At 37.0% G+C, this 72,089-nt stretch overlaps 1 protein-coding gene across 1 annotated transcript; it reads left to right on the forward strand.

Annotated features, from left to right (window-relative positions):
• Positions 1-5,458: 5,458 nt before the first annotated feature.
• Positions 5,459-39,645, forward strand: DNAAF6 (dynein axonemal assembly factor 6; the record flags this gene model as incomplete). The annotated part of the gene is made up of 6 exons (XM_082681689.1): positions 5,459-5,578; positions 9,835-9,898; positions 17,026-17,131; positions 20,080-20,176; positions 34,699-34,784; positions 39,516-39,645. 6 exons carry the CDS (start codon positions 5,459-5,461, stop codon positions 39,643-39,645), a joined length of 603 nt encoding a protein of 200 aa, XP_082537815.1.
• Between the last annotated feature and the right edge of the window lie 32,444 nt (positions 39,646-72,089).

Consider the following 72,089-nt stretch of genomic DNA (forward strand, 5'->3'; position numbering starts at 1 on the left):
GAAGTAGCCACTGTTATCTTCTGTTTTACATGTACAGGCATGATTTATCTTGGACCAGGTTGCCTTGGTTGGGATATTTTTTTAGGGGGTATAACGCTGTTCAGACTGAAAAAAATGGCCTGTATTTCGTGGACAATGCCCTGTGTGTCGGAATGTGAGCACTGTGGCCTGAGAGTTCCAACCACAGTTGGTCAGATTCGTTGAGGAGTGAGAAGCAGTCAGACCGCACTTGGGGGCCTGGAGCGTGGTGTGCAAAAGCCTACTTGTCCCTACCAAACCTGCTACTCACCAAGGGCTGATTGGGAGAGTAAGTGTTATATGTCGTTGGACTGTACCCGTCAAAAGGTAAGGGACTGTGACAAAAAATAAAATCTGAGTGAGGGGAGAGTACAGAGTTTGAGCAGAGAGGTAGGGGCCTCTTTTCCTAAGAGCTTCTTGTGACAGGGATTCAGAACAGAGACTATTTCCTGAAGAAATGAAGAAAACAGGCCTGTTGACTTAGGGAGAAAATTTCAAAGCCCTGAAGGAAAATGAGCTGTCTCAACTCCTTTTTAGATAGAGGTGGAGTATGGGAATGAGACAGAAACAAAAAAATTGTTGGCAAGTGTATTAAGTTTGGCTAAAACAAAGAATAACGGGTAGAGGAAATATTAAATCAAGAGGCTCATTTCTTGACATTTAGATTTATGAAATATTCCAGGAACTTTCAAAAATCATCTTCCATTAAATATATTTTAAATTTGTAACAAAAACTCTTGTTAAGTCCCCATAGTTACTTATGACTTGGTACATTCAATAGCAGTGAAAGTTAGAGACCTAAAAAAGGAAATTATTCTTGGTATTGTAAAAACAAGTCAAAATGAATTAGTTTTAATAGTCAGGGAATCATTGATGTGTATAGTTGTCAAAAAATGTAAGAAAAAACCAACCAGTATATTATAATTTAACTCAGACCTAGGCATAGATGATGTTTACTTTTGTGTTTTCAGAAGAATTTTAATACAGGAATTGTTAAATAAGGTACTATATACATAAAGTTGCAGAAGAAATGCCAATTTTATTTAAGAGAGTAAATGAATTTTTAATACTTTGAAATCATTCAGCTATAAACAGTCAGTACTCTACATAGGGATATGTGTTTACCTATTAACCAAGTTCCCAAATGACACTATTTGGTGATTCTTTATTACCCTGATTTTATTTGCTATATAAATTTGAATTAATAAAATGTCATTTCTTTTTGAATAGTGTGTAATTCAGAATTTTCACTAATTTAACCTAGACTTCTCTCCAATTAGTTCAGGTCGAAGAGCCATTCCTGCTGAGACCCCAGCCCTCTTAACTAGAGTCTGACTTAATCTCGGGTTATTGATATTATTGTTATGGTGCCGTGAGTCTGGAGTCATCCTGGTTGAGCTTGTTTAGTCCCTAAATGGCTCCAATGTTTTGGTAAAGAGCTGGTTCTGAAGCATCTGTCTCTTTAGCTCATTGTGGCTAGTACCGAAAGAGATACCCCAATCACCTATGAAGGCCCTAAGGATTCAAGTTGATGTGGGAAAAATTAAAAGCACTGTCTAGAAAACTCTGCCACTGGAATTGGCCTAGCAAAAGAGAGTGAGAGAAAAAAGAAGGGTCTAGAAAATTTACTTTCTAAATAACCAAATCTCAAATAAAAGATTTAGCAATATATTTTTAAAATGAAGTTCCTGCTTAAATTTGCCTTAAATTTATTCTTGGCCTATTTAAGTGGCAATGACAGATTCAAACAGGCAGTGTGGCTCTAGAATTTTTTTTTTAATCACTACACTATACTATCTGGGTAGTCTAAGCAAAAGGAAGAATACATTCCAAAGTACAAAGGCAGGAGATTATAGGGTATGTTTAATTAGCAGTTCAGTTTTTAACAGAATGCAGATTACAGGTAGGAGAATAATAGGAGGGAAGGGCAGGAAATTAGGTTGGGGTTAAATCCTGAAGGACCTTGACTGTCAGGCTCAAGATGAACTTTATATCAAATTTACAAATAAAAGATAGTCCTACAAATAAATAACACTGCATAGTTCATAAAAAGGCATCTTGCTTTAATTTTTCCGATGTTATGTATTTGTCAAATGAACTTTAATATGTTTTTAATAGTTTAACAAATTATTCTTAATTTGTTAGACTTCTAAAAAAGCTAGTAGAACCTTCATTTCCATTGAAATTAGAATATAGTTTTCTAAAAATTCAGATCATTGTTTTTCTCTTTTGATACTTTGAGTTCTTTGATTAGTTACTTATAAAGTATTGCTGATTCTTTTGTTTGTCAAAATACAATATCAACAAACTTGTCGTGATTTATTATTTTGTGTTTATAGATGATTATTATGGTTGATATGGCAAAAATTATTTTTGCTGGAGTGCCAATTTTATTATGATATTTCTACTCCAATTTAGCTAAGTATGAACCTATGCCATTGTATGCCAGCATAATTTGGAATTTAAAAAGTCTGATTCCTAATATACTTCAGATATAAAGAGCATACTATAAATTATTGTGAATGATTTGTTTTACATCCCAAGGAGTGGTATTCCCTTCAAAGCAGTCACTTTGGGAGGCTATCCACTTATTCTAATGCTGTTGTTATTGCTCAAATTACTTTTGAAGCTACTCTTTTAGAATCGCCTTGAGGCTTGCAGCACATTCTTTTGAATATCCTCAAAGTATTAAATCTTCATATTTTGAAAGTAGATGTGATATCTAGATATATCTAGAAATCACTTGGAGACAAATCTGATGTGTAATCACACTGAGTGATACCATAGTGATACCTGTTTTCTTGGTGATACATATGAAGGCAGTTCCAAAATATTTTGAGCATTGATAGCATAATTTACATCAACGTATAACCTTTCAAGGTGACTATTTTGAAATCAACATTCGTATGAATTTAGTCATGCTTCATTCAGTATTCACCAACTGCTGACTACCTGCCAGCTCCGGTTACTGAAGACGCTCAGCCTCTAGGTGTAGCTTCCCACTGCCCACACTGCCCTGCCTCTTACCAAATGAGAACCAGGCAAGAGCTACTTCCCAACTGATGGGGATTTAGAATTAATCTGCTTTCCTAAATACAGTATCCAGTGTACTTACTGAACCACAGCCTTCCTTCATAACCTCCACTGGGACATTAGAAAGCCTCTGATGGAGTGCCTGTTTCCTTTTCTCTTTTATAGCTGTGATGTTGAGCCCAGCCTTATTCTGAACCTTCCTCTAGCTGCCGACTCCCCCATAATACTCAAGAACCCCTGCCTCCTATACCCCCACCTATGGACCAGGATCCTACTTTACCTAAATAGGCCTCCCTGTAACCATGGCTATTCAACCTTTCTGCCGAAACACTGCTCACGTCCTGAAACTCTCGCTGCCATGTCACTGCCAAGCCCATGAGCACGCGTGAATAGCAGCTCTGATTGCTAACTCAGATGCTATATTTGGCACTTCTGAATACCCTTCTTCTGGGTTAGTTCTACTGGTTCCAGTTTCTTCCCTTCTCACCAGCCCACCATTAAGCTCTAGCAAGCCTCATCATCGTGTACCTGTGGGTGCTGTCGCTATGTGCCAAATAATAATGATATTTTTATAAAGCTTTTCATATTTCAGCAAACTCTTTTACCTGTGGTGCATAATACGGCCATCACAACAATATTGTAAGGTAGGTAATGCTGGAATAGTAAAACAATTTTGGCTATATTTGTTTTTTAAAAGTCTCATTGTACAATTTCAATTCAAAATACCATTTAAATCATTGCATCTGATATCTGGATCCATTTTTCCCTTTCACTGTCAAAGGTAAAAAATGTTTCAGTAAACTTTTTGCTTTTAATGTTAAGTAAATATTTAATGAACACATAATCATCTAGGACTTTAACAATATAAACAGAAGCCTCTTTGTTTAATTTAATGTGTCAATTATTCATTTCCATAGCAGACTACCAGACCATACTGTGAGAGAAGATTGTTTTAATCGGCTCTTATTTCACCTTTTCCAATTTAATGAGTTTTCAATGTAATGAGTTTTATCATTAAGTTATTCGACATCATTATTAGTTTAAATGATGTAGCCCAGAGTCACAGAGCTAGGAAATAAACGATAGATACAAATCTAAGCAACATCACTCCAGAGCCCTTACTCTTAACCACTATGATATACTTGCCTCTGTGCTAGATCTATAGGGCAATTTAACATTTGTTTCATACCCTTGACATCTCCGATAAGCATTCAGATCAGTTTTCCTTTTAAAAAGGAAAGTCAAGATAATGGTAAAATATAATAGTAAAACAAAAGGTTTGTAAAACGCCATTTACATGCAGATTGATTTTGACAGGTGATTGTACCAGCACACTTTTGAGAATTCCTTTGTATTACTGTTCTAGGCACAACACAAAAATTTTAGTGGATCATTTAATAAAAGCACTAAAGAAAAGCTTCCTGTGAATTAATTTTCTAAAATAATATTCAAAAAATATCAGCAGAAGTGTAGAAAAGATTCCTATTATATTTATGCCCAAATCACTAACAATAGGCCTAATTCTACAGTCTTTATTCAGGTTATTCATTAAAGTGTGACACTCCCAAGATTTTTAAAGATCCTGAATTCCTACTCCAAATATAATGGTAGAGATTATTTAAAAGACTGATGTCTGGTTGGTAGGATTACAAGTAGTTGTGATTGTCTTATTTCTACTTTTAATGTATTATTTCCTAAAATTTCCACAATAGACATATATAGTATCACTATTATAATCAGAAAAAAACAATTTATTTTGTGTGAACTTTCACTAAAGTTAATGAACCAACCCACTAGAGGTCTCAAACAGCAATATAATGCAAGGCATCATCAAGGGTTGATTAAAATTTTAAATAAAGCAGAAGATACCGGCCTGCCTGAGGCAAAAGTGTGAAATGAGTAAAGTTCCTTGAGATATTCCCCCCAACAAACATCCTTTTCAGTTCACTAAATAGGAATATACAAGCTAGACAGCATATATTAGACAGATAAAAAGGTAGTCTACAAAAGTATGTTTCCAAATAATAATGTACATTCTACATGACACTGACAAACCCTTTCTCTTGGGGTAAAGTTTAAGGATGTGCATTTTTAACTAACTCCCCAAGTGACCTTTAAACACACTAAAATCTGAGAACCACTATGTAGGTGCTCAAGAAATGCTTGTTAGATTGAGCACGAAGTTTTAATAAAGCAAGCTGTATACTTGCGTTTACTTGCTGCCCCAGGTCTGTGAGTCAGCAAAATACATATATTTGAAGGAGTTTACAAGGATTTTCAAGGAGGAATAAGAGATAATGGAGTGACCCAGGGAAAGGAGGGAGATATGACAATTTAGAAAAATCTTCATGTCTTAAATAAAATAGAAGACTAAAATACCTCTTTCTATTATCTTCTTCCTCAGAATATGGAATCTGAAAATATGGAATCCGAACATATGGAAATGGAAACCATTTCCTCAGCTTCAGCTCTTCAAGCTCTCTCTAAGCTGCTTTATCCGGAAGAGGATGACTTTGAGTCCGGGCAGGTGGTTGTATACTTACAGATGAATTAGTTCTGATCACACTAAGTTGTGAAACTGTATTTGAACAACTTGTTCCAACCTTGCTGTGGGAGCAGGGCTCTGTCATCTAATACATTCACAGGAGGTTGCAGGACTGATTATGCATGAGAGTATAACCTCTAGTACATTTCTAGCAAACATAATTATATTTTTTCTAAACTACCTGAACACTGAATAGGAAAATAGTTCTGTAACTATGGTAGCAATAGCCACATTTCAAAATGTTTGTCATTTATATTTATGGCCAAAGAATGCTTGACAACCATTACAAAGAGTGATAGCTAGGATTTTTAAGCCTAGACAATATTTCTATAAAACAAATAATTTTAATTAGACAATATTAATTAGGCCCCCAAAACCCTTAATTTTTAAAAATTTGTCTACACATGAAAGCAGAACAGAAAATATTTTGAGCCAAATAAGGGGACAAACTAGCTTCAGCCTATTAAAATTGGCTTCCTGCTACATGCTCAGATAGAGCTGTGGAATCTAATTAGTTGAATAGCATTTGGGGTCAGGACAGGGAACCTCAGGGAGGCTTGCAGCAGCAAGATGGGCTTCATTTTGGGTAGGAGAGTTGCATGAATTGACCTTTGGCCATTCCACAGTCACTGCCAGTATGCTCAGAATACTCAAAATACTTCCATGTAACCCCCTGCTCTCCATTCTCCTCCTCCTTAGATATTAGCAAACCTTGGCTATCAGACTGCCTATGTGAAGGCAAACAAAATTTGCGGCAGAAGTTTCATACTATAGGTGCTTCCCTGGTGGCGCAGTGGTTAGGAATCCGCCTCTCAATGCAGGGGACCGGGGTTTGAGCCCTGGTCCGGGACGATCCCATATGCCGCAGAGCAAATAAGCCCGCGTGCCACAACTACTGAGCCTGCGCTCTAGAGCCTGTGCTCTGCAACAAGAGAAGCCACCGCAGTGAGAAGCCCGCTCACCGCAACGAAGAGTAGCCCCCACTCCCTGCAGCTAGAGAAAGCCCTCGCACAGCAATGAAAACCCAAGGCAGCCAAAAATAAATAAATAAAATAAATAAATTTATTTTAAAAAGTCTCGTACTATAGCAGAATATATCAATTTGCTTTAAACTATTTTAATGTTCTTTGTTATCATGACCAGTTTACCATGAATAAACCATCTCCCATGAACATACATATCAATTTTCTCCTCCCCAAATTCTTTTTTGCCATAGTGTGGGAAAACAAGTAGTATAATCTAAATAGGCAGCCAATCCAGTGTCAACCAGATTGACACTGGATTGAGCTTCCACCCCCCAGGAAGAAGTTATGTGGAACAGGGCAGAATCAAGTAAGACATGCAATGGAAATAAAATTTGTAGAGGAGGGGAACTGAGTCAGCTTGGAGCCAGGATTAGGAACCAAGAAGTTTTAGTCAGGGAAAATTCTTAGTAGAGGCCAAAGAAGGAAAGAAAAAGCAGGCCATTAGTAACAGCATTGAATATATACAACAAATAGGACACAGAAGAAAAAGTTAAGTGCAATATCAATAAGTTTGGGAAGGCAAACTCGTTTTTGCTACCTTAGCTGAAATAGAATGATAAATCCTGGGAAAGGTAAAGTTATGTCATATAGAAAAAGTATAGAAAAGGTAAAGTTATGTCATATAGATAAAAGTATGTCATATAGAGAAACAGCGATGTGGAATAAAGGGAAGTGGAACTTGTAACTAGAACAGATTCAGAGATAAGAATTTTCCCTGGTTACAAAGCCTGTTTCCTTTGGCATTTATGTATGGAGATGTTTATTTGCATCTAGAGATGTTTCCAGGGGAAAGATGAGTGCTTATGAGAATAGAGAGACTAGAATCATTTTACCAAATTGTACAATATATAGAGGAAAATTACTATAATAATGTATGATTCTGTATATCTGGGTTATAAGCAATTTCGAGATAATTTGTCATTCAGCCACCACAGTACAGATATCATTAGAGGATATAGAATTGGGGTATCAGAACAGTGTGAGAAAAATTAATGTTTCTAATGAACTATTAAATTTTCCAGGAGAGAAACGGCTTTTCATTTTTTAACATGTATTAATCTTGGGAACTGTAGAACGATTACAAGAGCGATGTGTTTTTGAAAATACACTCACTGAAAACAGCATTTAGAACTGTTGCATACACATTGGTTTATTTACACTATCCCCACCAAGAATTGTTAAGAATATAGGAGATTGGGAAGAGAGTATGTCTGTTGTCTCACGAGGGGATCTTAAGACCTTGGGAAATAAGGTTTACCGCTCTGCACAGACAACGTAACAAGGATGTTCTAACTCTCTTACATATTGCAAAGTGGCATGAATTGCAATGACAAATTGCTCGGATAATTGGATGTAGATTCATGGTAGAGGCTGAAATGATATTCTTATAGAAACAATTGCCAGATGGTTTTTAATGTTTTTATTATCCTGATCCATCTTTTCACTTGAAAATTTTATTTTTAATCATTTATTTTCATTAAGTTAATAAACTGAAACTCCTCCTCTGTTCTGATATACTGATCCAATCATCACTGTCCATGGAGAGCATACCAATTTTTGTCAGGAATGTTCAAGTTTTTATTTCTATGGATTTTAATTTGCTGAGGAAGGAAGCACTCAACAAAACAAGAGGCCCTCAGGTTCCAAAAAATGCTTTACCCTGGTTGACTATTAGTAGTATTAATATTCTCATGATTAATAACTTAAGAAAAGCACTGCAAGTTTACATGACTTTAGTGATTTAAAAGAAAAAAATGTACAGAATATTGTCTTGGGATTTTCACATAAAAATGCCTGTAACACCTTAACAGCAGACATAGCACTTTTGAAGCACCTTTTGGAAAGCAATAGTTACTGTCTCAGAAACCTTTGAAATGTTACAGATTAATTTATAATTTATAGCTGTTGGAATAATTTAGCATAAAAAAGACACAGTTGAGCTTTTCCACCAGCTTTCAAGGACAGACCCTATTCCTCTTGCCCAAACAGGACATTATAACTTGTGTACCTGTCTGAAGTCTTGGGAGATAAGGGCAGGAGCCTGGAAAAGGAGACTTGGAGGTACTAGTTTGCCAGGACCACGCAATAAGAAGTTTTGACTGCCAGCAATGGAGTGAATTGGAGCTGCAGAGTCTGACATCAGCAAGAACAATTAGTAAAAAAAAAAAAATTGGGATTTCTTGAAGTAGCGAAGAACTCCTGACAGGGACCAATAAGGTGGTAGCCGCTATACTGATGGTGTAATGTGCGTTATGCTTAGCTGAAAAAAGAAAACTGTTCTTCTACTGGTGAGACAGGGGCAGTATGTCTGCTGTTCCTGTCCCATACAGGGGGTATGTCTGCTCGTACAGAAGATGGCAAAATAAACCTGAACTTGCATGAAGACTGAAGTGGTTCAGCATGTATTTGACACTATTAATCTGGCGTTGCTGTTTAAATCCACTAGTTCAGTGTCATGAGGTGATGGGACAAAGAAGTATTTCATATCCACAGTGGAAACAAGTAAAAGCTATTATCAAGACTTTTTGCGGTACGTGGGCCTCTCACTGTTGTGGCCTCTCCCATTGCGGAGCACAGGCTCCGGACGTGCAGGCTCAGTGGCCATGGCTCATGGGCCTAGCCGCTACGCGGCATGTGAGATCTTACCGGACCGGGACACGAACCCGTGTCCCCTGCATCGGCAGGCGGACTGTCAACCACTGCGCCACCAGGGAAGCCCTATTATCAAGACTTTTGAATGAGTTGTTTGATGTCTAAATACTTAGACTCTATTTAGTGGTTTGTTTTAATTTCTATAAAACTTTCCCATACTTCTGTCCCCCACCTAACTATGACCAGACAACTGCCAAAACCCAAAGGGGTCGATGCTCTTATTCTAACACTTGGTTCTAACCTTCAAAGAGTTGAATGTGGCTCATTCCCCTAGCCCCAAGAATACATGATTCACTGGGCTGGAACTGGGGATTTAGTCTGATCAAAGATCAATTCTGCCTTGGGGTCTATTAAACCAAATACTTTTTGAAAGGACGAGGAAAACACATTCAAAATAATACTTGACATCTGTCTCTTGGTTATATAATAGCAATGGGTAATGAAACTGGGAAGCTTAATGAAACTGTAGACGGAAAGCTTATCAAATTTAAAGTATCACTGGTCGTGCAAGTTATACAAGTAGTAATTACAGAATGTTGGACTTTTTTTCCTCTCCTCCAGTCAAATAGTTCATCTGAAATGGGTCCTGGGGATATTGGACCACCAAAAACAGAAGCGCTTAAAGGTAAGTTATTTAATAAAGCATATAGATCAATATAATCAGTATAATCTTTTCTTTGGGAGCAAAATGATAGGGAGAGTAATACTAACACTAGCACTTATCAAAGCTGAACTCAAATAATTGTGAGAACGATGAACAACTATTTACATATAAAGATATTGTTTTTACTCTAGTGTTGCAGGTAAGTTGTTTTTCTGGTAATGGAAATTAATTTGCCTTGAGTTCTTCACATTTTTTGGCATATTTCCTGAGATGGAAAACCAGGACAGTCACATGTGGTTAGATAACTTTTTTAGTATTTAGGGTCTAGTTACCACGACATTTAACTTCTTCACGTTCTGTGCTGCTATATTCTGGCAATTTCACAGAATTCATTAATTCATTCAATAAATATTTGTTGAGAGGTAATTATGTACCAGGTAGTATGATCATCTCTGAGACTACAATGGAGATCAAAATAGAAAGGTTCCCTGCCCCCATTGAGCTAATAGTCCTTTGGAGAACACAATGAAACAAATAACTACACAATTTTATCTTAAGTTGAAAAGCTTATAAATTAAAGCCCATGGGGTGACTTATAAAGTCACGGGTCCGGTAAACTAGAATAAATATTTTTTGGGTGTTTTCCCAGCATTTTGGCCTATACATTTTCACAGAGTTGAACATTTTGCACATCTTTAAAAATGTAGAAATCTGTAATTCTGTTGGTCGTGATCACAGTTACCAAAGGGTGGACAGGGAGAGGAGATGAAGTACTCTCATCAATTTAGGTAATTGTAAAAGATTTTGTCTGGAAAAATGTTTAATAATGACTAAAATGAGGTCTGAGTGGACAATTTTAAAATTTCAGTTATTCTACATACTCAAGAGCCTATTTGCCTTATTCAAGAGATATTCATTTCACAGAAGACTAGTTCAAATTTGGATGTATTTCTGTGCTGCCTGTATTTCTGATAATGTAGGTCTAATAATCTCTAAATTCTAAGAACAATGAGTCATATGTAAAACATTATATATAAATCTGTAATTATGCTTTACAAAGCCCATGCTAGATGGAAGCAGATCATTTCAAATGAACTGGAAGAATTGAAAACCTGACAATCAGGTGCATTTCTGGGAATGCTTAACAGTAATCAAAATAATGTTCTGCACCTAATGTGGGTCTCCATTTGCTGCCGCAACAGTTGGAACAAATGCAAGCTGGGATTTAGCATGCCTATTTACTTTCTCTTTTTTTTTAACATCTTTATTAGAGTATAATTGCTTTACAATGTTGTGTCAGTTTCTGCTGTATAACAAAGTGAATCAGCTATACCTATACATATATCCCCATATCTCCTCCCTCTTGCATCTCCCTCCCTCCCACCCTCCCTATCCCACCCCTCTAGGTGGTCACAAAGCACCGAGCTGATCTCCCTGTGCTATGCGGCTGCTTCCCACTAGCTATCTATTTTACATTTGGTAGTGTATATATGTCCATGCCACTCTCTCACTTCGTCCCAGCTTACCCTTCCCTCTCCCTGTGTCCTCAAGTCCATTCTCTATGTTTGCGTCTTTATTCCTGTTCTGCCCCTAGGTTCTTCAGACCCCCCTTTTTTTTTTAGATTCCATATATATGTGTGAGTATACAGTATTTGTTTTTCTCTTTCTGACTTACTTCACTCTTTAGGACAGACTCTAGGTCCATCCACCTCACTACAAATAACTCTAATTTCATTTCTTTTTATGGCTGAGTAATATTCCATTGTATATATGGGCCACATCTTCTTTATCCATTCAACTGTCAATGGACATTTAGGTTGCTTCCATCTCCTGGCTATTGTAAATAGAGCTGCAATGAACATTGTGGCACATGACTCTTTTTGAATTATGGTTTTCTCAGGGTATATGCCCAGTATTGGGATTGCTGGGTCATATGGCAGTTCTATTTTTAGTTTTTTAAGGAACCTCCGTACCCTTCCCCATAGTGGCTGTATCAATTTACATTCCCACAAAGACTGCAAGAGGGTTCCCTTTTCTCCACATCCTCTCCAGCATTTATTGTTTGTAGATTTTTTGATGATGGCCATTCTGACTGGTGTGAGGTGATACCTCACTGTAGTTTAGATTCGCATTTCTCTAATGATTAGTGATGTTTAGCATCCTTTCATGTGTTCATTGGAAATCTGTATATCTTCTTTGGAGAAATGTCTATTTAGGTCTTCTGCCGATTTTTGGATTGGGCTGTTTGTTTTTTTTTTGATGTTGAGCTGCATGAGCTGCTTGTAAATTTTGGAGATTAGTCCTTTGTCAGTTGCTTCATTTGCAAATATTTTCTCCCATTCTGAGGGTTTGTCTTTTCGTCTTGTTTATGGTTTCCTTTGCTGTGCAAAAGCTTTGAAGTTTCATTAGGTCCCATTTGTTTTTTTTGTTTTTATTTCCATTTCTCTAGGAGGTGGGTTAAAAAGAATCTTGCTGTGATTTATGTCATAGAGTGTTCTGCCTATGTTTTCCTCTAAGTTTTATAGTGTCTGGCCTTACATTTAGGTCTTTAATCCATTTTGAGTTTATTTTTGTGTATGGTGTTAGAGAGTGTTCTAGTTTCATTATTTTACATGTGGCTGTCCAGTTTTCCCAGCACCACTTATTGAAAGACTGTCTTTTCTTCATTGTATATTCTTGCCTCCTTTATCAAGATAAAGTGCCCGTATGTGCATGGGTTTATCTCTGGGCTTTCTATGTTGTTCCATTGATCTATATTTCCTTGTGCCAGTACCATACTGGTTTTGTGCTTTGTTTTTGTGCCAGTACCATACTGTCTTGATTACTGTAGCTTAGTAGTATAGTCTAAAGTCAGGGAGCCTGATTCCTCCAACTCCATTTTTCTTTCTCAAGATTGCTTTGGCTATTCGCGGTCTTTTGTGTTTCCATACAAATTGTGAAATTTTTTGTTCTAGTTCTGTGAAAAAGGCCTTTGGTAGTTTGACAGGGATTGCACTGAATCTGTAGATTGCTTTGGGTAGTATAGTCATTTTCACAATGTTGATTCTTCCAATCCAAGAACATGGTATATCTCTCCATCTGTTTCTATCATCTCTAATTTCTTTCATCAGTGTCTTATAGTTTTCTGCATACAGGAGTTTTGTGTCCTTAGGTAGGTTTATTCCTAGGTATTTTATTCTTCTTGTTACAATGGTAAATGGGAGTGTTTCCTTAATTTCTCTTTCAGATTTTTCATCATTAGTGTATAGGAATGCAAGAGATTTCTGTGCATTAATTTTGTATCCTGCTACTCTACCAAATTCATTGATTAGCTCTACTAGTTTTCTGGTAGCAGCTTTAGGATTCTCTATGTGTAGTATCATGTCATCTGCAAGCAGTGACAGCTTTACTTCTTCTTTTCCGATTTGGATTCCTTTTATTTCTTTTTCTTCTCTGATTGCTGTGGCTAAAACTTCCAAAACTCTGTTGAATAAGAGTGGTGAGAGTGGACAATCTTGTCTTATTCCTGATCTTAGTGGAAATGGTTTCAGTTTTTCACCATTGAGAATGATGTTGGCTGTGGGTTTGTCATATATGGCCTTTATTATGTTGAGGTAAGTTCCTCCATGCCTACTTTCTGGAGAGGTTTTATCACGAATGAGTGTTGAATTTTGTCAAAAGCTTTTTCTGCATCTATTGAGATGATCATATGGTTTTTATCATTCAATTTGTTAATATGGTGTATCACATTGATTGATTTGCATATATTGAAGAATCCTTGCATTCCTGGAATAAACCCCACTTGATCATGGTTTATGATCCTTTTAATGTGCTGTTGGATTCTGTTTGCTAGTATTTTGTTGAGGATTTTGCATCTATGTTCATCAGTGATATTGGCCTGTAGTTTTCTTTCTTTGTGACATATTTGTCTGGTTTTGGTATCAGGGTGATGGTGACCTCGTAGAATGAGTTTGGGACTGTTCCTCCCTCTGCTATATTTTTGGAAGAGTTTGAGAAGGATAGGTGTTAGCTCTCTCTAATTGTTTCATAGAATTCACCCATGAAGCAATCTGGTCCTGGGCTTTTGTTGGAAGATTTTTAATCACAGTTTCAATTCCAGTGCTTGTGATTGGTCTGTTTATATTTTCTATTTCTTCCTGGTTCAGTCTCGGAAGGTTGTGCATTTCTAAGAATTTGTCCATTTCTTCCAGGTTGTCCATTTTATTGGCATAGAGCTGCTTGTATTAATCACTGATGATCCTTTGAATTTCTGCCAGGTCAGTTGTTACTTCCCCTTTTTCATTTCTAATTCTGTTGATTTGAGTCTTCTCCCTTTTTTTCTTGATGAGTCTGGCTAATGGTTTATCAATTTTGTTTATCTTCTCAAAGAACCAGCTTCTAGTTTTATTGATCTTTGCTATTGTTTCCTTCATTTCTTTTTCATTTATTTCTGATCTGATCTTTATGATTTCTTTCCTTCTGCTACCTTTGGGGTTTTTTGTTCTTCTTTCTCTAATTGCTTTAGGTGTAAGGTTAGGTTGTTTATTTGAGATGTTTCTTATTTCTTAAGTTAGGGTTGTATTGGTATAAACTTCCCTCTTAGAGCTGCTTTTGCTGCGTCCCATAGGTTTTGGGCTGTCGTGTTTTCATTATTGTTTGTTTCTAGGTATTTTTTGATTTCTTTTTTGATTTCTTCAGTAATCTCTTAGTTATTTAGTAGTGTATTGTTTAGCCTTCATGTGTTTGTATTTTTTACAGATTTTTCCTGTAATTTATATCTAGTCTCATAGCGTTGTGGTCGGAAAAGATACTTGATACGATTTCAGTTTTCTTAAATATACCAAGGCTTGATTTGTGACCCAAGATATGGTCTATCCTGGAGAATGTTCTATGAGCACTTGAGAAGAAAGTATATTCTGTTGTTTTTGGATGGAATGTCCTATAAATATCAATTAAGTCTATCTGGTCTAATGTGTCTTTTAATGTTTGTGTTTCCTTATTTATTTTCATTTTGGTTGATCTGTCCGTTGGTGACAGTGGGGTGTTAAAGTTCCCTACTATTATTGTGTTACTGTCGATTTCCCCTTTTATGGCTGTTAGTATTTGCCTTATGTATTGATGTGCTCCTATGTTGGGTGCATAAATATTCACAATTGTTATATCTTCTTCTTGGATTGATCCCTTGATCATTATGTAGTGTCCTTCTTTTTATTCTGCTCTGTGGTAGTTATTTCCACTATTTGATCTTCCAGGTCACTTATCCATTCTTCTGCCTCAGTTATTCTGCTATTGATTCCTTCTAGAGAATTTTTAATTTCATTTACTGTGTTGTTCGTCATTGTTTGCTCTTTAGTTCTTCTAGGTCCTTGTTAAATGTTTCTTGTATTTTCTCCATTCTATTTCCAAGATTTTGGATCATGTTTACTATCATTACTCTGAATTCTTTTTCAGGTAGACTGCCTATTTCCTCTTCATTTTTTGGTCTGGTGGGTTTTTATTTTGCTCTTTCCTCTGCTGCATATTTCTCGTCTTCTCATTTTGCTTAACTTACCGTGTTTGGGGTCTCCTTTTCACAGGCTGCAGGTTCGTAGTTCCCATTGTTTTCGGTGTCTGCCCCCAGTGTCTAAGGTTGATTCAATGGGTTGTTTAGGCTTCCTGGTGGAGGGGGCTGGGGCCTGTGTTCTGGTAGATGAGGGTGGATCTTGTCTTTCTGGTGGGCAGGACCACGTCTGGTGGTGTGTTTTGGGGTGTCTGTGAACTTATTATGATTTTAGGCAGCCTCTCTGCTAATGGGCAGGGTTGTGTTCCTGTCTTGCTAGTTGTTTGGCATGGGGTGTCCAGCACTGGAGCTTGCTGGTCGTTGAGTGGAGCTGTGTCTTAGCGTTGAGTTGGAGATCTCTGGGAGAGCTCTCGCCGTTTGATATTACGTGGAGCCAGGTGGTCTCTGGTGGTCCAGAACTCGGCTCTCCCACCTCAGAGGCTCAGGCCTGACACCCAGCTGGAGCATCAAGACCCTTTCAGCCACACAGCCAGGTACATGGGGATTTTTTTTGCCTTTGGGAAGTCTGATGTCTTCTGCCAGCATTCAGTAGGTGTTCTGTAGGAGTTGTTCCACATGTAGATGTATATCTGACGTATTTGTGGGGAGGAAGTTGATCTCCACGTCTTACTCCTCCGCCATCTTGAAGGTCCTCTGAATGGTTAAACTTTACTGCTACTATTGGAGGGACTCCTGAAGAGGCAGGGGGTGGCTGTGGCTCACTGTGGGGACGAAGACACTGGCAGCAACTGCTCTGGCAAGTACTCATTGGTGTGAGCCCCCATTTACTTTCAAACATTTAAATATGACATGTAGAAACCCCAGGCATGTGCTCAGTTGACATAAAGGACAAATGAGAGAGATTTTCTTTAGAGCCCATGTCTATATGAGGAAAATAATGGATTAAAAATGATCATTGTCTCTACTGTTTTCAGTTTCTTTCACTGATAATATTTTTAAAGAACTATGTCAGGCTTGCACGGAAAAGGTATCAAGGGACTTTTAAATAGTAAAACACAAGGCAAGATAAAGTATTTCTATCCAAATCAGATTGATTGCATGTTTGATTTGTTCTTTTATGTAAAAATATTTTACGTATGATCCTATTTGTTTCTGAAAAAATGTGTAATATTTCTTTGCATATATGTTGTATATAATATATATTTTATACACAATATGTTATTTTATGTACTAAATATTTGTATATTATATGTTTTATATGTGTATATACACATATATGTATATATATTTCTGTAGATATAGATATAGATATACGCACATATACAGAGAGAGAGAGAGAGAGACTGGAAAGATGTACACCAGAATGCTATCATTGATCATCTCTGGGTGGTTAGAATGTAGATTATTTTATTTTCTTCTTTTTGCTTATATGTGTTTTCCAAATTTTCTACAATTATTATTACAACTCTTCAATGTATTGGCTGTGTGTTGATTAAAAATTTAAGTCAATTGTTACGAATTTAGCTTCTCTGACCAAAAACCAAGCTAGCGATTACAAATAGAAAATATTTCACTTCAGTGATCCCAAACTTAGTGTGAAGAAGAACAGGAGAAATTTCAAGGGGTAAAACAGGCAAAAGCTTCAACTTTATCTTCCCTTTCTTCACAGTCATCCCTCAAACAAGTGATGAAAATAGTGAGCACATCTGGAATCCGGAGGAGGTTCCAGAAGGGGCAGAGTACCATGATGTGTGGGATATTAGAGAAACACCAGAGTAAGTCAAATGAAGCCAGGAACATGTTTTTTGGGGTTTAAGTTAGATGTGTCATCTGATACCAGTCTGTTTTTGACAAGATTCATAATGTAACTTCTACCACATAAAAGGTAAAACTATGGTGACACACAGAAGGCATGTGTAATTGATGAGTTTTTTCCTTCTAGAGCAGAAACAAATATTAAGACATAATACCTTTCTTTCAGTTATTATCTAACAAAAAGTGAAAAGTAGTCATTTCCATTATCAATTTATATTTAATATCATTTAGTTGTATAATGTGGAAGTAACAGTGGGTAAAACCAGCCCATTAAATTACAAGCATTCATACAAACTAAATTATTATGCCATGTTTTTGTGTCAAAGACTTGCTTTTAATTACTCAGTGTTCCACAATTTCAGTAAAAGGCTATGTTCTGCCACCAATTATCAGCTGTTACCTGGACTAATTTACTAGTTATTTTAGGATTATGTTTAGTATATTGTGCAAGCAGGATTAAAGGCTTGCTTTCTAGTCTTTTAGTAGAAATTATAAATATGAATTTTAGAATTATCATAAAAAGCCTTTCGTACGAATAAGTGAAATCACTCATACTGTTAAGGATTAAAGTGTGTTTACATACATAATTGAAATTAATGATTAAATACACTAAGCTTTAAATATGTATTTTAAAATAAAATCTTGTTTGAATATTTAGAATAGCTTGAAAAACAAAGGCAATATTTATTAAATTATAGTGTGCTTTATGATGTCTTGAAAACTTCTATGGCAAATGATCTGAGAACTTTTCTAATTCTGACTGTAAAACTGTGTCCAATGCTTAAAAAAAAAAAACGATGCTTCTATCTTCTATGTCAGTTCTGAAAATAGAAGCAGTGGGAGACTGTAGATAATTAACTAGAGAAAAAGTGTCCAGCTTTCAAATAAACAATGTAAAAAAAAGTAAACCTCGTAAAAAAAAGTAAACCTCATAAAAAAAGGGGATTTTAAAACATTTCTGTCTGCATCTTAAGTATGAAGGGAGTGAATCCCAGGTTATGTTTATACAGTGCCCACACATCCCTGTGAAAGGTAAGATTTAAGTCATTCATTTGTCACATAGTTTAATGAATGTCAAACATCCATATGTGGCAAGCTCCAAATCTGAGAAAATTTTAATTTTTCATCCTGATGTTTGATGTTCTGTAGAAAGAACATCCCTCAAAGCTTTAAATGAACAAGAACTCCAGTCAGGATATGAAGAAAATTGCTTTATAAGATTTTTTAATCTCTATTTTCTATGTTATGCAAATACATTTTGAACTGTCCCAATTGGTAAAGAAGAAAATGGGTAAAGAAGGTGAACAGGCAGATCACAAAAGAAGAATCACAAGTTACCAAATAAAAAATAATAAGGGCCTGAGCTAAGTCATTGGCCTTGGAGAGAAATATGAGGGTCTTTATTTGAGAGATATTTGAAGGAAGATTTGGTATTTGATTAGATATAACGAATGAGAGGAAAGCAGTAGCTAGAGCAAATCCATGTGGGAGTCCTGGGCATATAGATCAATATCTTTCTGTTTTGTTTTAACTTGGCTTCACCTTTGTGAATACCTGGTAGCTGTTACAGTCTATTAAGAAAAAAGTGTCCTATCTCAAATAGCTATTTACTGTTAGCCCTATTCCAACTCAGAGAAGTCCCTCTTTCATCCTTGGGCATTCCTATTTGCAAGTGGTCAGAAGTTCAATGTCTCCAGATACAATTTTCCAACCGCCTACTATATACATTTGCCTGGATGTCCCAAGGCACCTCACATTCCACACACCCTAAACCAAACTCACCATTTCCCCTCCACCTACATTCCCAATCACAGTTAGTGGCTTCACTGTTCACCCAGTCACCCAAGCGAGTAACCTCAGCATCATCTTTGATGCTTTCCTCTCATTCATTATATCTAGTCAAATACCAAATCTTCCTTCAAATATTTGTAAATGTTTACTTACTTCATTCCATCTAAAAAGATAGGGTAGGGACTTCCCTGGCGGTCCAGTGGTTAAGGTTCTGTGCTTCCAGTGCAGGCGGTGTGGGTTCAATCAGGGAACTAAGATCCCACATGCTGTGCAGTGCGACCAAAATAAATAAATAAATAAAATTAAAATTAAAAAATAAAAAGATATAGTTCATTATGGCTGGGGGTTTCTATAAACCACTCTATCCCTGGGGTCCCAAATTTGGGGGCAAGGAAAGATTTATGAATTGTCATGTGTGAGGTGAAATACCAGGAAAACCTTTCACTGAACTAAGAATTCTGTAGGACTAAATTCTAAACACTATAGTTGTACCGGTGCTGACTACACTACCAGTGTTTCTACTGTAGAATTTTTGAGGTAGAAAACACAATAGAGATCATTTAGTTCAAACCCACCCCCTCCCATAAATTGTACAAATCCGGAAGCTGAGCACATGAGTTTGTGACTTGACCAAGATCACACAGTTAATGACAGAAAGAGTACGAAACCTGGATTTTCTAACTCTACTCTGAGGCTTAAATTTAACAGAGGAATGCTTCCATCTATCCATCAAACCCTGGATTATGGGCTCACTATTCTTCTGAGCCATTGTTTTCCAGGAAAGGACCTTCCTTTTTTCTTCTGCTTTTACTCTTATTAGAATCTTGTTAGAAGTTCCCTCAATCTATTTTATTTGTATAGCTCTGAAATAGTCAAGCTTTATTTTTAGAAACCAGTATACACAACATAAATCCTGACAGTGTTAGGTATTTTTGACTGAATTTCTAGACTTTTCTTCCCTTATATTCTGCTACGTGCCTGAAAAACTGCAAGCACTTTATTTATTTTGTCCTTTTATTTTTTGTAATAACATGTCCTCATAAGTTTCTAGTTTTCTGCTCTGTGACAGGAAATTGCTCTTTCATTTGAGTCTCTATATCGCTGGCTTTTTTTTCAGATATGAAATTGTGTTCAAACAGAAGGTGGGAACTGAAGATATGTTCCTAGGATTGACCAGAAAGGACCCTTCAACTGCGTGTTGTAAGGATCTAGTGGTAAGCCTCTCCCCTCTTCCCCATTTTCCATTTGACCATTATAGTTAAATTGACTGTTGTATACATAATACCATAGACAAGGCTGTAAACCCTTTAAAAATAGTGGTTGCTATGTTTGAGGTACTAAGGGAATAATAGGATAGACAGTTTAAAATTGGCAAACATGTACAAAATAAACTAAGTTTACACATGTGGATAAGATTTACAAATAAACAGAATCATATGACATAACGCACTACTTCTAGTCCTAATAAAACTGCCCAATCTGGACTGAATTTTCTTTCATCCTAGTTCTGTCCCATACATGTCATCTGATTGGTTATTAATTTCTGATGAGTGACAGTCAATCAAAAAGTAATATTTCCTTCCCTGAATCGGTCTTATCTCTTATATCTGTATTTCTTTTAATGACTCAACTTACATTGGGGGACATAAAAGGGGATTTTTTTTCTTAAATTTTGGATCTGAACTACTGACTTAACCCTCTCAAAAGACATCCAGGGCTTCCCTGGTGGCGCAGTGGTTGGGATTCCGCCTGCCGACGCAGGGGACGCGGGTTCGTGCCCCGGTCTGGGAGGATCCCATATGCCGCGGAGCGGCTGGGCCCGTGAGCCATGGCCGCTGAGCCTGCGCGTCTGGATGACTGTGCTCTGCAACTGGAGAGGCCACAACAGTGAAAGGCCCGCATACCGCAAAAAAAAAAAAAAAAGACATCCAAAATGTTACTTGGCTCCCTTGTCTGAATGACACTACAGCATGTTGAAGAGCATCCTTTGCCAAGCCACTGTTTCTGTATAATAACAGTAGCGATACCAACAATATCAATAAGACTTCCTTACTGGGCCTAACCAAGAGTGTGGAATGCAACTCACTTTGGCAATATACACTAGTAATTCTGGTGTTTGGTGCTGGGAATTTATTTTTTGAGATCAGGGGCTGTGCATCTGTATTTTCCCCTCCCTCTCTTATAATACTCTACAACACAGAGTACTGAAGTACCCATAGGAGATGCTTAATATTTTCCTGAAGCAAAAGATAAATGCATTCTCTCTTTTGCATAAACTTCAGGCTTTCTCTTATTAGCAAAATCTAAGACATTCAGTTGGATCACATAACATAATAAGAATAGCGTCTTTAAGGACCTCAGGAGATTTTTCAAACTTAATGAGTTAAGGTTTCAAGTGATCTTGAAGTAATTAGCTCCCAGGGTTTTACCAGTAATATTCAAATTTCTCTCTCTTAAATGACTGTAGGATTATGTTTTTGATGTTTGGTATTGCGGATTACTCTAAACTCTAAAGAAATTCTAGGCCCTAAATAAATAAAACTGTTGTGAGCCTTTCCATTTCCCTCATGCAGCTTGCTCCCAGCATTAATAATAAAGGTATGCTGAATGAAGAATCTTGGAAACTAAATCACACCTCAGAGTAGGAGTACACAATTTATCTAAAACTCAACATGTATGTACAGAAAAAGACTTGATCCCTCCCTCTAATGAGCTTATAATTGACTGGGGAGACTAAACTAACATAAATGAACCCATTTTATTATTAACAATTAAATTCAGTGTTGACAATTTTAAGTTTGCCAGGAGTTCAGACGGTTTGGATAAGACATGGACACCTTTGAATGCCAGAAACAGATGAAACATTTGTTGGTGCCATGGCACTTCACCACATGTATAGCATTCTTTTCCTCTTTCTTTTTCTTCATACATTCAATCTTTAAATACTACTACATACCAGACACTGTCCTAAGTACTAGGGATACAAAGACAAATAAGAAACAGTCAATTACCCTCAAGGAATTTACAGGTAATGAGATGGACACCTAAAAAGTCATTGCAGTTCACTATGGCAAGTACATATTTAGAGGCATATACCAGGTACGTGGTGACATGAAGCAGAAAGGGCAGAAGGGGATCAACACCAGGAGGATAGGATTTCTCCAGTGGACAGCATTCCAAGAAGGGCATTCCAAACAGAGGTAAGAGCACATGGAAAGGTATCCAGGCATGAAATAGCATGACCTATTTGGGTAAGCATTGAGTGTAACAAGAGTAAAGAATAATTGTGGACAGTGGTGTACTGGTAAGCTGTCCCTCAAAAAAGAAAACAGATCTGCGCTTGAATTTTATCCTATAGGCATATTGATGATGACACCCACTGTCATTGCTTAACCCTGCTGGGAAGACTCCGACTGCAGAGGTTAATGACCTCATCTCAGATATTTCTGGCACAATTTTTAAGCTTATTATTCCTGTTAATAATATGGCATTTTTTCAACTCTAAGACATCATCAAATTGTAGATGTGCCATTTGTTTAGTAACATAGGAAAAATAGGTATACTACTATATTAAATATGCACATTGTGTGATTCATCCCAATAACAGAAACATAAAAATGTGAGGAAAATTGCACCTTAGAATTGGCTAAATATGTTATTTGGGTCCTGGACCTGGTCTCTATGTAACAATCTGACCCAGAGACTTTAAGAAGAAGCCCTCTGCTTAAGCTGAGGAAGGTAATAGGAACGCAAACAATCTGTTTAAATACAAGAACTGATTTGGGGTTTAAAAATTTACAAGAACCGCCTTTCCTTTACCCTCCCCAGACTCCAAATAAGAAAGCAAGATTTATGAGTCCTAAATCAAAGTGTTGATCCTAAACAAAATTCTGAGTTAAGAATATGTATGTCTTCAGCAAACCTTCCATCTTTTCCTTCTAACCCCAACCCAGAGAGTTCCATTATCCAAATTATGCCTGCTGCTCTACTCCTGAGTTTGTAGTTACCAAGCTTCCCGTGCCTTAATCTATATTTGGGCATTTTATTTTCTAAATAAAAACTGTATATATTTAAAGTATACAATATATTGATTTGATATACATATACATAGTGAAATGATTACTACAGTCAAGCTGATTAACATATCATCTCTTCACATACCATTTGTGTGTGTGGGTGTGTGTGGTGATAGCACCTGAAATCTACCCTTAGCAATTTCCCAATATTCAATACAGTATTATTAACTATTGTCATCATGCTGTACATTAATTTTAGAGCTAGAACTAAGCCAGTGGTTTGCAGGTTTGTTTTGTTTTGCTTTTAGCTGCCAAGTCTTTTCTTCAAACAAAATTCTGTGAGAAAGCCTAACATATAAAACACGTACTACTGCCTTGGTTAAAAGGGTGCTATCATCTATGAGACAGCTCCTAGGAGAAAAACTGAGGCTCTTTGTAACACAGTTTGAAAGTGTTGATTTAGACTTTCCTCCTTATATTACAGTTGGGAAAATAAGGTCATGCTTACAATGCCTCTTACACTGATATAAGAGAGTCTAGAGGGCGTTTCCTCCTAGGTGACATGCATGTTTTTCCTTAAACTTCATGAGTAGAATGCCTCTGTCTTATTTTATTTTATCTTAAATTATATTTTCTCTTTTATCTTCTATACTCTCCATCCCTCCCCACAAGACTTCTACTATAATGGATTTGATACATATCCTTGAATACATATTTATCATTGTTTTCTGTAATTTTTAAAATTCAACAAATACTTATTGAGCATTTACTACAGGCCAGACACTTGACATACAGTGTTGAACAAAATAGATATAAGGTTCTCCTTCTCTGCAGGTGCTTAACTGTTAAGAGGTCAAATAGTCCATAAGCAGCAGCACATATTTTCATAGATCCATCCGATAAGGAAACAAGTCCAAAAGGATATAGTTTATTACTTATACAGACGGCATAAGCAAGATCAGCATGGTATCAGCTCCCCATGTCCCTTTGCCCCACAGGACAACATTGAACTACAGGAGCCAGATGACAGGTGACACAAGTAGTGGGGCACTCTTGCTGAAGAGCCAACTATAGACTGCAGCTAAGCTGTTTAACAGCCTGCCTCTATACCCAGGGGAAGGGAGGTGGAAAATCCTATGCCTCATTGAAACATCATGGCATCCTCCTGCAAGATAGGGAGCCTCCAAGGTCGAAAGACAGATAAGAAATAGCCTTGAGGCAACTCCTCACAAGACTGCCTATCTTCTCATGCTGTAAGAGAATCACAGGATATTCTGCCAAGACCTAGGGCAGACTGAAGTTGAGCCTTGCTTACGTGGCCTATGTGAATAGTGCACAGTTGCCAGAATGCCATAGTGGAGCCATTTCCCTACATTTACAGCCCATAAATAAAAGTTTCTATCCTGATTGTCTTCACTTAACATGATATAGTAACAGAAAACAATTTATATAATGCTTACTATGTGCCAGGCATTTCTCTAGGAACTTTGCACATAGTAACTCATTATTCCCACGCCAAAACTCTATGAAATAAGTGCTGTTATCCCCATTTTACAAATGAGGTTACTGAAGCACAAGGAAGTTAAATAACTTGCTTAAGGTCACACATTTAAACTCTGGCAGAACTACGATTTGAATCCAGGCAGTTTGAATTTGATAGAAGTGATATGGGTACAAAAAAGAGGAAATCCAAGCAGACTTCACAAAACAGGTGGGATGTGATGACATTTGAGGAACATAATAGTTTGCCAGGATGGAACGGCTGTCTAAGCAGAGTAAACAGAATAAGCAAAGGCATAGTGCTGTGAAAGTATATGATGTGTTTTGAGAACTATATGTGATGTTCTTGGAGCCCCAGAATGCACTGGTGTGGAGTAATAAAAGATAAAACAGAATACCCAGCTTAGAGGTAGTTGTAAAAGTCTTTGAATATCATACCATATGCTGTGGACTGAATCATGTCCCCCGCCCCCCCCCCGGCAATTCATATGTTGAAGCCCTAACTCCCAGTGTGATGGTATTCAGAGATGGAGCCTTTGGGAGGTAATTAGGTTTAGATGAGGTCACATGTGTGGGGCCCTCATGATGATATTACTGCCCTTATACAAAGAGATACCAGAGCGCTTGCCCTGCTTGCTTTCTATCCCTGCCATGTGAGCACGGTGAAAAGGCAGCCAGAAAGAGAGCTCTCGCCAGAAGCCAACCATGCTGGCATGTCTGGCATTCTCAGACTTTCCAGTCTATAGTATTTTGTTATGGCAGCCCAAGCAGACTAAGATACCATGAAATTTGGACTTATTTTGTGGGCATTAGAGCTCCTCGACGTTTTAAAGTAAGTGAGTTAAACAAGTAGATGTGTATTTCAGAGCAACTCTAGTTGTTGGTGGAGATTATGGTAAGAGATGAGTGTGAGTTTGGGAGACTGGTGATAGGAAAACCAGTTGATAGACAGTTGCACTAATTCAGGTAAGAGAAGTAAGAGCCTGGACTATGGCAGTGGAGATAGAGAGGAAAGAATGGTTTCAGTAAACATTTTGGAGGTACAGTTGACCCTTAAACAATGCAGGGGTTAGGGGCACCTACCCTCCACACAGTCAGAAATCTGCTTCTAACTTTATGGTTGGCCCTCCACATCTGTGGTTCTGCATCCATGGATTCAACCAACTGTAGATGTGTAGTATGTATTTATTGAAAAACAAAACACATATAAGTGGACCCACACAGTTCAAACCCAGTGTTGTTCAAGGATCCACGGTAGTATCGACAGGATTTAGAAAGTGGTTGAATGTGATATGTAAGGGAGAAACAGGAGTCAGATTTCTAGCTTGAGTGACTAGGTGAATGGTGATGGCATTAATCGAGATATGGGGAGGTAAAGTGGTTTATATCTGGATGGTAATCTTAGAGATGTTTTTTATTCATATTTGCTCATCTGAATTTTCTATATTTTTTACAACTACTATTACTTTTGGAATGAGAGTAAACAAAGGTGGTTTTGTTTGTGTTGTAGGGATCAGGTATGGAATGCAAAAGAGAAAGAAGACAAAGTTCTATAAGAAAAATATTAAGTTCGGGTAATATTGAGTTTGAAGTGCCTGTAGAAAATCTTGTTGGATGTGTCCAGCAGGCTGTTAGAAATACAAGTCTCTATGGAATTCAAAGACAGAGACTAGAGATGTTGATTTTCAGAGTTGGTGTTTACTCTCTGCAGGGGTTAGAATATAATACCACAGAGTGCTGGCTTTCATCAGGCTTGGAATGAAGTAGAACTGTTTTTAAGTAACATGTGTATGTTTGGAGAGGGGGAGGAGTTGAGGGGGATACTAGGAAACTTGCAGAAATGGGTCTAACCAGGGACAGAATAAATGGCCCTTGGGACGGGGTCAACAATCAGAGACAAAGTTCTAACAGAGACATTGTAAATTCTAACTCAAGTTCCAGGCTAGGTATTGAAAACTAAGAGACATCGGCTCAATGAAATGAGGTTGGAATTGTGACATGGCTTTAGAAATGCAAACAATGGGCTTCCCTGGTGGCACAGTTGTTGAGAGTCCGCCTGCCAAAGCAGGGGACATGGGTTCGAGCCCTGGTCCGGGAAGATCCCACATGCCGCAGAGCAGCTAGGCCCGCGCCCCACAACTACTGAGCCTGTGCTCTAGAGCCCGGGGGCCACAGCTACTGAGCCTGTGTGCCGCAACTATTGAAGCCCACGCATCTGGAGCCCGTGCTCTGCAGCGAGAGGGGCCACCACAGTGAGAAGCCCATGCACCGCAGCGAAGAGTAGCCCCCGCTCGCCCCAACTAGAGAAAGCCCGCGTGCAGCAACGAAGACCCAACGCAGCCAAAAATAAAAAATAAATAAATTTATTAAAAAAAAAAAAGAAATGCAAACAATGATGATGGAGAAGCCAAAAAGCTGTCCTAGAAACAAGGTGGGAAGAATGGGAACCTGCCTACCCCTGAGAAACAGGGATTACTGAGGTACCTGACCTCTTGGGTGCCAGTTGGGGAGAGTGGAAAAGGAATTTTAGGTATCAAAGATATGTAAGCAGATAGCCTGGCTTCCCCATAGGACTATTTGTGGCAGAAATGGGGATGGGTGAGTGGGGAAGTAGGTCAGTGGATTTCCATTTTCACCCATGGGTGTTTAACAGCACACTATCTCTAAAATCCAAAAATGAATGGGGCTAGGTTTGTTGATATTCTGCCAAATGGCCCATCATTTGTCCTAGGAGCAGGGACAAACCTGCAGATGGCTTGATACTCTTTTTGAGCTGCCATGGATACATAATATTTTGGTGCTCCTACTATAATGGATCTATATTGATAAGGGGACATGTTAATGTGACTAAAAACAAGCCATTAAGCCTCTTTTTATTTTTCATTGTCACCTCCTCACTGGGATATGAGCCTTACTCCATCTTTAAACCTCACTGGGAACGGGGTGAGAGTCAGGGATGGCATAGGAGTCAGTCACCATCTGGCAGACACAACCAAGAGTCACATGTTTTATCACACATATTCATCTCAGAAAGAGCTATCAATCATTCTGAGCAAAGTGTCTGCATGTCCTCTAAGAATTCACTTCTTTCTTTAATGGCATGCTTCTCAAATCCCGATTTCTCTGTTAAGGTTAAAACAGTCATTTTCATTTACTTCTTATGAATAAATAGATTTGGCTGCTTGAAAATGGAGTGGATTCTCTTTCCCATTTAAAATTCTGGAGGATGGACACCTTTTTATGGTAGGCTTTCTGATTATGCTAACCTTACCTGACTGGTTATTTATCAGACTGTGTGTCAGGGAGAAGGATATTTCAGCTGTAATACAATTCCTTATTATCAGCTCCAGGCAGCACAGTAAACCTTCAATTAAATTTCTTATAGTTCTTTCAGTAATATAGATACATTTATAGTTAATATCATAATATTTTTCCATAACGATGGTAGGGGGATGAATACCTCCCTTAAAAGCTAATCTAATTGTATAGACTTAATATATTTCTGATGATGGAATTTATATATATTTAAAATTTTAAATAATACCAAAATTAGTAGAGTTGAAAATAAAAGTCCCCGAAAATGAGAGAGATAGAGATAGATAGATGCACAGATAGAGATTGAGAAAGACAGAGAGGTAAGAGAGAGGGACAGGGTGTTTGAGATGGGCTTAAGGTCAGGTAGTAAATAAGGGTGAAAGATATCTTATACATATTACTTGGTAACAAAATCAGTAATTTTACATTCTGATTATGTCATTTTGAGGAGGTTTAATCAAATATTTTAATTATATGGTCCAGAATCCTTGAACCAGAACTGGCAGAAACTTCTGAACCTATGCAAGCAGATTCACAGGTTGACCATAGAAAACACAAATATTTGAGGGATGGATAAAGGAAGAGGAACTCAGAAGGATATGCAGAGATGGAGAAAGCTATAACAGTATCTCCCACTGTAGAAAAGTAAAGCAGGATTAGGATGCAGAAGAAATTTTTAGATTCATCAGTTTAGAAGACATTGGTGATTTTTGGAAGAGAGCAGCTTCAGAGGCATGGTAGGGGCCAACACTGGGTTGCAGAAAGCTGAGAAGTGGATAGGAATTGAGGAAGAGAAGGCAGCAAATATAGATTGTTCTTTGAGAAAGTTTAGCAGTGAAAGGGAGGAGAGAGAGGAGATGGTTTGTTGAAGAGGAGGCCCGGTTTAGGGATTTTTTTTTTTAGGATAGGAGAGACTTAAGAATGCTTTTCAGTTGATGACAAGAATCCATTCATTACTGTGGCTAAAACTTCCAAAACTGTGTTGAATAAGAGTGGTGAGAGTGGGCAACCTTGTCTTGTTCCTGATCTTAGTGGAAATGCTTTCAGTTTTTCACCATTGAGGACAATGTTGGCTGTGGGTGTGTCATATATGGCCTTTATTATGTTGAGGAAAGTTCCCTCTATGCCTACTTTCTGCAGGGTTTTTATCATAAATGGGTGTTGAATTTTGTCGAAAGCTTTCTCTGCATCTATTGAGATGATCATATGGTTTTTCTCCTTCAATTTGTTAATACGGTGTATCACGTTGATTGATTTGCATATATTGAAGAATCCTTGCATTCCTGGAATAAACCCCACTTGATCATGGTGTATGATCCTTATAATGTGCTGTTGGATACTCTTTGCTAGGATTTTGTTGAGGGTTTTTGCATCTATGTTCATCAGTGATATTGGCCTGTAGTTTTCTTTCTTTGTCACATCCTTGTCTGGTTTTGTTATCAGGGTGATGGTGGCCTCGTAGAATGAGTTTGGGAGTGTTCCTCCCTCTGCTATATTTTGGAAGAGTTTGAGAAGGATAGGTGTTAGCTCTTCTCTAAATGTATAATAGGATTCACCTGTGAAGCCATCAGAGAAGAAAAGGAAGTAAAAGGAATCCAAATCGGAAAAGAAGTAAAGTTGTCACTGTTTGCAGATGACATGATACTATACATAGAGAATCCTAAAGATGCTACTAGAAAACTACTAGAGCTAATGAATGAATTTGGTAAAATAGCAGGATACAAAATTAATGCACAGAAATCTCTGGCATTCCTATACACTAATGATGAAAAATCTGAAAGTGAAATCAAGAAAACACTCCCATTTACCATTGCAACAAAAAGAATAAAATATCTAGGGATAAACCTACCTAAGGAGACAAAAGACCTGTATGCAGAAAATTATAAGACACTGATGAAAGAAATTAAAGATGATACAAATAGATGGAGAGATATACCATGTTCTTGGATTGGAAGAATCAACATTGTGAAAATGACTCTACTACCCAAAGCAATCTACCGATTCAATGCAATCCCTATCAAACTACCACTGGCATTTTTCACAGAAATAGAACAAAACATTTCACAATTTGTATGGAAACACAAAAGACCCTGAATAGCCAAAGCAATCTTGAGAACGAAAAACGGAGCTGGAGGAATCAGGCTCCCAGACTTCAGACTATACTACAAAGCTACAGTCATCAAGACAGTATGGTACTGGCACAAAAACAGAAAGATAGATCAATGGAACAGGATAGAAAGCCCAGAGGTAAACACACGCACATATGGTCACCTTATTTTTGATAAAGGAGGCAGGAAATTACAGTGGAGAAAGGACAGCCTCTTCAGTAAGTGGTGCTGGTAAAACTAGACCGGTACATGTAAAAGTATGAGATTAGATCACTCCCTAACACCATACACAAAAATAGCTCAAAATGGATTAAAGGCCTAAATGTAAGGCCAGAAACTATCAAACTCTTAGAGGAAAACATAGGCAGAACCCTCTATGACATAAATCACAGCAAGATCCTTTTTGACCCACCTCCTAGAGAAATGGAAATAAAAACAAAAATAAACAAATGGGACCTAATGAAACTTCAAAGCTTTTGCACAGCAAAGGAAACCATAAACAAGACCAAAAGACAACCCTCAGAATGGGAGAAAATATTTGCAAATGAAGCAACTGACAAAGGATTAATCTCCAAAATCTATAAGCAGCTCATGCAGCTCAATAACAAAAAAAACAAACAACCTAATCCAAAAATGGGCAGAATACCTAAATAGACATTTCTCCAAAGAAAATGTACAGATTTCCAACAAACACATGAAAGGATGCTCAACATCACTAATCATTAGAGAAACGCAAATCTAAACTAAACTTACTCTTGACTCCTGTGAGAGGAGAGGAGTCATGCTCCATGATCTTATGAAACAGACATGGCCATATAGTACTGGAATGTTTCACCATGGTAACTTTATAGAAAATGTATCCATTAATATTAAAAGATATCTGTTGGTTTTGTGTCCTAGTTTTGGAGAACACATACCTCTATATTTTTATTCTCCAGAGGTAAATACTTATACAATTTCAAAGTAGGGGGTCCATCACCTTTACATTTTTTCACTTTCCTATAGATTATCATTGTTCCTGAGAGTTTTTATAAAATATTTATTATGGCTGCAATGGAAAAAATATCTCACATGCGTTTCCATAGTAAAACAATGGGAAATTAAATCACTGAAGCAATTCAGAATGGGTCCTACCCAAACTTTTTCTGTTAATCAAAGTTTCCTAATGTTATGTTTCAAATGGAAACTCATATAGTCTTAATTTCTTTGCTAAAAATCAAGTATATTGGAGGTAGTTGCTGTATTTCTGTCAAATGAAAATATTTTTACAATATCTAGAACCTGTAAAGTAAGACTATCTTCCAAAGCGACAGGCCAAATTTTTCTGTATATCTTAAGCTTCACTAAAATTTCAGTAGGTAGCATAGACTGGTCAAGTTATATATATAAGGTATGTATCACTTATTCTTTTGTTCTGGCATTCAGGAAATGACAGTTCAGGAGGAAGCCTAAAATGGTTGATCTCCAACAAACACTTGCTGTTTGGCCTTCTCATTTCAATTTTCAAACAACTTAAAATATGATCAAAGACACTCATCAGAGGACCTGAGGCGCCTGTATTAATCACTTATAGATTTTAAGAACCACCTTCTCATATAAATTTAGCATAAGAACAAGACAATAAAGAGGAAATTTAAAACTCAAAATGACAATCTCACATTAATGACCCCACCCCAAAGGTTTTGGCATATTAAGCCAGCTCTTTTACAACACATAGAGGAGAATAAATGAATGACAATGAAAAATAATTTGTAAGTAATTTGACCTACATTTACCCATTTCTAGGAAAGCCCCAAAGTGAATTCCTATAGAGACTAAAGGAGTAGTTTCAACTACTTGCCCGAAGACAGGCTGAACATGGGAAAAAGGGATCTCACAAACTTTAAATTAGTGGACTCTTTTCCTGTTACTTTTTATTCATAAGGCCGGAAGGCAGAAGTGTAAATTGAAGTTAGTGTTGGGTATGGTGGTAGCCAGGCTTTGAGATGGTCCGCAATGATTCTCACCTCCTGATATTCATCCCTTTGTGTAGTCCCCTCTCACATCGAATGGGGCTGACCTGTATAACCAATAGGATATTACAGAAATGAAAGTGTATAATTTCTGAGGCTACATTTTTTAAAAAGGCATGGTTTCTGTCTCACACTTTTGGATCATTCACTCTGGGGAGAAGACAGCTGTTGTGTCATAAGGACACTCAGGGCCCTAAGTCCTATGGAGAAGTCCATGTGGTGAAGAACAGATGTTGCAGGAAGGGGGACCCCTTCCAGGGCCCGAGAGTGGGCTCTTGTCTAACACTCAGAAATGAATTGTCCAAGGAGACACACGTGCTGACAAAGCAAGAGACTTTATTGGGGAGGGGCACCTGGGTGGCGAGCAGCAGGGTAAGGGAACCCAGGAGAACTGCTCTGCCACATGGCTCTCAGCCTCAGGTTTTATGGTAATGGGGTTAGTTTCCGGGTTGTCTCTGGCCAGTCACTCTGACTCAGGGTCCTTCTTGCTGGTGTGCGCATGGCTCAGCCAAGATGGATTCCAGCGAGGAGGATTCTGGGAGGTTGGTAGGACATATGGACTGACGTCTCCTTTTAACCTTTCCCGAATTCTTCGGTTGGTAGTAGCTTGTTAGTTCCACATTCCTTACCAGGACCTCCTGTTGTAAGATAACTCATGCAAGTGGTTACTGTCGGGCCTGGCCAGGGTGGGTGGTTTTGGTCAGTGGTTCCCCTAACACTGAGCCCTCTTGCCAACAGCCATGTGAATGAGCCACCTTGGATGCAAATTCTCTAGCCCCAGTAAAGCCTTCAGATGTCTGCAGCTCAGCCAGTATTTTAACCACAACCTCATGATAGACCCTAACTAAGCCAGAACTACCTAGCTAAGCCACTCCTGAATTCCTAACCTATGAAAAATGTGTAAGATAATAAAAGTTTATTGTTGTTTTGAGCCATTAAATTAAGGGGGGGAGGAAGTATAATTGGTTTTCATTATACAACAATAGATAACTAATAAGCAATAATATGTGACAGAACCAGAATTCAAGCCCAAGTTTGACTCCAAAGGTTGAGCTCCCAAAAGGTTGAAAGTTTCCCAATGACATTTTTAGCTATTTTCATTAGTTTACCTATTAAAATAATTTTTCTTTGAAATGAATTCAGTTTGCCTCCTATGTAAAGAGAGGAACATCAATCCCTTTGTTTGGTCAGTGACATACTGTATTTACTAATACTGGACAAGTTAGGTCTTGGGTACAGTCAGTTCGAAGTCAATAATAACAATGTCTATTTTCCAGGTATTCAATAAAAGTATTTCTGAAGAAGTCTGATTCATGTTTCAGGAGGAGTTTCTCTGTTGACTCTTCATTGAATCTTCTACCTTATGAGATATTAATGTGTATCATTAAGGAACTTAATTTGTTCCTTCTCCTGTCCCTCCTCTGAAACCATTTTAGTACACAATTTTAATTTCCTCAAGAGGAAAAATTAATGAGTTGTTTCTGAATTACCCTTAACTAGAGTTGCAAACAATTTTAAGAACCACTTTGAAGTTCTACCCAAAAGTTGTATCTAAATTTCACTTGTCATAATTTTTTTTTCCTTACTCAAATGTCATTTCGACCCTGGGGAAATAATTTTTTACCTTGAAAGAGATAAACATTTCAAACTAAAGAAGCAAATATTTGTACTTCTTAGTCCAGGTGAAATGAGTCATCCTGCAACTAAAGAACATCTCAACCTGACTATCAGATCTGAATGTTATTGAAGTAAGAATAGGTCTTTCTTGTCCAGTAGACTGCTCATTTAATTTGAGGTAGAGCCCCTATAACTACCTCTTTGAGAAATGTTCTATTTCTCTCATTCAAAGCATCTCTAATTAAGAAGATATGAATTTTCAAAATATAAATTAGGAGGTAATTCTTTGTTTAATGAAAATATTAACTAAAGGATATATTTAGATAGTAGGACCTGTAGAGCTCTATTTACAAATGTTTGTTTATATACAGTTTAATAAAGTAAAATATAACTCACAGACATGTATTTATTCACATACTTTATATCACAAAAACACTATTGCCTATTTTAAGCTTCTTATAAGGAACTCTAATTTTTCCCACTACTTATTTGATATGTATTTCCTTTATAACCTGTTGCTTTTATGCTTGCTATTCCAGCTCTGAACTCACCAGATATCCAAGATTTCAAGTCTTCTAGCTCATAATTGAGATGAGACAGTTTTAAGTGAAATCTTACTAAATCAATAAATAGTCCCATTTTTGTGTAGGGATCATATTGTTATTTCTCTTTTGTTCTGTTAACAACTTTTCTGGACCCCTACATTTCTCCAGGAAATGTGTATGGGAGTTTATACCGGGAGACTATAACATAGCATCACCAACCCACACCCAACATGAGAACTAACCACTTTTTATACAAAGTACCCAGTGATATAAAAGTAGTTGAAGGTCCCCAACTCTAGCAGGTGCACTAGTATGCACCTTCAAGCAGTGAATGTACAGGTATGTAACCAAAGTGTTTCTATAATAGTTTTGGAGGCAGATAGATCTTAGTCAAATTACAGACAGTTGCCTTGGGTCACTCACTAAACTTTTCTGTATCTTGGTTTCTCCATCTGTAAAATGGGGGTAATAATCACTGCTTCTCAACATTGTTACGAGGAAAGAGCATAGTCTGGCACATAGTCGGCATTAAATAAGTATTACTTCTCATTCCCCTGTCTTTTACTGCACTCTTCAAATTAACTGTTCCTCAAGACAACAGTATTTTTCATTTTCTCTTTCAGATTAAAATTAAACTGCCAAATACGATCACTTCTGAAATTGAACTCAACGTTCAGGAAATGACCCTTGACCTCCGTACTCCTAATAAGTGAGTAAAACTTAGAACTAGAATAATGAATATTATAATATTAATGAACCTTTAGTCAATATCCTTTATAAAAGTGTACGTAATTATTTTGTATCACTCCTAAAGTCTGAAGAAAAGTGAAAAAGTCAGTCATTCAGATGTTTGATCTAGGTAATATAAACATATATTTGTAAATACCTAGATTTTTTCCTACTTTACATGCATACATTTGGATTAGGTTGATACCACCAAGACATAGTCCTTGACATTCAGATACAGTTTGCTTATCTGTCAGGAAAAATAGCTAGAGGTGAAAATCTCTTAAGTTGTAAGTCTTGCATGTGGCTTTCTGGTACAGTGATGGCATGAAAGAAGCAATCTTTAAGCATATTGGATACTGTGGGGCTCTAAGGTTAAATTTGATTATATTCATCTAAAAATCAACAAAAAGTCTTATCAATTGCTTAAAACAAAAGTTCTAACAGCTAATTTATCACTAGATCCTCAAGTTGCATGAATACATTTAAAAATAATGCAGATGATAATGGAATAATTCAACTAAACATTTGATATTTTCAAAGTAGTCTTGTTATTATACAAGTTCAAATCATGTTCCCCGAACACAATGTATACGGTAAAATTCTGATAAAAATGTTTATCTTGAAACCTGGATAAATCAGCCCTGTCTCTCAAAACTAACTCTATAAGGAGGGAATCTATAGAACCTGGCAGGTGCTAGATAAAATGTCTAAATATCTCACTGCTTTGTTCACTTTTCATCTGGATGTATAGCAGTGAGCACACTTTGGCTGAGTGCAGTGATTCTTTGTAACTCATAGACATTTCAAACTGGGTGCGGGGAGCAGTCAGCTCCTAACACATTCTCTTCCTTCCATTATCAGTACCTACAATTGTCCTTTGTTGATTGTAGGGCTTCAAGAAAATAACAAAATTAAATCTCTGGTACAAAAGACTTCTGTGTGTAAACAACCCAACGTAAAATGCATAGCTTAACCTTGATTTCTACAGTAGATGCATTTAACCCCAAATGATCTACAGATGAATACATATCAAATATTTTCTCATTACTTAATATGATTTCAAAAATGTATTCACTCAAAAAAAGTCTCATATTATAAAAATTACATTCCCTATTCCTACCATTCACTTCAAGGAGTATTGTAATTTTTTCCCATTACATGTTATACACGCATTTACTCTTCCACACAAACTTTGCAAGGAAAGTTGGTTAAATGAACAGTCAAATTTTTCATGATATTTGTGCACTTGTTAAAAGCACACACATATCTACACACTATGGAGTTAATTTCCGTTCCCCTAGCAGTTCTCACTGTCTCCATCCATCTTTAGGCAGCTGCTCTGGCTACGCTGTCATTCCAGATATTTATCAGAGCTCACTAAATGAAAGACTCACACAGAGATATTTTTCCACATAGAATGTAGGCTGCACTAGGTCATTTGGATCTTACAGTACTTATACATTAAATGCTCAGTGCATGAAGGTACTGTCTCTTAAGAAGAAGATTCATTAATTAAGATAGAAGACAGAAGATAGAATTAAAGTTTTTATCACTTTTCCTAAACACTTGAACATGCTTTGGAGCCATGCTATTACCTGAAATTGTATTATTGGCAATGTGTCTTGTTTTTAGTTTATTGATATGCACATCTACTTTCTTTAGTTTCTAACTTTGACACCTGTAACACTATGCTTACCGGCTCCAAGAAAGATAAGAGCGGACATTCTGCTAATGTATCTATAAGGCAAAACAAGTGAATTTATTTTAACTGAATTGACTAGTAATATCAGTCTATTGATAGTCAACTGCATTAAAATTATAAATAAAACAGAATTTTGGCATTGTAGATGGAAAAGAAATAAAACAGTTTGCTGAATTCTTCATTTTTTACAACGTTGTTTTGGTATGTAGATTCCCAACATGGAGTAGATAGAAAGGAAGAAAGATAGGGGAAATTGTATAATGTCTCAGAATCTCCTGACTTTATCTTCATATGGGGTTTCATTAGTTTTTAAGATGAATTCTAAGAATATCATAAATGAATTCCTTGAATGTGATAATAAAAACACACTCTGAAGACAAATATGAGTTAATTTTTGGTTGTGTGTTGCTTTAGATTATCTCACCTTTGCGGTGCTCCTTTGATTTATTGCATTGGCCAAAAAGTTATTTCGGGTTTTTCCATATGTCTTCCAAGAAAACTCGAACGAAATTTTTGGCCAACCCAATAGATTGAGAGTTGGCTGATATTCAAAGACGTAAACACCTAAAAAAAATTTTCTAAATGGAATAGTGAACTGCAGCTCAGTAGCTATTTCTGCACTTTCTTTGAAAATAGTTATGTCTCCAATAGGAAACGTTAAAAAGGCCATGTCCTTTTTTTATCCCAGATATGTAAATCAAATAATTTATTAACTACATAAAATAAAAAGTGCATTATGTGAATATGTACAGAACAAGGTTGTCCTTTATTTAAATCTCTTGCAAGAAACATCAACTTGGGGCTTCCCTGGTGGCGCAGTGGTTGAGAGTCTGCCTGCTGATGCAGGGGACACGGGTTCGTGCCCCGGTCCGGGAAGATCCCACATGCAGTGGAGCGGCTGGGCCCGTGAGCCATGGCTGCTGAGCCTGCGCGTCCAGAGCCTGTGCTCCGCGGTGGGAGAGGCCACAACAGTGAGAGGCCCGCGTACCGCAAAAAAAAAAAAAAAAGAAAGAAACATCAACTTGAATTCTCTAATATAAATGTAAACATGTGAGTCTATAGAGTTCACTGTACAGATAATTTTGGGGTTTTACTTTCATATATTATTGTTCGCATTTAAATAATTTCTAATGAAAATTAACACTGGATAAACATTTGATCAGTGACTAAACTGTAGCTTCTTAAAAGGCAAATATATTTTCAAAGTAGAGGCAGAGGGATTGGGTTCAAATGTTCATTCATATTTTATTATAGTACTAATTTATACCAGTTATTCAAATGTCATTTTGTGGTGACCTGTTTGCTTTTCATTCGTTTATTCATTCAGTCAACAAACATTTATGAAGTCTGCTAGACACTGGGGGGACACCGAAATAAAACACAGTCCTGTTCTTCAATGAATTGTATATGATTAAGTATTAGTAGAATTTTATATTGTTTAAAATATAACTCTCACTTCAGATATCACACAGTATTTTCCTTCTTCTAAGAGCCTAAATAAGTTGCACAGTTTCTACTCAAAATTTTAGTATGGGAAGCTGTACTACTAAGGACTAGACAAAAATGCAGGGATAGATGGACCATTCCAATGGCCACTGTCTCTTTTGAATTTATTTCTCTCTGGATAGAGAAGTGCACATTATCATTGGAACTCCTTCTTCAACTGATTTTAGGTGTCTTTTAGTGCAATGAAGCTACCACCACTGAGCTTTGCTTTCTTTTAAAAGTGAATATACTATCATTTGTAGAATAAGGGATAAAACAAATCTAACTCTAGTACAACCTATATTGTAAACAACTTTAAAAAGATGGACTCTCGGGAATTCCCTGGTGGTCCAGTGGTTAGGACTTGGTGCTTTTACTGCCGTGGGCCCAGGTTCAATCCTTGGTCAGGGAACTAAGATCCTGCAAGCTGTGCAGCATGGCCAAAAAAAAAAAAAAATGACTCAATGGTTTTTGCACCCATTTTTTTTGAGATGCCAAATATTACAGGGTATATTAAGAAACATCGCGATTTCATTACTTCAAGTGGAGAAAGTTGTTTCTCCTACCCCAGATATTTGGAATGGAACAAGAGTAACAGAAAATTCCTCCTATAGGTTCCAGAGATGTGTGATAAATACTTTTAATGAGCCCAGTTTCCTGAACTTAGGTCTTTGCAAATGAGCAAAGAAGCAATTGATTTTCAAGGGCTTTATTTTCAAATACTAGTTCTTTGTACAAGTATTCAATAAGTACCCCTAAAAATTACCACATTTCCTATACTGATTTGGACCTTATACCTTCTAAAAGAGCTTTTCTGCCCACTTTTTATAGAGATACTCAAGCCTTCTCTACTGAGAATGTGAGGTAACAAGTGTTTCATGTATTTAATTTTCTTCAGATACCAGCATGTGCCGACCCTATGCATAATTCAGATTCATACCACTATGACAGAATTATGGATGTCTCATCCCAACCATGCATCTAAAGCATACAATTATCCAGCAGCTGAGCCATAAACTGCAAACTACACTCAGCAATCTCTCACAGGAAATTTTTGCCAATGTATAGTAGAAAGAACAGAAGCAGGCAGAGAAAAGCACTTCCATTGATCTGGTATTGAAATCATTCCAGGCCTGAATTTCAATAACTACACCTAATGTAGTAGTAGAGATTCAGTTGTGTTAGCAGAATTATTTAGAACCATTCCAATTTTCAGGTTTCTATCAGGCAGCCACATTCCATCTACACATAAGTATGACTGGCAATAGATCTATCCAGCCAACTTAAAGTTGCAATGGTTCTATTTCTATGCCAATAAACATAGCCTGAGACTACGTGTATATAATGCAAAATGAGGTCAATTTAGAAAAAAAGAGGGGTGGTCAAAACCACTGGTTGGATTTTTAAGGCCAAAAAAATGGTATACTAAATAGTTTTTTGGTTCCTAACATTGTGGTGATATATATTGCTTCCCATTGTCTTGATATCACTGATTCTAGGTTTTTATTTTGTTTTGTTTTTTAGGAAGCTGTTGTTAACCCTTCCCTATCCTGTGGAATGCAACAGTGCCAAAGCTTTCTATATCGCTGAAACTGAGACTCTCGAGGTCACCATGACTATGAAACGAGAGTTGGATTTTATTAATTTCTTCTGAAACAACATGAATAAGGAGGAAAAGTGGTAAAATACCACTGATAAAAAATTTTAAAAACTTTGAAAATATTGGTTAATGTTTACTATCTTCTCTTTATTATTCTGACATATTTCAGGCAGGGCCTAAATTCAATTCTAATACTATTCTCATCATTTACAGTCATTTCTATTAATCTAGTAGGAAATGCTGTTTTCTCATACTAATAAGCTATTCCATTTTTATAGTGATAGCTGGATAGAATTTACAGGCTAACCAATTAGATTACTACATGGTCAGCTAAATAACTGAAATATGACCATGAAATCGTTGGTCCACTTATTTCAGTAGTTTGAAGAACTTAAGCCAATTGATTATACCATGGTACAATCAGGTGCATAGCAATTGGTCATTACTGTCACCAGAAAAGTTTATTTAGTTTCCTTTTTGTTGATTTAATCAAATGATTTCGAGTGTTCTCTGTTTAGGCTCTCACTATTGTTCTGGAATATACAAATAACAGAGGATTATAAATAGTTTGATGTGCCATACTAACAACATGTTTACTAGAATAAGAAATACTCTTGAGCACACAGTGTTATTTGGCTTCCTCGGTCCTGTTCTCGGTGTTTGGATCTATTTAAGTTAAAAATACTTTCCTTTTGTGCACTAATAATTATTAACAATGCCTTTATGAGTACTGTGTTTATATTAATTGAATTTCTTGACATTTAAAAGGAATATAAAGAAAAGTGTGGCGCATTTACAAATCCTGTCTCTCTCATTTCGTATATCGTAATTGGACATACTTATGTTTGAATTTGTACCCTGCCTCTTCTGTACTGTATTGCATAAGTTTACTTTAGAATTATTTATGAATAACTTGACTTGGTGTCACACATCATTGTAGAACTCTGGAGTTACCTGGGAGTAAAGTTTGAAAAGAGATGAACAGCGGAAAGATGTGAACAATTAAGGGACTAAATACTCAAGCAGATATTGTCTAGGTTTAATTATGCAGATAACTATGAAGCATCTAGTTTATGACTAGATCAAATAGAAGGAAAAGACTGAGATTTTGGAAAAAGTGGTTATGTTAAAACACCAAGCTCTTGTAGAGAATTTGACTTTGAAATTACCACCATGACTTTCTTCTGAGGGTGGGATTAACTGAAAAGAAGTTAGTGTCTGTGAATTTAAGTCCATGGTGTCACAGAATTAAGAGTGTCCTACTTTCCTTTCTTAACATCTTTTTAAAAGGCTGTATTTTAAGAATTTAAGACTATACCCTAAACTTTAAACTCTGGAGTAAGCCTAAGCAGTAGCCAATATTTTTCTTCTCTAGAGAGCAACAGTGAGTCAGTGGAAAATGTATCTCTTCTTTCTATGTAGTGGCCCTAATTACAAAGACCATTATTACTCAAGCTGACTGTATGTGTACAAGTTGTCCCTGGAAGAGAAGATAGAGCATATCCAGGGCAACTTGAATTGGGCTTTGGTTATGTTGTACTGTATCAATTATATAATGAAACAGAGCTTCAGGACAATGAAATGTGATCCAGTAATTTATACCCATCTTCAAATCATCCTACTTCACTGTCCTTGGCCTCAGAAGTAACAACTTTGTTATCATTGCTGTTTTGTTTTTTTAAGCTAATTCACAGGACTTTTCTCTCTTTAAAGGGGAATAGTCCATTAAAGCAAATGTAGAAAAAGAGAATACAAAAGGAAGTTAAAACCACGATTGTGGCATATTATTAGCCTTCTCCTTCATGAACTTCTTTACCTCCCTTTTTGGTTTTATAATCTCAAGTTGCGTTTGTGAAGATTCAGTCATTCATTCATGCACTCATTAATGCATTCTTTCAACAAATATCCACTGAGCATTTACCACATGCCTGGCACTATGTTATGTGCTGGGCATATAGCAATGAGCAAACCGGATGTGGTCCTTGTCCTCGTGGAGCAAGTAGTTTAGCAAGGGAGACCAACAATAACCAAGTAAACACATAAACACATATTTTCAAGTTTATTATTAGTATGAAGGAGAACAATGCGTGCTTTGAGAATATCAGAGAAACCAAACCTAGTCTGGGGAAGGAGGTCAGAAAAGGCTCCCCTAAGGATTTCATACTCAGCTGAAACATGGAGAATAACTAGGATTTAGCCAGGCAAAGAGAGTGTTGAGGGAAGGAGGGTGATAGGGCTTCTAAGTGCAAGGAGTAGCAAATGTGAAGACCCAGGATGGAAAGAATCTGGAGCGTAGAGTTCAAGGAAATTAAAGCCCGTGTGGTTGAAGTAGAATGAATCTGGCAAGTGTGACTGGAGGTAAGGTTGGAAATGTAGGCTGGAGCAATATCACGTAGAACCTTACAGGCCAAGGTTAGGAACTTGAATTTTATTCTAAGTTCTTTGTAGAAGAGGATGTATTTGGAGGCAAGAATGAAAATGAGGAGACCACTTAGGAAGCTATTGCAATAGCCTAGGCAAGTTATTATTCTACACTTCATCCTAAGTAAAATTCATTTGATTTTTTTCTAATTAGAAAAAAAGTACATGCTTACATGATCCAAGTAGGAAACTTTAACAATACAGAAAAGCTCTTTAAAAATAAAGCACCCACCTCCTAGAGAAATGGAAATAAAAACAAAAAGAAACAAATGGGACCTAATGAAACTTAAAACTTTTGCACAGCAAAGGAAACCATAAACAAGACGAAAAGACAACCCTCAGAATGGGAGAAAATATTTGCAAATGAAGCAACTGACAAAGGACTAATCTCCAAAATTTACAAGCAGCTCATGCAGCTCAACATCAAAAAAAAACAACCCAATCCAAAAATGGGCAGAAGACCTAAATAGACATTTCTCCAAAGAAGATATACAGATTGCCAACAAACACATGAAAGAATGCTCAACATCATTAACCATTAGAGAAATGCAAATCAAAACTACAATGAGATATCATCTCACACCAGTCAGAATGGCCATCATCAAAAAATCTAGAAACAATAAATGCTGGAGAGGGTGTGGAGAAAAGGGAACACTCTTGCACTGTTGGTGGGAATGTAAATTGATACAGCCACTATGGAGAACAGTATGGAGGTTCCTTAAAAAATTAAAAATAGAACTACCATACGACCCAGCAATCCCACTACTGGGCATATACCCTGAGAAAACCATAATTCAAAAAGAGTCATGTACCAAAATATTCATTGCAGCTCTATTTACAATAGCCAGGACATGGAAGCAACCTAAGTGTCCATCAACAGATGAATGGATAAAGAAGATGTGGCACATATACACAATGGAATATTACTCAGCCATAAAAAGAAACGAAATTGAGTTATTTGTAGTGAGGTGGATGGACCTGGAGTCTGTTATATAGAGTGAAGTAAGTCAGAAAGAGAAAAACAAATACTGTATGCTAACACATATATATGGAATCTAAGAAAAAAAATGGTCATGAAGAACCTAGGGGCAAGACAGGAATAAAGACACAGACACACTAGAGAATGGACTTGAGGATATGGGGAGGGGGAAGGGTAAGCTGGGACAAGGTGAGAGAGTGGCATGGACATATATACACTACCAAACGTAAAATAGCTAGCTAGTGGGAAGCAGCTGCATAGCACAGGGAGATCAGCTCGGTGCTTTGTGACCACCTAGAGGGGTGGGATAGGGAGGGTAGGAGGGAGGGAGACGCAAGAGGGAAGAGATATGAGAACATATCTATATGTATAACTGATTCACTTTGTTATACAGCAGAAACTAACACACCATTGTAAAGCAATTATACTCCAATAAAGATGTTAAAAGAAAAGAAAAAACAGATTTAACTACAGGAAAAAAAAATAAAGCAAAATTTAAAATCACCTGTAACCCAGCAAACCATAAATAACCACTCTTAACCATTTTTAGTGCCTCTTTCCAACTTTTTCTTTCAATGCCTAAGACAGATACCAGTTTTCCCCCAAATATGATGATAACACACAAACTGGCTTTAAAACCTACTTTCTTTTAATTTCCAAGTATATTCTTTTTTATTATCTTTTTGTTTCTGGGAATTCTAATTGTATTGCATTGTGATAAAAAAAAGTGTGATAAATGCATGATCCATGTGTATTTTTAAAGAATGAGTATTCTGTAATTATTGGGCACAGAATTCTATCTATATATATCAACTCAAGTTTTTTTAATATTTTAATTTTATTGGAGTATAGTTTATTTACAATGTTGTGTTTCAGCTCGTTTTTCTTTTTTAAACTGTGTTGTTCAGATCTTCTACATTCTTGTTAATTTTTGGCCTGCTTTCTGTATCAACATGAAGAGGTGTATTATCGATAAAATTTACCAGTGATGATAGATTTGTTCATTATCTCCTTGTAATTCTGTCAATTTTTGCTTTATGTATTTTAAGGCAATATATTTAGCTGCAGACAGACTTAAAATTGTTCTGTCTTCCTGGTGGATTATTCCTTTTATCAATATTCTGTGACACTCTTTATCCCTAATAATGTTTTTTGCTTTAAAGTATGTTTTACTTTACATTAACATAGCTACATCCACTTTGATTAGTATTTGCCTGGCATATCTTTTTCCATCACTTTCTGTGCTTTTATGTTTTAGATATGACTTTTATGAACAGAATTTAGATAAATTTTGGATTTTTAAATGCAACAAAGATTCTCACATGTTTTCATCCAGTTACATTTATTGTGATGAATGATACACTTGGATTTATTTATATCACCTTATATGGGATTTCTGTCTTATTCTGCTTTTTTCTGTTTTTTTTTCTCCTTTCTTGCCTTTTTTTTCTATTAGTCAGTTTTCAAAATTCTCTTTTCTTCCTGCTGATTTGGAAGTTATATATACTTCTTTTTTTTACTTCAAATGTCTAAAGTTTCTCAATAGTTCTACCCCCCTTAACATGATTCAAAGACATAGAAAGTTTTAGCTAATCTATACCTCTCCAACTTTGTTTTCATACCCCCAAATTATTCATCATCCTCATTATTGTTTTCTCATGACCGACGCTATTTAGATCTACCCACATGTCTACCACTTCTTTGCTCACCATTCCTTTTTCCACATTAGTGCTTCCTTTCTGAAGTGCATACTTTAGTATTTCTTTCAGCAACAGTCTGTGAGTTCTTGATTCTCTCAGTTCATTCTGAGAAATGTTTTTATTGCCCCCACTCTTGAATAATAATTTAACTGGGCTTAGAAATCTAGGTTGACAGATATTTTCCTTCATAACTTTGAAGATATTATTTACCTGTGTTCTGGGCTATATTTCATAATTTAAAAGTCTGCTGTCTATCTCATTGTTGTTCCTTTGGAGGTAATCTCTCTTTTCTCTCTCGTAGTTTTAAAGATTCTTCTCTTTGTTTCGGGTGTTCTGCAGTTTTATTATAATGTGTCTGCATATAGATTTAATTTTATTTATTTTATTTGGCACTTGTTCTTAAATCTTTCATCGGTCCTGGAAAATCCTCTGCCATTATGTACTCAAGTATTTCCTTTCTCCCATTCTCGCTATTTTCCTTCTAGAACTCCTCTTAGATTTAGGTTGGACCTTTCTTTTTTTTTTTTTTTTTGATGTAGATCATTTTAAAAGTCTTTATTGAATTTGTTACAATGTTGCTTCTGTTTTATGTTTTGGTTTTTTGGCCGTGAGGTGTGTGGGATCTTAGCTCCCCAACCCGGGATCGAACTCACACCCCCTGCATTGGAAGGTGATGTCCCAACCGCTGGACTGCCAGGGAAGTCCCTGGTCCTTTCATTCTATCCTCCATGTTTTTCAGCCTCTCAGACATATTTTTCATCTCTATTTTTCCTTAATATTGGATAATTTTCTCAAATCTATTATCCCCTAGCTCAATGATTCTCAGGATTCTAATCTTGCTGGTGATTGTGTCCACTGACTCTCACTCATGGTAGATCATTTAATCTTGTGGGGTTTTTTCACTTTTTTTTTGAATTTTAGAATTTTATTTATTTTTTTATACAGCAGATTCTTACTAGTTATCCATTTTATACATATTAGTGCATACATGTCAATACCAATCTCCCAATTCATCACACCACCACCACCACCCCACTTTCCCCCCCTTGGTGTCCATACATTTGTTCTCTAAATCTTGTAGGTTTTTTAAAATTGAAATATCTTCTTTAATTGGGCTTTAAAAACATTCTGCGAAAAATTCTTACAGTCTGTGTTGTGGGAGCAGCCCTTCAAAGCAGTTTTACCTTTGTTTCTTCCAAGAGCCTCAGTGTACAGTTTCCTTGGTCATGCAGGTAGGATAAATTAAAACCCAAAGCTCACATGAGTTCCAGACCTGTGCTTTAAATTCTCAGAGGAAATTTTTTCTTCCATCTTTGATTTAGTCAGTCAGATAAACTTCCTTGTTTCCCTATGCCAAAGATGCAGATTTTTTTCTACTCCAAACTTTTATACAGAGTACAGCCCTTCCAGGGGACCTGTATGATGAGACCCTTGGGCCCCAGACCTCATCTCCTGTCCCTGTGGTTCTTAAAAGTTGAAACTCCCTTCCCTGCTTGATTTTAAAGACTTAATGTGCAAAAAAAAATTTTAATCTCATTAATAATGTTTTATATAGACTACATATTAAAATGACATATTGGGTTGAATAAAATTTATTATTAAAACTAAAAAAAACCCAAAGGACTAAAAAAACAAAACAAAACAAAACCTCCCTTCCCAGGGTAACCACAACTCCCACTCACAAGATTACAACTCTGATTTTCCATTTCCTCTTCATTTCTGGCGTCTGAGAGTTTTCCTTGATTTCTTGTGAACTCAGTTATGCAATTTAAAAAATGTTTGTATATTTTTATCTTGCACTCATAGAGGTCTGTATAAAAAGGGTTTTTCAGTTAGTTATTTGGCCATGGCCAGTCAGCTTTCTTAATTTAGCAAAATATTTTTAATATCTTCCCATTTTAATATTCTTCAACACAACTGTTGTAGATTGAATTTCCCAGAAATCAGACTCCAACTCGGCAAAAGCATATTAGAGAGTGCTCTTGAGATCAACACCTGTTGAAGGAAGGAAAGGAAACAATATTGGACAAAGAGAGATGTTGGGCTGCAAAGCAGTCACAGGGCCTTAGCAGACCACATAGGGAGCTCTGAATCTGGAATAATCTCCCAGAATTGTCCTCAGTTGGAACAAGGAGGCTGAACCTTTATATTCCAGCATCGACTGGTCATTGAATGCAAACTGCACCTTGGAAGAGAGTGTTAACCTTGGGATAGGTCACTCTCTTGGGCTGAGTTCCCAGAAAAGGCTGACAGCTGAGGACAATCTGCCAGCAGCTCTGCTAGCTGCTGGAGGAATAAGGCCTTCTGTCTTGAAGCCTGATCTGTATGCACATAATAGTGTCCACTACAATGATTTTTAATGGTTTCAGAATATCCCATCACATGTATATAATACAATTTACTGATTCTAAATATCAAATAATAATGGATTGGCTATTTCTAACTTTTCCTATATCAATAATACTGATATGAGCATTATTATACATTCTCTTTGTTTACATCTCATACTTTTTTCCTTAGGTTAAATTCCTAGAAGTGCAATTATTAAGATATACACATTTTAAAATATTTTTATAAGTTTAGCCAACTTGCCTATCAAAATGATTATACTAGTGTATACTTCCCCCAACAATATATGAGTACCCATTTCTCTACACTCGAAGAAATCCTGAAAGTCATCATGCCTTTTCATCATTTCCAATTTAATAAGGAAAAATAGCATCATGTCATTTTGACAAATACCCTTCTTCGACATTGTTTTGTGTTGGTTTCCACCTATTGATAGTGATGTTATCAGCTAGGAATGCCTGCAGCTCTTACCTGGGCCTATGAGCTGCCCCCATAGACAGTTCCCCAACTGGCCCTTGTGGTTCTTATTACGATTGCAAGACCCACTTCTGCAACAACCATCAGGAACTTTAAGAAAACGAGATATGTTACTTACACATTCTGGACAGTACACAGCATGTCCGAGGGCCACACGGAGAGGTCACATGTAAAAAGATATTGTGTGGACCTGGGGTTCTGCCTTTATTGGGTTCAAGTGTGAAGTGTCCAAGGTTTCCCTTGATTCACCCTTTATTGGTGAATTTAAAACGTAAGAGCAGGAATTAAATCACAGGAAGGGAAAAGTAATGGGTCAGTTATCTAGGTCACCCAGGGCTTTCTAAAAGGGGAACTTCACAGGCAGGGTGGCCTGGCTCTGTATCTACTTGTGCAACTGGCAGTGTGTTTATTGAAGACAGATGTCTTTGAAATGGATGCCTCAAAAATCAAAAGCTTAATGTCAGGCGCTTATATTACAATCAAAAAAGCTAATTGTTGGGCATTTACACTATGGACATACTAGTGAAGTTAAACAATTTTTCATACATTTATTAGCCTCTTATGTTCTTGTTTTGAGGACTGTTTTTTCTTTTGATCATTTTTCTATAAGAATATTTAACTTTCCCTTATTGATTTGTCAAATTTGGTTATTTATAATATATTTTACAAATATTTCCCCAAGAATGTTCTTTACATTTTAATTTTGTTCATAATATTTTTAATAGGAATTTTTTATTGTTATGTAGTATATTTGTAGAAAGATTATCCACTTTTTTAAAAATTTATTTTTGGCTGCGTTGGGTCTTCATTGCTGCTCGCAGGCTTTTTCTAGTTGCATCAGTGGGGGCTACTCTTCCTTGTGGTGCGTGGGCTTCTCACTGTGGTGGCTTCTCGTGTTGTGGAGCACGGTCTCTAGGCACGCGGGCTTCAGTAGTTGTGGCGTGCAGGCTCAGTAGTTGTAGCTTGCAGGCTCTAGAGCGTAGGCTCAGTAGTTGTGGTGCATGGGCTTAGTTGGTCTGTGGCATATGGGATCTTCCCAGACCAGGGTTTGAACACGTGTCTACTGCATTGACAGGCGGATTCTTAACCACTGCACCAACAGGGAAGTCCCTTCACTTATTTTTATTTTGGTGGTTTTAAGGCTTCATCTTCTACTTTTAAACTGTATCCATCTGGAATTTATTTTAGAACAATTAATTTTTAGTCTCCTAATACTAGATTTGAGCATTATAAAATACATTTAAAACATTCACTGTCACACTCTGGCTTCTCCCATTTAATTTTACCATGAAATCATCCATAAATTATGCTGTGAGAAGAGCAGTTGATGATTTGTAATATATTACAAAGTAACAGAATTTGAGTGCAATGCACTTTTAGTCGACTCTTCTGACAAGATAATTTTGCAATGTTTCTATTTGACTTTAAAATACATTCACATATGTATGAATAGGTCTTACACTGAATTTATGCTAGTACAAATTTAAGAAGCTTCATTATGAACACCCAACTAGAGAGGTGCTGGAAAGCAACCTTTTTTCCTCATCCTGCCTATCTGTTTATTGTTTTGTTTGTTTCATACTCCATGCAGTAAAGAACAGTATCACCCTTCTTCCTAAGCAGTGTTTTTATCTAAATGTATTGTCTAAATATTCCCACATTCAGGAGTGGTATGGAGGAGGGGGGAGTCGAACAGATAGGTAGTAAGGGCAAAGGTAATTTTTTTGTTTACAACATTTAACTTATAGATTACTCTGAGTACAGGGAAAGGCAAGGCCAAGGTTAACATGGAATCTTTATGCAAATAAGAAAAAGCTCCCCTGCCTCACGCATTGACAAAAAGGCCCCCCCAAAAGCACCCTCCACGAAGAGACCAGTAACAAAAAGGCACACTCCCCAGAAGCCAATTAGGAGGAGGCACTATACAGTGCCTATCCTGAATTTTTGGCTCAACTTGCTCCCTTTTACTCAACGCCTTTGGCCTTAGACAACTTCAGGCAGTCCTTCTTTCTCTGCATCCTCCATTTTTTTCCTCGCTGCACTATAGACTTTTAAAACTCAGTTGAGGAATATGAATAAAGTCTATAGTTCAGTTAATATTATTGTACCAATGCTAGTTTTTCGGCTTTGATAATTGTACTATGGTAACACAAGATAGTTACATTAGGGGAAGGTAGGTAAACTATGAAAATTCTCTACACAATTTCTGATGCTTCTTGTGAGTCTAAAACTATTTCAAAACAAAAAGTTTGTTTAAAGAAGTCAGTAAAGGAGAAAATCAGCTGCAAAATTATATTCAGATCATCACTGCTCTTTCTGCCTTTGCAGCTTGGGACTTTATTTTTTTTGCCATTTTCACCTGTGGAGTGTTTCAAGTTTTGGTTATACTCCACCAAGCAGAGAATCTGTTTGTATATGACAGCTGGTTTTATTTCACAAATACAACCTGTTCAACATAGAGACATAAAGAAACAATGAGCTCACTCTCAATTCCAGTCACGTTGGTAAGTGAACTTCTTTGCTAGACATTGTAGAGGTGGTGTATAGAAGTATACAGTCAAACAATCTACAGTTTAGTTTGGAAAATATGAGTAGCATGTGATACAAAGGCAATATATATATGTTATATTGCAGGATGTTAGCAAAAATGGTGGTGTAAGGACCAACGAAAATCCTCTTCTCCATAAAAGCAATGAGAAAACTAGCAAAAATTCTTAAGAATTAACAGAGAACTCTAGAAATTAACAAAAAGCTCGCAACAAATCCAGGGAATGTTTAAGGAAAATAGCTGAATCTGAGTAAAAATAGCAAGATTTGTGGCATTTTAATTTACCGTATTCCCACCTCCACCTTCTCCCCGATTCCACAGTAACTCTGAAAATCAATGGGCCACAATCATGGTGAAAACCAGCAGCCTGGAAACCACTGGAGGGAGCAAAATGAGGTTGGAGATTGTAATGGTTAATTCTATGTCTCAACATGACTGGACCGCAAAGTGTCCAGATATTTGGCTAATCATTATTTCTGGGTATGTCTGTGAGGGTATTTCTGGATGAAATTAGCATTTTGAACCTGTGGACTCAGTAAAGCAGTTTGCCCTCCCCAGCGTGAGTGGCATTATCCAATACATTAAGGGCCTAAATAAACAAAAAAGTGAAGGCAGGAATAATTCGGCTCTTCCTGCCTGATTGCTTGAGCTGGAACATCAATCTTTTCTTGTCCCCTGTGTACCTATGGTTCTCAGACCTTCAGACCCAGACTGGAATTTACACCATTGGTTCTCCTGGTTCTCAAGCCTTAGGACTCAGACTGAAATATACCACTGGCTTTCCTGGATCTCCAGATTGCAGATGGCAGATCATGGGATTTCTCTGCCTCCATAACCGTGTGAGCCAATTACTTATAATAAATCTACATCTCTATCTATATACACATATATACATATCTTATTGGTTCTGTTTCTCTAGAGCACCCTAACTAATGCAGAGCTCCTTCAAAGTTCCATGCCCAGTATTACTCTGATACCTAAATAAGACAAATACATCACAAGAAAAGAAAACTACAGACCGATATTCTTTATGAATATAGATGTAAAAGTTCTCAACAAAATAGTAGCAAAGTAAATCTAGCAACATATCAAAAGGATCATACGCCATGACTGAGTGGGATTTATCTGAGGAATGGAAGGTTGGTTCAACATATGAAAATCAATTGATGTAAAGAGTCATGTACCACAATGTTCATTGCAGCAGTATTTACAATAGCCAGGACATGGAAGCAACCTAAGTGTCCATCAACAGATGAATGGATAAAGAAGATGTGGCACATATATACAATAGAATATTACTCACCCATAAAAAGAAACGAAATTGAGTTATTTGTAGTGAGGTGGATGGACTTAGAGTCTGTCATACAGAGTGAAGTAAGTCAGAAAGAGAAAAACAAATACCATATGCTAACACATATATATGGAATCTAAAAAAAAAAGGTTCTGAGGCTTCCCTGGTGGTGCAGTGGTTGAGAGTCTGCCTGCCGATGCAGGGGACACGGGTTCGTGCCCCGGTCCGGGAAGATTCCACATGCCGTGGAGCGGCTGGGCCTGTGAGCCATTGCCGCTGAGCCCGTGCGTCCGGTGCCTGTGCTCCACAACCGGAGAGGCCGCAACAGTGAGAGGTCCGCGTACCGCAAAAAAAAAAAAAAAAAAAAAAAAAGTTTCTGAAGAACATAGGGGCAGGACAGGAATAAAGATGTAGGCGTAGAGAATGGACTTGAGGACATGGGGAGGGGGAAGTGTAAGCTGGGATGAAGTGAGAGAGTGGCATGGACATATATACATTACCAAATGTAAAATAGATAGCTAGTGGGAAGCAGCTGCATAGCACAGGGAGATCACCTCAGTGCTTTGTGACCACCTAGAGGGATGGGAGAGGGAGGGTGGGAGGGAGGTCAAGAGGGAGGGGATATGGGGACAAATGTATACATATAGCTGATTCACTTTGTTATACAGCAGAAACTAATACAACATTGTAAAGCAATTATAGTCCAATAAAGATGTTAGAAAAGAAAGAAAATCAATGTAACAGCATATTAATAAAATAGAGGACAAAAACCACATGATCATCGCAACAGATACAGGAAAAGCATTTGACAAAATTAAATACCTTTCATGACAAAAACATTCAAAAAATTATAAATAGAAGGAAATTTCCTCACCCTAATAAAGGGCATCTATGAAAAACCCACAGCCAACATACTTAATGTTGAAAGGCAGAAAGTTTTCCTCTTAAGATCTGGAACAAGACAAGGAGGTCCACTCTTACCACTTCTATTCAACAGTTGACTGGAGGTTCTAACCAGGGCAAGTAGACAAGTAAAAGAGATAAGAGTCATCCAGATTGGAAAAGAAGAAATAAAACTATTGCAGATAACATGATCTTGTATACAGAACAAAATCTACAGAATTTTGTATATAGAAAAACCCAAATAACCCTCAAAAAACCCCTTAAAGCTAATAAATGAGTTTACCAAAGCTGTAGGAAATAAAATCAACATACAAAAATTTGTTGTATTTCTATACACTAGCAATAAACAATCTGAAAATGAATTAAGTAAACAATTACATTTACACTGGCATCGAAAATAATAAAATACTGGGGCTTCCCTGGCGGTCCAGTGGTTAAGACTCCATGCTTCCAACGTAGGGAATGTGGGTTCGATTCCTGGTTGGGGAATTAAAATCCCACATGCCACGTGGCATGGCTAGAAAATAAAATAAAATAAAATACTTAGGAATAATTTTTTAAAAGAACTATAGGACTTTTACATGGAAAACTACAAAATACTGTTGAAAGGAATTAAAGAAGACCTACATAAGTGGAAAAACATTCCATGGTCATGGATTAGAAGACTTAATATTGTTAAGATGGTAATATCCTTTCAAATTAATCTACAGATTCAACACAAACCCTATCAAAATCCCAGGTAGCTTATTTGCAGAAATTGGCAGACTGATTCTAAAATGTATGTGGAAATGCAAGGGACCAAGAATAGCCCAAAAAGCCTTGAAGCAGAAAAACAAGTTGGAGAACCCACATGTCCCAATTTCAAAACTTACCACAAAAGTACCATAATCAAGAATGTTCAGGGACTTTCCTACTGGCAGTGGTTAAGACTCCGAGCTCCCAATGCAGGGGGTCCTTGTTCAATACCTGGTCAGGAAACTAGATCCCACATGTATGCCACAACTAAGAGTTTGCATGCCACAACTAAGGAGTCCACCAGTCGCAACTAAAGAACACATGTGCTGCAGCTAAGGAGCAGGTGAGCCACAACTAAGGAGCCTGCCTTCTGCAACTAAGACCTGGTGAAACAAAATAAATAAATAAACCATATATATATATATATATATATATATATATATATATATAATGTTCAGAATAGGCAAATCTACAGATAGAAAGTAGATTTATGGTTGCCTACATCTGACAAAAGGAGGAATGGGCTAATGGGCATGGGGATTCTTTTGGAGTGATAAAAATATTCTAGAAAGTGGAGATGGTTTGTAGATCAATATTATGTACTTCCTTGACATCTAAAGTGAGGAGGAAGGTGTGGATCTAATAGCCTAACTGTAAGCCATCCTCCCCAGTCTACTCCTGTGGATAAGGTCCCCTGGCTAAATAACCCTCCTTATCACAGGGACCAGGCAAAATTCTTCCTTATCTTTAAGTAAAAGGTTTCAGTTCCCTGCCATTCTGTGAAATTATTCAAGCAAACCAATCACATTCTCATGTGGGAACCAAGGATCACTCCACATTGCTGATACTACAAAGTCTGCCTCCCACAGCCCCTGCATATTCATTCTGTTCCCAAGTACAACTCCTCTGTGGCCCTGTGTGACATGTGCCTTCCCCTGGGGATTGAGTATATGTGATTAGTAAACTGCTGTCAATCTCATCTGTCCAGTGTCAGGTGTCATGTGCTTGGCCATCCCCATAATCTTAGGGTCAGACTCCCTCTCTCACCAATGGGGTGAAGAGTAGGCAATAAAAATATGGTTGTATATCTTTGTGAATTATACTAAAAACCACTGAATTGTACATTCTAAAAGGGTGAATTTTATGGTATGTAAATTATACCTCAATTTTTAAATCATTGAAAAATAAACCAGATGGAAAAATTATGTGCTACGATGATAAATTCTATAAGTTTTCAGAGGACTACATCAGGAAAAGCTTTGTACATGAGATGGGTCTTGATCTGGCTTCTGGAGGATGGTTGAGATTTGGGCACTCCTGGTAAGTGAAGGCCCAGAATGAGAAATGAATATGACAGATTTGAATCACAGTATGCATACTGTGATCTGACTAAATAGGATGATTGCTTTAGGAATTAGCAGAGAGTAAATCTGGCTAGGCAGGTGGAAGAAAAATTGGAGAGGAGCTTGAAACTCAGAAGAAGAGTTTAGCCTTGATCCAGTAAATCCAGATTTTTATGAGATAATTGACATGATACAGAGAGAAGAGGAAATATATAACCTAGTAATTAAAGAAAATAGTCTCCAGAGTCAGGCAAACCTAGGACTAAATTGTGTCTCAGACTATTTCCATCACAAATACTGTACCTTTACTATTTCATAGCTTTGAAGTTGGTTAATACCTTTGAATCTTGATATGGCAAGGCATCATTGTCACTTTCATTTACTGTGCTAGCATTCTCCCACTTACTGCTAGTTCTAAATATTCTTTTTTTAAAGCCTAAAATGATTTAGCAACCAGACTCTGGGAAAGCTTGCTAACTTGATCCTCAGTTACATTTAAAGTGCTTAGAAAATTGTATTGTTTTGAAATAGTTTGACTTGAACTGAGCTAAAATTTACTTTTCATTGGTTTTCTAGGAAATAATGTAAACAAAATGGTATGTTGCTTTGGAGTATTGAGAAATTGACTTTGTGAAGACTTCAGCAAGTGTTTTAATGTGATAGATGCCTAAGGTAATGGATAACAGTTGGAGCAAACCATAGATTACCTGAAAAGCTTAAAAGGAAAAACTGAAAAATGAGTTGTCCGTAGGGACTTTGAAAAGCTAGTACATATTTCTTCTTATAATCTAGAAGACCAGGCACATGTATAGGGCTGTGCACACACATAGGAAAGACCTGAGAAAGCCATAAACTTTCACCCACCCATGGCTGATTTGTGGTTCTGTGCAAGCAGGAAGCATAAGCTAATGCAGAGTTGTAAAGTGTTTGGCTGAGAGTTGAAAGTGTGTCCAACATGCTTGCAGAGTCCCTTGGCAAAGACTGTGAGATTTTTAGCTCTAGGCATTTAAGAAAATCTCTACCTAGTCATTAGTTGTCCTCTAAGCTATTTGAGCATAGACGTCACTGGCCACATATGACAAAGAATATAGAGCTTACTGAATTAGTTCAGAAAATTCACTGAAAAGCAAACAACTACAAAAAATAACTACAAAAACCAGCAATAACCACAAACCCTAGGGGGAGGGAACAACATAACTTCTAGGATTGTCAAATTATATTATTTAAAATATCCAGTATTGGGACTTCCTTGGTGGTCCAGTGGTTAAGACTCCACGCTTCCACTGAGGGAGCATGGGTTTGATCCCTGGTCAGGGAAATAAGATCCCACATGCCACGTGGTGTGGCCAAAAACATATATATATATATATATCTCCAGTATTTAATGAAAAATTATGAGACATGAAAAAAAACCTATGGCCATAACACAGGAAAAACACCAAGCAATAGAAACTGTCCATGAGTAGGCCCAGACATTGGCAATACTAGATATAAACTTTTAATCAGCTATTTTAAATATGTTCAAAGAAGTAAAAGAAACAATTTCTAAAGAAACTAAAGAAAATTAGGAGAATAGTGTCTCTTTATATAGACAGTATAAAGAGATAGCAATTATAAAACTGAATCAAATAGAAATATTGGAGTTGAAAAGTACAATAAGTGAAATAAAAATTTCACTAGAGGGGCTCAATAGCATATTAGAACAGAAGAGTCAATGAATATGATGACAGATCAATTGAAATTATCAAGTCTGAGGAACAGCAAGAAAAAAGAATGAAGAAAACTGAACAGAAACTCAGAGACCTGTGGGATATGATGAAGTATACCAACATACATATACTGTGAGTCCCAGAAGGAAAGGAAAAAAATAAAAGGAGGCAGAAAGAATATTTGAAGAAATATGACTGAAAAACTCCCAAATTTGATGAAACACATTACATATAAAAGAGACTCAATGAAATCAAAGTAGGACAAACTAAGATATCCACACTGAGACACATCATAATCAAACTGTCAAAAGACAAAGAATTTTGAAAGCAGGAAGAGAGAAATGAGTAAGCATACACAAGAGCCCCTCAATAAGATTAGCAGCTGATTTCTCAGCAGAAACCATGGAAGCAAGAAGGCAGTGGGATGACATACTAAAAGTGTTGGAAGAAAAAACTGTAAAGGTCAACCAAGTATTCTATATCTGGCAAAACTACCTTCAAAATAAAGGAAAAATTAAGAGAGACAAAAACTGAGAGAGTTCATCTCTAGCAGAACTGTTCTCCAAGAATACTAAATGGAGTTTTTCAGGCTGAAATAAAAGGACACGAGATATTAACTTGAATCAACATGAAGAAATAAAGAATGTTCACAAATAAGTACAAAGGAAAATATAAAAGACAGTACAAATGTACTCTTTACATGTAACTACATTTTTTAATATCTGATTTAAAAGACAACTTCATAAAGTAAAAATTATAAATCTATGTTGATGAACACAATATATAAAGATGTAGTTTGTGACAATAATATGGATAGAAGAGGGGTGGATGAAGCAATGTAGGAGCAGATTTTTACATTATTGACGTTCCATTGGTTATAATGTAAACTATTTTGATATAGATTAGGAGGTTAATTATACTCCCTAGAGTCACCACAAATATACTAAAAAAAAATATATATAGTGGGGAAAAAAGACAAGGAATTAAAATAATACACTAGAAAATATCTATTTAACACGAAAGAATGCAGTAATTGAGAAATAACAAAGCAAAAAAGGCATGAGACACATAGAAAAAATAGCTACATGGTAGGCATAAATCCTATCTTAACAGTTATTATATTAAATATAAATGAATTAAACTCTCCAATGAAAAGGTAGAGATTAGGGCTTCCCTGGTGGTGCAGTGGTTGAGAGTCCGCCTGCTGATGCAGGAGACACAGGTTCGTGCCCCGGTCTGGGAAGATCCCATGTGCCGCAGAGCAGCTGGGCCCGTGAGCCATGGCTGCTGAGCCTGTGCGTCCGGAGCCTGTGCTCTGCAACAGGAGATGCCACGGCAGTGAGAGGCCCGTGTACTGCAAAAAAAAAAAAAAAAGAAAAAGAAAAGAAAAAAGTAGAGATTAGCAGAATGGATAAAAATCAAAATCCAACTGGTGGGCTTCCCTGGTGGCACAGTGGTTAAGAATCCACCTGCAAATGCAGGGGACACCGGTTCGAGCCCTTGTCCAGGAAGATCCCATATGCCGTGGAGCAACTAAGCCCATGTGCAACAACTACTGAGCCTGCACTCTAGAGCCTGTGAGCCATAACTACTGAGCCCATGAGCCACAATTACTGAAGCCCGCATGTCTAGAGCCCATGCTCCACAACAAGAGAAGTCTCTGCAATGAGAAGCCTGTGCACCGCAACAAAGAGTAGCCCCCACTTGACGCAACTAGAGAAAGCCCGTTTGCAGCAACAAAGACCCAATGCAGCCAAAAATAAATAAACAAAAATAAAATGTATATTTAAAAAAATCCAACTGGATTCTGTCTTTAAGAGACTCATTTTATTTTATTTTATTTTATTTATTGGCCACACTTTGCGGCATGCAGGGTCTTCCCCAACCATGGATTGAACCCTTGCCCCCTGCACTGGGAGCACAGAGTCTTAACCACTGGACTGCCAGGAAAGTCCAAGAGACTCATTTGAGAATCAACGATAAATAGATGTTGAACGTAAAAGTAGGGGGAAAGATATATCACACAAACAGTAACCAAAAGATTGCTGGAGTGGCTAACTAATAACAGACACGATAGACATGAAGACAAACATTATTTAGAGAGACAAAGTAAGACATTTCATAAGGAAAAAATGATTAATCCAAAAGGAAGATATAACAATTACAAATATATGTGTACCTAACAACAGAAATCCAAAGAACTTGAAACATATACAGACAGATTGAAGGGGAAGATAGACAATTCAACAATAGCAGTTGGAGATTTTAACACACCATTATCAATTATGGGTAGAATAACTAGACAGAAGATCAGCAAGGATATAGAAAACTTGTAAAACACTATTAACCAAGCAGACATGACAAACATCGGAACAACGTTCCCCCTAATAACAAGAGAAGATGCATTCTTCTCAAGTGTACATGGAACATACTTCAGGATAGAAGATATGTTAAGCTATAAAACAAGTGTCAATCAGCCTCTTCAATAAGTGGTGCTGGGAAAACTGGACAGCTACATGTAAAAGAATGAAATTAGAACACTCCCTAACACCATACACAAATATAAACTCAAAATGGATTAAAGACCTCAATGTAAGGCCAGACACTATAAAACACTTAGAGGAAAGCATAGGCAGAACACTCTATGACATAAATCACAGCAAGATCCTTTTTGACCCACCTCCTAGAGAAATGGAAATAAAAACAAAAATAAACAACTGGGACCTAATGAAATTTAAGAGCTTTTGCACAGCAAAGGAAACCATAAACAAGATGAAAAGACAACTCTCAGATTGGGAGAAAATATTTGCAAATGAAGCAACTGAGAAAGGATTAATCTCCAAAATTTACAAGCAGCTCAATATCAAAAAACAAACAACCCAATCCAAAAATGGGCAGAAGACCTAAATAGACATGTCTCCAAAGAAAATGTACAGATTGCCAACAAACACATGAAAGGATGCTCAACATCACTAATCATTAGAGAAACGCAAATCTAAACTACAATGAGGTATCACCTCACACCAGTCAGAATGGCCATCATCAAAAAATCTAGAAACAATAAATGCTGGAGAGGGTGTGGAGAAAAGGGAACGCTCTTGCACTGTTGGTGGGAATGTAATTTGATAGACCCACTATGGAGAACAGTATGGAGGTTCCTTAAAAAGCTAAAAATGGAACTACCATATGACCCAGCAATCCCACTACTGGGCATATACCCTGAGAAAACCATAATTCAAAAAGAGTCATGTACCAAAATGTTCATTGCAGCTCTATTTACAGTAGCCTGGAGATGGAAACAACCTAAGTGTCCATCATTGGATGAATGGATAAAGAAGATGTGGCCCATATATACAACGGAATATTACTCAGCCATAAGAAGAAACGAAATTGAGCTATTTGTAATGAGGTGGAGTGTCTGTCCATACAGAGTGAAGTAAGTCAGAAAGAGAAAGACAAATACCATATGCTGACACATATATATATAATTTAAGGGAAAAAATGTCATGAAGAACCTAGGGGTAAGAAAGGAATAAAGACACAGACCTTCTAGAGAATGGACTTGAGGATATGGGTAGGGGGAAGGGTAAACTGTGACAAAGAAGAGAGAGGCATGGACATATATACAGTACCAAACGTAAAGTAGATAGCTAGTGGGAAGCAGCCACATAGCACAGGGAGATCAGCTCGGTGTTTTGTGACCGCCTGGACGGGTGGGATAGGGAGGGTGGAAGGGAGGGACATGCAAAAGGGAAGAGATATGGGAACATATGTATATGTATAACTGATTCACTTTGTTATAAAGCAGAAACTAACACACCATTGTAAATCAATTATACTCCAATAAAGATGTAAAAAAAAATCTACAAACAATAAATGCTAGAGAGGGTGTGGAGAAAAGGGAACCCTCTTGCACTGTTGGTGGGAATGTAATTTGATACAGCCACTATGGAGAGCAGTATGGAGGTTCCTTAAAAAGCTAAAAATGGAACTACCATATGACCCAGCAATCCCACTACCGGGCATATACCCTGAGAAAACCATAATTCAAAAGGAGTCACGTTGCCACAGTGTTCATTGTAACTCTATTTACAACAGCCAGGACATGTAAGCAACCTACGCATCCATCAACAGATGAATGGATAAAGAAGATGTGGCTCATATATACAATGGAATATTACTCAGCCATAAAAAGAAACAAAATTGAGTTATTTGTAGTGAGGTGGATGGACCTAGAGTCTGTCATACAGAGTGAAGTAAGTCAGAAAGAGAAAAACAAATAGCATATCCTAACACATATATATGGAATCTAAAAAAAAAAAAAGGTTCTGAAGAACCTAGGGACAGGACAGGAATAAAGACACATACGTAGAGAATGGACTTGAGGTCATGGGGAGGGGGAAGGGTAAGCTGGGATGAAGTGAGAGAGTGGCATGGACATATATACACTACCAAATGTAAAATAGATAGCTAGTGGGAAGCAGCCACATAGCACAGGGAGATCAGCTCGGTGCTTTTTGACCATCTAGAGGGGTGGGATAGGGAAGGTGGGAGGGAGATGTAAGAGGGAGGAGATATAGGGATATATGTATATGTACAGCTGATTCACTTTGCTGTAAAGCAGAAACTAACATGCCATTGTAAAGCAATTATACTCCAATAAAGATGTTAGAAAAAAAGAATCAACAAAAAGAGTAATTCAAGTCTTGCTATTCTGTGACTAAGATGAATAGAAATGTGGCAAAATTCTTTAATTTTCATGATATAAAAGTACAGACTAAAACTAGAATTGCATATGATAGCATGATTTAAGTAGCTCATTACAGATACATTGTACAGTTGGTTCTTGTCTGAAGTTTTTCTGAATATGTGCTAATTTCTGGGGAATATTATCAATTTCAACTGAATTTTGAATTGAAATTTAAGGACAAAAAGGTATTTCAGGTGGGAAGGAAGTTCTAGATGTTGCCGCCAAAACTGTATTATAGCTTAGAATAGAATATAATTTAAAAAACTTAAAAGAAATAAGATTTTGAACATAATCCTTTGCCCATATTGGAAACTTACTATTTTATATTATACAATAAGTAGGACATTATAAATGACAAAACACACTTTAAAAAAAGTGTCGAGGGCTTCCCTGGTGGCTCAGTGGTTGAGAGTCTGCCTGCCAATGCAGGGGACACGGGTTCGTGCCCCGGTCCGGGAAGATCCCACATGCTGGGGAGCGGCTGGGCCCGTGAGCCACAACTACTGAGCCTGTGCGTCTGGAGCTTGTGCTCCGCAACAAGAGAGGCCGCGGCAGTGAGAGGCCCGCGCACCGCGATGAAGAGTGGCCCCCGCTCGCCGCAACTAGAGAAAGCCCACGCACAGAAAAGAAGACCCAGCACAGCCAAAAATAAATAAATAAATGAAATTTAAAAAAAAAAGTGTCGATATATTTAAGAATATTTGTTTATTTATTTACTTATTTATTTATTTATTATTGGGGTATAGTTGTTTTAGAATGTTGTGTTAGTTTTTTCAGTACAGTGAAGTGGAGTTCCCTATGCTATACAGCAGGTTTTTATTAGTTATCTATTTTATACATATTAGTGTATATATGTCAATCCCAATCTCCCAGTTCATCCAACCCCCCACCTCCCACCCCTTGCTTTCCCCCCTTGGTACCCATACATTTGTTCTCTACATCTGTGTCTCTATTTCTGCATTGCAAACTAGTTCACCTGTACCATTTTTCTAGATTCCATATATATGTGCTAATATACGATATTTGTTTTTCTCTTTCTGACTTACTTCACTCTGCATGACAGTCTCTAGGTCCATCCACGTCTCTACAAATGACCGAATTTCATTCATTTTTATGGTTAATATTCCATTGTATATATGTACCACATCTTCTTCATCCATTCTTCTGTTGATGGAAATTTAGGTTGCTTCCATGACCTAGCTGTTGTAAATAGGGCTGCAATGTATATTGGGGTGCATGTGTCTTTTTGAATTATGGTTTTCTCTGGGTATATGTCCAGTAGTGGGATTGCTGGGTCATATAGTAATTCTATTTTCAATTTTCTAAGGGATCACCATACTGTTCTCCATAGTGGCTGTATCAATTTACATTCCCACCAATAGTGACAGGGTTCCCTTTTCTCCACACCCTCTCCAGCATTTATTGCTTGTAGATTTTCTGATGATGTTCATTCTAACTGGTGTGAGGTGATACCTCATTGTAGTTTTGATTTGCATTTCTCTAATGATTAGTGACGTTGAGCAACTTTTCATGTGCCTCTTGGCCATCTGTATGTCTTCTTTGGTGAAATGTCTGTTTAGGTTTTCTGCCCATTTTTCGATTGAGTTTTTGTTTTTTGACATTGAGCTGCATGAGCTGTTTATATATTTTGGAGATTAGTCCTTTGTCAGTTGCTTCATTTGCAAATATTTTCTCCCATTCTGAGGGTTGCCTTTTTGTCCTGTTTATGGTTTCCTTTGCTGTGCAAAAGCTTTTAAGTTTCATTAGGTCCCAATTGTTTATTTTTGTTTTTATTTCCATCACTCTAGGAGGTGGGTCAAAAAAGATATTGCTGTGATTTATGTCAAAGTGTGCTCTTCCTATGTTTTCCTCTGAGAATTTTATAGTGTCCAGTCTTACATTTAGGTCTTTAATCCATTTTGAGTTTATTTTTGTGTATGGTGTTAGGGAGTGTTCTAATTTCATTCTTTTACTTGTAGCTGTCCAGTTTTCCCAGCACAACTTATTGAAGAGACTGTCTTTTTTCCATTGTATATCCTTGCCTCTTTTGTCATAGATTAGTTGACCATAGATGTGTGGGTTTATCTCTGGGCTTTCTATCCTGTTCCATTGATCTATATTTCTGTTTTTGTGCCAGTACCATATTGTCTTGATTACTGTAGCTTTGTAGTATAGTCTGAAGTCAGGCAGTGTGATTCCTCTAGCTCCGTTTTTTTCCCTCAAGACTGCTTTGACTATCCAGGGTCTTTTGTGTCTCCATACAAATTTTAAGATTTCTTGTTCTAGTTCCGTAAAAAATGCCACTGGTAATTTGATAGGGATTGCATTGAATCTGTAGATTCCTTTGGGTAGTATAGTCATTTTCACAATATTGATACTTACAATCCAAGAACATGGTATATCTCTCCATCTGTTTGTGTCATCTTTGATTTCTTTCATCAGTGTCTTATAGTTTTCTGCATAAAGGTCTTTTGTTTCCCTAGGTAGGTTTATTCCTAGGTATTTTATTCTTTTTGTTGCAATGGTGAATGGGATTGTTTCCTTAATTTCTCTTTCTCATATTTCATTGTTAGTGTATAGGGATGCAAGCAATTTCTGTGCATTAATTTTGTATCCTGCAACTTTACCAAATTCACTTATTAACTCTAATAGTTTTCTGGTGGCATCTTTAGGATTCTCTATGTATAATATCATGTCATCTGCAAACAGTGACAGTTTTACGTCTCTTTTCCAATTTGTATTCCTTTTATTTCTTTTTGTTCTCTGATTTCTGTGGCTAAGACTTCCAAAACTATGTTGAATAATAGTGGTGACAGTGGACATCCTTGTCTTGTTTCTGATCTTAGAGGAAATGCTCTCAATTTTTCACCATTGGAAATGATGTTTGTTGTGGGTTTCTCATATATGATCTTTATTATGTTGAGGTAGGTTCCCTCTATGCCCACTCTCTGGAGAGTTTTTATCATAAATTGGTGTTGAATTCTGTCAAAAGGTTTTTCTGCATCTATTGAGATGATCATATCGTTTTTACTCTTCAATTTGTTAATATGGTGTATCACATTGATTGATTTGCGTATATTGAAGAATCCTTGCATCCCTGGGATAAATCCCACTTTATCATGATATATGATCCTTTTAATGTGTTGTTGGATTCTATTTGCTAGTATTTTGTTGAGGATTTTTGCATCTATATTCATCAGTGATATTGGTCTGTAATTTTCTTTGCTTGTAGTATCTTTTTCTGGTTTTGGTATCAGGGTGATGGTGGCCCCGTAGAATGAGTTTGGGAGTGTTCCTTCATTTGCAATTTTTTGGAAGAGTTTGAGAAGGATGGGAGTTAACTCTTCTCTAGATGTTGGATAGAATTCGCCTGTGAAGCCATCTGGTCCTGGACTTCTGTTTGTTGGAAGGTTTTTAATCACAGTTTCAATTTCATTACTTGTGATCGGTCTGTTCATGTTTTCTGTTTCTTCCTGGTTCAGTCTTGGAAGGTTACACCTTTCAAAGAATTTGTCCATTTCTTCCAGGTTGTCCATTTTATTGGCATAGAGTAGCTTGTAGTAGTCTCTTAGGATGCTTTGTAGTTCTATGGTGTGTGTTGTAACTTCTCCTTTTTCATTTCTAATTTTATTGATTTGAGTCCTCTCCCTCTTTTTCTTGATGAGTTTGACTAAAGGTTTATCAATTTTGTTTATCTTCTCAAAGAACAAGCTTTTAGTTTTATTGATCTTTTCTGTTGTTTTTCTTGTTTCTATTTCATTTATTTCTGCTCTGATCTTTATGATTTCTTTCCTTCTACTAACATTGGGTTTTGTTTGTTCTTCTCTCTCTAGTTCCTTTAGGTGTAAGGTTTGATTGTTTATTTGAGATGTTTCTTGAGGTAGGCTTTTATTGCTATAAACTTCCCTCTTAGAACTGCTTTTGCTGCATCCCATATGTTTTGGATCATTGTGTTTTCATTGTCATTTTTCTCTAGGTATTTTTTGATTTCCTCTTTGATTTCTTCAGTGATCTCTTGGTTATTTAGTAACGTATTGTTTAGCCTCCATGTGTTTGTGTTTTTTACGGTTTTTCTTGCTAAAATTTATTTCTAATTTCATAGCGTTGTGGCCAGAAAAGATGCTTGATATGATTTCAATTTTCTTAAATTTACCAAGGCTTGATTTGTGACCCAAGATGTGATCTATCCTGGAGAATGTTCTGTGTGCACTTGAGAAGAAGTTTAATCTACTGTTTTAGGATGGAATGTCCTACAAATATCAATTTAATCTATCTGGCCTATTGTGTCATTTAAAGTTTGTGTTTTCTTATTAAATTTCTGTCTGGATGACCTGTCCATTGGTGTAACTGAGTTGTTAAAGTCCCCCACTATTATTGCGTTACTGTCGATTTCCTCTTTTATAGCTAGTAGCATTTGCCTTATATTGAGGTGCTCCTATGTTGGGTGCATATATATTTAAAATTGTTATATCTTCTTCTTGGATTGATCCCTTGATCATTATGTAGTGTCCTTCTTTGTCTCTTGTAATAGCCTTTATTTATTTATTTATTTATTTATTTATTTATTTATTTATTCTGCAGTACGTGGGCCTCTCACTACTGTGGCCTCTCCCGTTGTGGAGCACATGCTCTGGACACACAGGCCCAGCGGCCATGGCTCACGGGCCCAGCCGCTCCGTGGCATGTGGGATCTTCCTGGGCCAGGGCACGAACCCACGTCCCCTGCATTGGCAGGCGGACTCCCAACCACTGCGCCACCAGGGAAGCCCAATTGTCTTTATTTTAAAGTCTACTTTGTCTGGTATGAGAAATCCTACTCCAGCTTTCTTTTGATTTCCATTTGCATGGCATAACTTTTTCCATCCCCTCACTTTCAGTCTGTATGTGTCCCTAGTTCTGAAGTGGGTCTCTTGTAGACAGCATATATATGGATCTTATTTGTGTATCCGTTCAGCCAGTCTATGTTTTTTGGTTGGAGCATTTAATCCATTCACGTTTAATGTCGTTATTGATATGTATGTTCCTATGACCATTTCTTAATTGTTTTGGGTTTGTTTTTGTAGGTCCTTTTCTTCTCTTGTGTTTCCCACTTAGAGAAGTTCCTTTAGCATTTGTTGTAGAGCTGTTTTTGTGGTGTTGAATTCTCTTAGCTTTTGCTTGTCTGTAAAGCTTTTGATTTCTCCTTCGAATCTGAATGAGATCCTTGCTGGGTAGAGTATTCTTGGTTGTAGGTTCTTCCCTTTCTTCACTTTAAATATATCATACTACTCCCTTGTTGCTTGCAAAATTTCTGCAGAAAAATCAGCTGTTAACCTTATGGGAGTTCCCGTGTATGTTATTTGTTGTATTTCCCTTGTTGCTTTTAATAATTTTTCTTTGTCTTTAATTTTTGTCAATTTGATTACTATGTGTCTTCGTGTGTTTCTCCTGGGCTTTGTCCTGCCTGGGACTCTCTGTGCTTCCTGGCCTTGGGTGGCTATTTCCTTTCCCATGTTAGGAAAATTTTCGACTATAATCATTTCAAATATTTTCTCGGGTCCTTTCTCTCTCTCCTCTTCTTCTGGGACCCCTATAATGTGAATGTTGGTGCGTTTAATGTTGTCCTAGAGGTCTCTTAGGCTGTCTTCATTTCTTTTCATTCTTTTTTCTTTATTCTGTTCCAGGCAGTGATTTCCACCATTCTGTCTTCCAGGTCACTTATCCATTCTTCTGCCTCAGTTATTCTGCTATTGTTTCCTTCTAGTGTATTTTTCATTTAAGTTATTGTATTTTTCATCTCTGTTTGTTCTTTAATTCTTCTAGGTCTTTGTTAAACATTTCTTGTATCTTCTCAATCCTTGCCTCCATTCTTTTGCCGAAGTCCTGGATCATCTTCACTATCATTATTCTGAATTATTTTTCTAGAAGGTTGCCTATCTCCACTTCATTTAGTTTTTTTCTGGGGTTTTATCTTGTTCCTTCATCTGGGATATAGTCCTCTGCCATTTCATTTTGTCTATATTTCTGTGATTGTGGTTTTTTCCCATGGGCTGCAGGATTGTAGCTCTTTTTTCTTCTGCTGTCTGCCCTCTCAAGAGTATATAAATCATACAAAATATGTTTTCAGACCACAGTGGAATGAAATTTGAAATCAATAACAGAAGGAAATTTGGAAAATTTGGAAATTCACAAATGTGTTGAAATTAAACAACATACTTTTTAACAACCAAGGGATTAAAAAAATCACAAAGCACATAAGAAAATTCTTTCAGATGAATGAAAATGAATACACAACATTTCAAAACTTAGGAGATGAAATTTACCCAGTACTCAGAGGGAAATTTATAGTTGTAAATGCCTACATTAAAAAAGAAGATGTCAAACCAAAAATCTTACCTTCTACCTTGAGAAACACACACACACACAAAAGAACAAATTAAACCAAAAGCAAATAGAAGGAGGGAAATAACAAAGATTAAAGGAGAAATAAATAACATAGAGAATAGAAATACAATAGAGTAAATCAGTGAAATCAAAATTTTGTCTTTGAAAAGATAAACAAAATTGACAAACCTTTAGCTAGACTGACCAATAAAAAAAGAGAGAGAAGTCTTACAAAACTAAAATTGGAATGAAAGAGGAGGTGTTACCAGCAACCTATATAGAAATAATTATTACAAGGGAATACTATGAATAATTGTATGTCGCCAAATAAGATAAACTAGATGAAATGGGGAAATTCTTAAAAACATGAAAACTACTGAAATTGATTTAAGAACAAGTAGCAAATCTGTTTAGACCTGTAACAAGTAAAGAGATTGAACGAGTTATAAAAAAGTTTTCTCACAAAGAAAAACTCAAGGTCAGATGGTCTCAATGGTGAATTCTGCCAAATGTCTAAAGAAAAATAAACACCTGTCCTTCTCAAACTTTCCAGAAAAATTAAAAAGAAGGGAAACTTCCTAACACGTTTTATGAAGTATTACTCTGACAGAGAACACAAAGACATCACACACACAAAAAAAACTAAAGACCAGTATCCCCTATGAATATAGAAGCAAAACATTCAGTAAAATGCTAGCAATATGAACCCAACAACATAAAAAAAGAATTATATACCATGGCCAAGCAAGATTTATCCCATTAATGTAAGGTTAAACACTCAACAATCCAGAAATAGAATGGAAATCCCTCAACCTGAAAAAGAGTGTTTATGAAAGACTCACAGCTTACATTATACCCAATGGTGAAAGACTGAAAGATTTTCCCTGGGAGACAGGAACAACACAAATATGTCCACTCTCACTCAACACTGTGCTGAAAGTTCTAACCAGAGCAATTCATCACAAAAAAGAAATAAAAGTTATCCAAATTAGAAAAAACGATCTCTATTCACCTGTGGAATGATCTTACATACAGAAAATTCTAAAAAAAAAAAAAATTCTAGAGCTAGTAAATGAATTCAGCAAAGTTTCAGGATACAGGACCAACATACAAAATCTTTTGTATTTCTGTACACTAGCAATGAACAATCTGAAAAAGAAATTAAGAAAACAGTTATACTTACAATAGGATCAAAAAGAATAAAATACTTGGGAATAAATATAACCAAGGAAGTGTAAGACTTATACACTGAAAACTACAAAACATTGTTGAAAGAAATTAAGAAGACATAAACAAATGGAAAAACATACTATGTTCATGGATTAGAAGACCAAATATTGTTAAGATGACAATATCGCCTAAAGCTATCTACAGATTCAATGCAATCCCTATCAAAATGCAATTGCCTTTTTTTGCAGAAATGAACAAGATTATCCTAAAACTTACATGGAATTTCAAGAGACCCTAAATATCCAAAATGATCTTGAAAAAGGACAAAATTGTGGGAGTCACACTTCTCAATTTCAGAACTTACTACAAGCTACAGTAATCAAAATAGTGTGGCACTGGCATAAGGACAGACATGTAAGGTCAATGAAATAGAATTGAGAGTCAGATAGAAACCTATACACTCTGTAGGTGTATAGGTTTAACCAACACTTTTAACCAACACAAAATTGATTTTTGAAGAGGTGTCAAGATTGTGCAATGGGCAAAGAATAGTCTCTTCAACAAATGGTGCTGGGGCAATTGAATATCCACATACAAAAGAATGAAGGTGGACCCATACCTCACATCATATAAAAAAATTAACTCAAAACAGAACAAAGACCTAAATCAAGAGCTAAAATTATATGGCTTAATAATTAATTATATGGCTCTTAAAAGAAAACATAAAGGTAAAATCTGTATGACTTCGAATTTGGTAATGAATTATAATTAAATATGACAGAAACACAACTGATAAAAGAAAAAATACAAAAATTCAACTTTAACAAAATTGAAACTTTGGATCATCAAAGGACACTATCAAAGAACTGAAAAGACGACCCATAAATGAGAGAAAATATTTACAAATCATATATCTAATAAAGGTTTAGCATAAATATTATATATAAAGAACCCATACAACTTAACAACAAAAAAGACAACTCAATTTTTAAATGGGCAAAGGAGTTGAATAGATATTTATCCAAACAAAATATACCAGTGGCCAATAAGCACATGAAAAGATACTCAACATCATTAGTCATTAGGGAAATGCAAATCAAAAACATACTGAGATACCATCTCACACCTGGTAGGATGGCTATAACTAAAAAAAAAAAAAGAAAAAGAAATCAACAAGTGTTGGCAAGGATATGGAGAAATTGGAAGCCTCACACATTGCTGGTAGGAATGTAAAGTAGGGCACGCATTGTGGAAAACATTTTGGCAGTTCTTCAAAAAGTTAAACATAGCGTTACCATCTGACCCAGCAATTTCACTCCTAGAGAAATGAAAATATATGTCCACAAAAAAACTTGTACATTAATAGCAGCATTATTCATAAGAGTGAAAAAGCAGAAATAATTCAATTGCCCATCAACTGATGGATAGGGTATATCCATGCAATGGGATATTATTCAGTCATAAGAAGGAATAAAGTATTGACACGTTGCAACATGGATGAACCTTGAAAACACAAAAGGCTATATAGTGTATGATTCCATTTATGTGAAATGTCCAGAATAGGCAAATCCATAGACACAGAAAGCAGATTAGTGGTTGCCAAGAGCTGGGAGTGGGGGAAGCAGAATGAACAGTGACTGTTTAATGGGTACAGGGTTTCTTTTTGATATGTTGAAAATGTTCTGGAATTAGATATTGGTAATGTTTGCACAATATTGTGAATGTACTAAAAGCCATTGAATTGTACACTTAAAACGGTTACAATGGTGATTTATATGTGATGTGAACTTTACCTCAATTTAAAAAGATGTGTGGTACTGGCATAAGGATAGACATATAGATAATTGAGATATATTGTACATTGAAAAAGAATTGAGAGTCCAGTAATAAACCTGTACATCTGTGGTCAATTGATTTTCTACAAGGGTGTGCCAAGACCAATCAATGGGGAAAAGAGTCTTTTCTAAAATGAGGTGTCTATCACACTGCTAAAGATGAATGATGAAGATGGGTTAAGGACTGAGGTCATGGCACCGGGAAACAGAAAAGTTTCTCAGAACGTGGTCTTTGGACAACTGAGTTCAGAATCAGTTGGGGAGTCTATTAAAATGCCAATTCCTGGGCGCTAATATAGTGAATCAAAATCTCAGGTATGATGCCCAGGAATCTGCATTTTAACTAGCTCCCTAGGTAATTCAAATGCATACTGAAGTCTGAGAACAACTGATATAAAGAATGACTTCATGGGTTTTAGAGCCAAAAGAACCTGGGTTCAAATCTTAGCTCTGCCAATGAGTAGTTTTACCTTCTCTTTTTAGGTATCACTGCCTACTCCTTGCCTTCATACCTGTGCTCCTATCTCACTGGCTTAGCTCTTACCCTCAGAGGCCAGGGTTGGTTGCTTTGTTATGTACAGTAACCACAATGTAAATGAACAAACGCAGGTGCAAAATCTTAATGCAAAACCTGAGCCTTTCCTTCCAGCACTCTCCCATCTCTCTTATCCCAACGCCTCCAACAATGCCCTGCACTCCGGGTCTGGTGCCCCCATATCTCCTTTTCATTGCATTATGAGCGGGCTCATCTTCCTGTTGGGGATGGGAGACATGAAAACAGAGAAAGCTTCATAAAAGGAGCTTCAGCCTGAACTGGGCCTTGAAGAACAAGGCAGGATTTCCACAGGCAGAGATGGGAAAAGAAAGAGTGTTCCAGAAGAAGACAAGGCCATACATTAATGTAAAGATAAAGAGAGGGGTTGCTATGTGGATTGAATGTGTCACTGGGACCAATCAGGGGGCTAGGGCTGGGGTACTTGGTTATCGGTTGACTGGTTTCCCTCCAGTTGTAGCTTACGTTCATTTTTCTGACCAATCACTAGGGGGGAGGGGGTTGCCCTTACTTACTTTGTTGTTGGTTGACCCTCAACTCCCTTCCCTTGTAGCATCCCTAACTTCTGTGTACAAACTCCTAGTGCAAACCTGTGACCATTCCTGACATTTCTCGCCTAGCTGCCCCAGTGTTAATATTCCCTGGAACCATGGCACTAATGCCTCTCCATAACTCCTCATGGTCACAGGAGAGGTCACATATTTAGGGTAGGGGACGTGAAATCAAGAGAGCCTTCACAGAGGAGGCTGTGTTTATACCAAGTTTTGAGGGATGGGGGGCAGGATTTCCTCAGAGACGGAGGAAAAAGGCATCTCAAAAAGAGGCAATAATATGAAATTATTTATTCAAAAAGATTTATTGAGTACTCCTCCCATCAATCAATAATGCAACACAATTTTTAGGGCTTCCCTGGTGGCTCAGTGGTTGAGAGTCCGCCTGCCGATGCAGGGGACACGGGTTCATGCCCCAGTCCGGGAAGATCCCACATGCCGCGGAGCGGCTGAGACCCTGAGCCATGGCCGCTGAGCCTGTGTGTCCGGAGCCTGTGCTCTGCAACGGGAGAGGCCACAACAGTGAGAGGCCCGCGTACAGCAAAAAAAATAAAAAATAAAATAATGCAACACAATTTTTAGAGCACCTACTAGGTGCTACGCTAGGCTCCTAGATGCTTGTTCACTCACTCAAATTTCCAGTTAACAGGACTTTGCTGATCACTTACCCATCATTGTAGTCTGTAGCTTATAGAAGTGTGCTCCAAGGACTACCTGCACCACTCACCTGAGTGGCACCTCATATACTACCTTCTGTATCTTTGTTGCAGTGTTCTGGGCCCTACATAATCCTATCTTCAAAGCTACAGGCTTACCAGGCA

This window comes from Grampus griseus (assembly GCF_964374135.1).
Source record: "Grampus griseus genome assembly, chromosome: X".
Taxonomy (NCBI): Eukaryota; Metazoa; Chordata; class Mammalia; order Artiodactyla; family Delphinidae; genus Grampus; species Grampus griseus.